Below are 59,660 nucleotides of genomic sequence, written 5' to 3' on the forward strand. Positions count from 1 at the left end.
CTGGAGTTGCTTACCAAGAGGACATTGAATGTTCCTAGTTAAGTTTTGATTTAAATTTCCTTAAATCCATGGCAAGACTTGAAAATGGCTGTCTAGCAATGATCAACAGCCAACTTGACACAGCTTGAAGAAGTGTAAAAAGAATAAATGTGCAAACATTGTACAATCAAGTGTGCAAAGCTCTTAGAGACTTACCCAGAAAGATTCACAGCTGTAATCGCTGCCACAGGTGATTCTAACATGTACTGACTTACGGGTGTGATCTTAAGTATTGGAGATATCTGTATTTTATGTTCAATAAATTTGCAAACATTTATAAAAACATGTTTTCACTTTGTCATTATGGGGTAGTGTGTGTAGATTGGATTAAATTGATTTGATCACCCTTTTGAATTCCGACTAACAAAATGTGTAATACAAAACATTTTATCACACAATGAACCAAGACTGTGCTGCATTCATTACAAAATAGCTGTGGTTTATTCCTTTGGGAAGGAAAAAAACAGCAATAACTAAGCATTACCAGACATGTCTACAGGAAAGAAACGGTTAATTTGCAGCCAGGTAAAAACCGTAGTGAAATATTAGATTTTATACTTAGTTTTCACATTCTGGTTATTCTCTCCCAGGGCTGAGCCCCCCCAAAAAAACTGCTTTTCAATTTTATGGTTGAAAATGTTTGTTTACATTGTTCAAAAATACTTTGTGTGTCTGTACAAATTCCTATGAAAAACAATGAGGACAGTTCTGAGGAAAAACAACTAGAAAGTAAATCACAAAAAAAATATATACAAGCCTGATTGAAGCCCAATGTAAAATTGTAACTGATGCACATCTTCTCTGGGTTGTTTTCCAACAGAAATCCTGAGATTTCAAGACAGATCCACACACAAAACTACAATTACATCATGACCCCCAAAAAACACTTTACGTTGTGCATTGCTCTTTTACAACCCCTCTACTTTCTTTTCTATTGATAAAATAAGATGCAGATCAAGCAACATTCCATATGGGAGAGAGTTTTCTTTTCTTTTTGTGTCTCTTGCAGAGAATTTAGCTTTAATCCGCAAGCTTCCATCATATTTTACATATGTGGATTACCAACTGCTAGCGAAACAATGGGAGTGGTAGGGGTTAATGCATGCTTAAAAGAGTAAGCCCAAATCCTCAAAGTCACATTAAATCAAATTGTATAGCAACCAAAATATCTTAACAAGTGACATGTACAATATTATACAGATGTAGGATCTTAATTTGATCACCCTGTTGTTGCAGGAAATGTCTTGCACAGCAGGTAATGTTAACTCGTAGTGTAATCGAGGTTTAAAAAGGATTCTAAAGTTTATAATTTACGCATAAAAATTCAGACTTTATTTGCTTTAAAACATTTATCAATCCCTACAAAAAATGTCCATTAATTATAATCCACATAATAATTCACATTTCCTGTTGCTGCAGGATCACTTTCCTGATGTAGCAAACTGTCTCAAATTAAGATCCCATATCTGTAGGAATTTATATAGCATTTCCATAGAATATTTTTTTTCTCCAGAGAATACACACCAATACAGCACTATATGTACATTCAGAGAATAGCTGGTTTCTGTATTACAGTTCTACCAAGTATTCATACCACTGACAGACTTTTATAAAAGGTGTTTTGACTGCAACTATATCAATTGTAATTTGGATACGCTCATACCTAGGAATAACCAGTTATAACCAAGGCAAGTACTTAAGGTGCTCCATCTCTGCAGGTGATCCGTCTTTCAGGACAAGATCACTGCAACAGGTCCCCCTCCACCCTCTGATGATATGCATTACTTAATATTATGTCTCTAGAGAAACCTGAAATCACAACTTTCTTAGATTTTCCCTACAATAACTACTTTTTGGATAATGCACCAATACAGCTCTCTGTGTAGATTCAGAGTATCTGAATTACAGTTCTATCAAGTATGTATACCATTGGCAGACTTTGTATACCATTGGCAGACTTGTATTATGCACAAAAATAAGGAAATTTTGGTTTGTACAGTCATAAGATATGTGGTATAGAAAAGTACAATCTTAGGTGAGTACATGGATATCTACAGGAAACTGTCAAAATAAAGGAAACACTTGAGCAAATGAGGAATACAAAGTATATTGAAAGCAGATGCTTTTACACAGATGTGGTTCCAGAGTTAATTAAGCAATTAACCGCCCATCATGCTTAGGGTATAAAAGGCCCAGTTGCCTATTATTTTGGCTAACATGGCTAGAAGAGATTTCAGTGATTTTGGGTGAGGGGTCTCAAAGGAGCATAGGACGATAAACCTAAAATTAGACACCGACATTGCTTTCCTCTTACTGAAGCATTTTGCATACGTAGGTAATTTTCTGCTTTTCTGTAGCTTGTTCTAAAATCATTATTTGGACAACAGTAATAGCCTGTGCATTATGCTGATTCCCTGCTATGAAAGTATCTGCCTGTCCACTCACTCTCCCCACTGTGCGCACGGAGGAAGGAGATGCATTCAGAGAAGCACAAGCATATGACCAATGCCCAAACTGCAATTGTGGGGGGGAAAAAAAAACAGTTTTCAAAGCATCTACTATCGTTCTAGTTAGAGAGGACAGCCAGAGCTTTGTGAGTATATCATTTATTTCTCACTTCTTAATATTGAGTTCAAGGCAACACTTTACAACCGGAGGAGGCTGTAGTATGGTTTCGATGCAGAGCACGTCATGTGCAGTAAACAGGCCAACATCACATAGCCTAGGCCTAGCGCTGGAAAGTGTTTGTAGGATATTACCTGATGTTTACTGCTATATTAATAAATAAGCCTAAATGGCTATATAGCAACAATATCATATTTAGAGTTAGCAATCTAGCTAAGTGTTTTGAGTTCCCCACTTCCTCAGGTGGTGATTAATATAGCCTATAAGCCAATATGCACAATAATGTCAGCAAATTCTCTGATTAGCCTAAAATAAATCTGATCGTTCGGGATCTTATTTTGACAGGTTGCAAATAAAAATATAAAATCATGCATTCCCTGGATGTTAAATGAAATAGCTTACTTTTCGAATCATAGGTTACCAAGAGAGACAACTGAGATGGTAGCCTATCTGTCTTGACATCCTATTAAGACACGTTATGTTGGCGTTTCCTTTATTTTGGCAGTTACCTGTATACAGCATCTCTGCAAATGATCTGTCTATCTGGTCAAAATCACAGATACAGGTCTCCCTCCACCTTCTAATGGTATGGCTAACTTGTTAAAAAAAAAAATGACTCCAAAGCAGTATACTTTTTTTTAAGAGTCCATATTGATACAGAAACACTAAACAATGACTTAGATTTATTAAGAACAAGTTGATTGACAAAGTCATGAAAAATTGAAAGAATTTAATAAACCATCTCTGGGCTATGATAAAAAATATGCCTCAGGGGTCAAAATGACCCATCGCTAGCTTGAAGGTTAAAGGGTATTTGTCCTTGGCAGTCCAACGGTTTCGCCCACTAAGCTTGCGTTATGTGTGCTTCTCTACTACAGTACTCTGTATCGCTGCTGCTGCAGCGGCATTTGACAAAGGGCTGACCTGTAACATTAGTGCAACATTTTCCCCACTACTTTAAAAACAGGGTTTCCAGTCTTTGAACAGGCCCTTGGCCCTGGGCTCCTAGGTCATCATGGTAAACAGGCCCATTCCTTCATGCTGCGTCTACTTAACCAGTCTATCAAATAGGACCTTTTCGCCCTTTTTTCGATTGACACCTGCGCCTATGGTTGTCAACCAATGAGAACAGAGAAAGGGACAGACAAAGCTAATCTACATATGTGCAGTGAAGGCCTTGCTTTGCGTTGCTCCACTTTGCTCTCTTGTATCCTCCATGTTCGAAAGAGTGTTTCTTGTGGGCTTGGTTGGATTTGTCAATTTCTTCCCCCCTTCAATCTCCTATGCAGTTGGTAGACTCCACATCATGGGATGTGGCTGACCCATGTCATCGAAGGACGCAGGTCTTCTTGTGGTTACGGGTTCACAACAACAAACACCGACCTCATTAAGCCAGAGCTGAGGAGAAAGAGGGTTTTTAGCGTAGCCTAGCAGCTCATTGTAAACAAAACATCCCCTTCTTATCCTGACTGTTGGCCCTCTCCTCCATTTCCCCCCTCTATCTCAGAAGACAAATACAGCAGGTTCAGATATGGGACGGAGGGGTTGAGGGAGATGCGTTAATTGTGGTGGGGAGGGATTTCCCCTGTGCGTGCGAGGAGGGCGGGTGGTGGTATGTGTGTTAAGACTGTTTGAGGCGTTTCCGGGGCGGTCCCAGGAAGGGGCACTGGGCCGAGGCCAGCGAGCGGTAGGCTTCGGCCACTAGGTGAGGATGGGATGCCACCATGGACTTCCAGCCCGCCGTCTCCATAACCTCGGCAGCATGGCTAGAGAGAGAGGGGGGGGGACAATTTCAAAAACTAAAAAATGTGCACTGGGTACCCTGGAACAAGATTAAGAAACACTGGTATGTATAGGAGACTGCTAGCTCGTTGTGCCCCCCCCCCCCCCCAAACACACACAGTAGTTAAAACTCACTAGTTGATGAAGTCCACAGCCTGTGTTTTAAGCTGGTCGGCGCTGTGCAGGTCTGCCAGGATGAGGATCTCTGCAGCGTTCTCCACAGACAGACTGGTGCACAGTGCATCCTCACACATCACCTTCAGCCTCTCAAGAGCATACTGAGACGCACAGAAACACAGATGGATGAGGTGGATTAGGTAGAGAAGGAACATGAAAATGAGGACAAACAGATTAAGGAGTAGTATATCTATAATTCTTAAAATAATTGTTATATATTTTGTAAATGTTTATGATGAGTATTTTTGTAAATTGATGTGCTCATTCACCGGAGGTTTTGGTGGGAATACATTTTCTGAACATCACGCGCCAATGTAAAATGCTGTTTTTGGATATAAATATGAACTTTATCGAACAAAACATACATGTATTGTGTAACATGATGTCCTAGGAGTGTCATCTGATGAAGATCGTCAAAGGTTAGTGCTTCATTTAGCTGTGTTTTAGGTTTTTGTGACACATATACTTGCTTGGAAAATGGCTGTGTGGTTATTATTGTCTATGTACTCTCCTAACATAATCTAATGTTTTGCTTTCGCCTTACAGCCTTTTTGAAATCGGATAATGTGGTTACATCAAGGAGAAGTGTATCTTTAAAATGGTGTAAAATAGTCGTATGTTTGAGAAATTGAAATTATTCGATTTTTGATGTTTTGTATTTCGCGCCCTGCTGTTCCATTGGATGTTGGCTAGGCGTTCCGCTAGTGGAACGGCTATAGCCAACAGGTTAACCTGTCTGGGATAGGGGGCAGTATTTTCACGGCCGGATAAAAAAACATACCCGATTTAATCTGGTTACTACTCTTGCCCAGAAACTAGAATATGCATGTAATTAGTAGATTTGGATAGAAAACACTCTAAAGTTTCTAAAACTGTTTGAATGGTGTCTGTGAGTATAACAGAACTCATATGGCAGGCAAAAACCTGAGAAGATCCCATGCAGGAAGTGGCCTGTCTGACAATTTTTAGTCCTTCTGTTGCATCTCTATCGAAATTACAGCATCTGTGCTGTTAAGTGACACTTTCTAAGGCTTCCATTGGCTCTCTAAAGCCTTCAGAAAGCGGAATGACGCGTCTCCTGTCTCTGGGCAAAGTACAGCAGCAGAGTTTGTAAGTGGTCTGCCTGGGGACAGTGAGACTGGAGATGCGCCTTCACGAGACCTCGCCATTTTTTTTATTTTCCTCTTTGAATGAATACAACGTTGTCCGGTTGGAATATTATCGCTATTTTACGAGAAAAATTGCATAAAAATTGATTTTAAACAGCGTTTGACATGCTTCGAAGTACGGTAATGGAATATTTTGACATTTTTTGTCATGAAATGCGCTCGCGCGTTACCCTTCGGATAGTGATCTGAACACACGAACAAAACGGAGGTATTTGGATATAACTATGGATTATTTGGAACCAAAACAACATTGGTTGTTGAAGTAGAAGTCCTGGGAGTGCATTCTGACGAAGAACAGCAAAGGTAATCCAATTTTTCTAATAGTAATTCTGAGTTTAGGTTGCCCCGACGTTGGCGGGTGTCTGAATAGCTAGCCTGTGATGGCTGAGCTATGTACTCAGAATATTGCAAAATGTGCTTTCGCCGAAAAGCTATTTTAAAATCTGACATAGCGATTGCATAAAGGAGTTCTGTATCTATAATTCTTAAAATAATTGTTATGTATTTTGTCAACGTTTATCATGAGTAATTTAGTAAATTCACCGGTAGTTTTCGGTGGGTATGCTAGTTCTGAACATCACATGCTAATGTAAAAAGCAGTTTTTTAATGTAAATATGAACTTGATTGAACAAAACATGCATGTATTGTATAACATAATGTCCTAGGAGTGTCATCTGATGAAGATCATCAAAAGTTAGTGCTGCATTTAGCTGTGGTTTGGATTTTTGTGACATATATGCTTGCTTTGAAAATGGCTGTGTGATTGTTTTTGGCTATGTACTCTCCTGACATAATCTAATGTTTTGCTTTCGCTGTAAAGCCTTTTTGAAATCGGACAATGTGGTTGGATTAACGAGTGTCTTATCTTTCAAATGGTGTAAAATAGTCATATGTTTGAGAAATTGAAGTAATAGCATATTTGAGGTATTTGTATTTCGCGCCACGCGATTTCACTGGCTGTTGAATAGAGTGGGACGCTAACGTCCCACCTAGCCCAGAGAGGTTAATGCAACCGCTGTGTCAGATTTTAAAATAGCTTTACGGAGAAAGCACATTTTTCAATATTCTGAGTACATAGCTCGCCATCACAGCAAGCTATACAGACACCCGCCAAGTTCGGGGTCAACTAAACTCAGTAGTATTACAAATATTCTCTTACCTTTGCTGATCTTCGTCAGAATGCACTCCCAGGACTGCTGATCTTCGTCAGAATGCACTCCCAGGACTGCTACTTCCACAAGAAAATGTTCTTTTTGTTCGAAATAATCCATATTTATGTCCAAATACCTCCGTTTCGTTCGTGCGTTCAGATCACTATCCAAAGGCATAACGCGCGAGCGCAGTACCAGAGACGAAAAGTCAAAATGTTCCATTACCGTTCGTAGAAACATGTCAAACGTTGTTTGCAATCATTCTTTAGGGTATTTTTTACGTAAAATTGCGATAATATTCCAACCGGACAATAGCGTATTCATTCCAGGGGAAAAAGAAGGAACGGCGCGCTCGCGGGATCGCGCATACCAAGCCCTTTGTCCATAGGCAGTCCACTGATTGACTGAGCTACTATTATCTGCCCAGTAACAGGAGAAGGCTGAAAGAACTTTCTGAAGGCTGTTGACAGCCAATGGAAGCCTTAGGAAGTGCAACGTGACCCCACAGACAATGTAGTTTCGATAAAGATTAAAAAGAACTACAATTCTCAGATTTTCCACTTCCTGATTGGATTTTTCTCAGGTTTTTGCCTGCCATATGAGTTATGTTATACTCACAGACATCATTCAAACAGTTTTAGAAACTTCAGTGTTTTCTATCCAAATTTACTAATAATATGCATATTCTAATATCTGGGCCAGAGTAGTAAGCAGTTTAATTTGGGTACGTTTTCGTCCGGCCGTGAAAATACTGCACCCTATAGCGAACAGGTTAACAAAACACTAAGGAAGAATGTATCTTCTACGAAAATTGTTCTTCTAAGTGGCAGGCAATGTGCTCAGGTGGAGGCATAGGGTTTTTACAGACACAATCTTTCCATTAGAATCTTTCATGGGTATTGTACAGGGCTCGATAACCCTCCACAGCAGTCAATCATCCTTGTCAGAGGCCCGCCTGGGCTTGTAACATTTTGTTTTGTAATAATGCCATTTTCAATCTAGGCTAAATAATTTATGAAAAAAAAAAGAAATTCCTGAAGCCGTTAGTTCGTTAAGTAGATGATTTATTGCACTCGCGCCGCACACATAACCTAGTTTGAGCGGCATAATCTGTCAGGTAGCCAGAGAGTGCAGCTCTTAACTGGTTGTTGCGTGGAGCAGCTCACAGAATTCGAAAAGTTTGGTCTGAAGTCTTGGGTGAGTCTTTATGATGCGCAATTCAGTCATCATTCTCTGTTTGAATGAACATTTCTAAAGGCTTTCCCAACAAATCTTTCCAATGAAATGTTTTTTGCAAAGTAGGCCTACCTGGCAGAATGATACTACTATCAATCTTGGGGTATTGGTTGTGCAAACTCTGCCGTCACATGTAGCTTACACTTTTAGTGCATTGGCGTACAGTACAAAACACAGTACAAAAATACAGATAGCCAAACAACGGTCTCTTGCTAGGTGCAATTGAATTTAAGGACAACTACACCTCCTAAATGTTTATTTTTTATTGTTCCATGAATTTAGCAAAAGATATGATTTTATAGTGCCCTACAACAATAGACTGTTCAAATTCGCTAACAATAACACCCTTTTTATCCTCCAAAAAAAATCTGTTAATATGATATTGTCAAGTTAAAATGTAACTTTTTGTGTATGGAGGGTAGGTCATTATAGGCTATAGGCTACTTACTCAGCCAGAAAACTAAAGATAAAATGTAAATTATGCTCTGAGTTGGCACTGGCCCAGTGTACTGGCAAATTTACCTGAATGTCAAGCCCTGTTTTAAGAGTAGATTCAGCCCAATTGCGTAATTTTATATAATGGGGTACGCTGTAGATTTCACGTGTTTATAAACATCAGGTTTGAAACCTATCCTTCAATGTATTAGTGTTATTGAGGGGGAAGAAGGGGAAGGGAGGCATTTCAAGGACATTGTTAGAAGGAATATTTTGAACGGTGAGGAACTGCCCGATTCATTCGCAAACAGAAGAAAACCGACACACAGAGGGACTATCTGCATTTGTACAATAAGAAACACTTGAATTCATTTTCTGTGTGCCCTAATGAATACGACCGTGAACTTGTCCACAGAAAAATACAGTTTCGTTTTCCATTGTGAAACGTTGCTACAGTGGGCTCTACCAAAGATCACCCTCATTTTTTACTTGACACCACAATTTGCATACCACCCCAACAGATCCACGGAAGACGCAATCGCACTGCTCTCCCGCCTGGACAAGAGGATTACCTATGTAAGAATGCTGTTCGTCAATTACTACAGCTCAAGCCTTCAACACCATAGTGCCCTCCAAGCTCATCACTAAGCTCAGGGCCCTGGGTCTGATGCCCTTCCTGTGCAACTGGGTCCTGGACTTCCTGATGGGCCGACCCCAAGTGAAGGTAGGCAACAACACCGGGGTGTGTGATCCATCCCCTCCTACACTCCCTGTTCACCCATGACTGCGTGGCCATGCACATCTCCAACTCAAGTTTGTTGATGACAACAGTGGTAGGCCTGATTGCCAACAACAACAAGACAGTCTACAGGGAGGAGGCGAGTGCCTTGGCGGAGTGGTGCCAGGAAAATAACCTCTCCCTCAACGTCAACAATACGAAGGAGCTGATTGTGGACTAAAGGAGACGGAGAGAGCATGCCCTCATTCACATCGACGGGGCAGCAGTGGAAGGTCAAAAGCAGAGGTTGGGACTGGATCAAGGAACAGAACACCAGAAAATATCTAAATCAGAAAACGGGAACGAAAGTGATATCTATACTGTTCCGGAAACAAACAGCTTTTTTAAAAGCATGAGAACCGGTTAATGTTGTTTTACATTCCAGGCATTTTTTTCAGTCCCACAAAACACGGAACAAAGCCCTCACTCTGTCACTCAGAAAGGTATTCCAGTGTCTGCCTGTCAGTTGAAAATCTTGTGTGTGTGCATGTGTAGGCAACATGGATTAACTTTTTCCAATGCTAGTTATCGATACGATAGGTTTCATATTTCACATTGAATTTATTAACAATAAAAAGGCAAGTCGTGTTTTTAATTCTGGTTCCGCTCTGCACACACACAAGCTTGTTAGCTCTGGTCCAACTCTCAGAAGTTCAAAGACATTCAAAAAGTTCCCCCATAGAATCCACTCATTCCATAGGTATAATTCTATGGGCCTAATTAAGATAATGTATGTCATAACAAGATCCCCAGCCCTTCAAGCCAAGCCTCCTACTCCTCCCACCCTCTCTCGCAAACCGCAAAATTTCAGGCAGCCGATAGCGCCCATGCCTAGGCTAAAACAACTATAGTTAGCCCGCTCCATAGCAAGCTGTCCTATCCCCGGTGAAGTAATTTAAATGTTGAGCAAGTGTAAAAAAAAATAATTAAAAAAAGACACTTAAAAAGAACAGAAAGCAACTATATAAACCGGTACTTTTTTGTTGTTGTTGTTTGAACCAGTACAGAAATGCATTTTGTAGGTTGGAAGAGTGGAATGGAACTAAAAAAAATAAATGATTCTGTTCAGAACAAAATGATTGGAAAACTATTTTTGGTTCCAACCCCTGTTCAAAAGCTTCAAGTTCCTGTGTGCACATCACATCAATGGTCCCTTTACACAGACAGTGTGGTGAAGAAGGCACCTCGGGAGGCTGAAGAAATTTGTCTTGGTCCCCAACACCCTCAAAAACTTCTACAGATGCACCATTGAGAACATCCTGTTGGGCTGTGTCACCGCCTGGTATAGCAATTGCACCGTCCGCAACCGCAGGGCTTTCCAGAGGATGGTGCGGTCAGCCCAACACCCTGCAGGTTTGTAGTGTAACAACCGCAGGGCTTTCCAGAGGATGGTGCGGTCAGCCCAACACCCTGCAGGTTTGTAGTGTAACAACCGCAGGGCTTTCCAGAGGATGGTGCGGTCAGCCCAACACCCTGCAATTCTATCCATTTTGCTATGGGGGTTTGTAGTGTATTTATATACTGTATTCTTCACATAGCTCATTCTAATATTTCTACTACTGTAAATTGCATTTTAGTTACACACACACACACCACAAATGTAATGATATTCTGAATTCTTGAGCTTACTAATGCACTGTATCTACTGCTGTACATTTAATTCCTAGTACATCTGGTGTAAATGCATCTGGTGTAAATGCATCTGGTGTAAATGCATCTGGTGTAGATTGCATCTGGTGTAGATTGCATTTGGATTACTGTTAGTGCTATTCGGGTTGTTAAATTGGACTCGTTCCGACATTCGAGTTGTTGTTCTTTCTTTTTTTGTTATATTTAATTGCTTATTTGTGTACCTGTCTTGATATTTTACTGCATTGATAGGCGCTAGTAATAAGCATTTTGCTGCACACGCTATAACATGTGCTAAGCTGTGTACGTGACCAATAAACTTTGATGCTTCCATGTCGCTACGGGGTGAAGTTTCGCCTAGGTATAGATTTGGATCAGCTGCACATTTAGTTTTTGCCCTAGCAATACAGAGTGGATTCAAATAATAAAAGCTTAATAATGAGTTGATTATTTGAATCCGCTGTGTAGTGCTAGGGCAAAAACAACAAATGTGCGTGCACCCCTTAGGGTCCCCAGGACCAAGAATGGGAACACTAGTCAAGGGTCAACTTCACCCTACCTTGTCAGCGGCTGCTAGAAGGTCGTCAGCCATCTTGTCCAAGTTGGGGGCCTTGTCTGTGTAGATGAAACACATCATCTCCTTGAAGACCTCTGGCTCCACGTCATTGATCTCCACTCGGTTCTAGAGAGGTGGAGAGAGCAAGTGAGAAAAAAAGCGGTGAGGCAGAGAGAGAAAGGGGGAAGGAGAAAGCCAGAGAGAGAGATACAATACATGTAAATTGCACGTTTTTAGTAGTTTAATATTGATCCACGTGAGAGGAAGCCGAAGTGGAATAATATACAACATGTGCATGATACATGTTTGTGGGGAACTTTGAGAGCTGCCCTTTCAATTACAAAATAGGAAATACCACTAAAACATCAAAGAGAAAATAGATTTGGGCATCTTCCCCCTCCTTGCTGTTCATTGATCATTGTGTGTCTGAAATTGTAAGGTGGACCATTTCTTTCTCCGTTTCAAAAAAGTTCCATTTGAAGAAGAAAAAAAAACCTTGCTCCATGACTGAAAAATGGCCTTGTTTTCTAAAAAGGATTTCAGAATGGTTGAGGCATCACACACAATTTAATTTCTAAGAAATGCTAAGAAACGCAATTCCTGGGATCGTGCTGCTTTGACAGCAAAGGATGAAAATGTTGACCTCACATGTAGTGAGATGATTTTATTTTAGAAACCCTCTTGTTGGGTTTCGTCAAACAGCCTTGTGCAATAGAATGGTCTACGAAACGCCTTTCACTATGAACTGACAGTAAGTCGCTGCAGATACTATAAGTCTATCTGCATTCTATCTGTTAACCTGTTAGGGCTAGGGGGCAGTATTTGCACGGCTGGATAAAAAAAATGTACCCGATTTAATCTGGTTACTAATCCTACCCAGTAACTAGAATATGCATATACTTATTATATATGGATAGAAAACACTCTAAAGTTTCTAAAACGGTTTGAATGGTGTCTGTGAGTATAACAGAACTCATTTGGCAGGCAAAACCCTGAGACATTTTCTGACAGAAAGTGGATACCTGATGTGTTGTATTACCTTTAAACCTATGCCATTGAAAAACACAGGGGCTGAGGAATATTTTGGCACTTCCTATTGCTTCCACTAGATGTCACCAGCCTTTACAAAGTGTTTTGAGTCTTCTGGAGGGAGATCTGACCGAACAAGAGCCATGGAACGATGATGGCCCATTAGACACCTGGCGCGCGAGTTCATGTTGGGTACCCTCGTTCCAATACGTTATAAAAGAGTATGCATTCGTCCACCTTGAATATTATTCATGTTCTGGTTAAAAAAGGCCCTAATGATTTATGCTATACAACGTTTGACATGTTTGAACGAACGTAAATATATTTTTTCCCCTCGTTCATGAAGTGAAGTCCGGCGGGCTTAGATCATGTGCTAACAAGACGGAGATTTTTGGACATAAATGATGAGCTTTTTTGAACAAAACTACATTCGTTATGGACCTGTGATACCTGGAAGTGACATCTGATGAAGAGAATCAAAGGTAATGGATTATTTACATAGTATTTTCGATTTTAGATCTCCCCAACATGACGACTAGTCTGTATCGCAACGCGTATTTTTCTGGGCGCAGTGCTCAGATTATTGCAAAGTGTGATTTCCCAGTAAGGTTATTTTTAAATCTGGCAAGTTGATTGCGTTCAAGAGATGTAAATCTATAATTCTTTAAATGACAATATAATATTTTACCAATGTTTTCTAATTTTAATTATTTAATTTGTGATGCTGACTTGACTGCCGGTTATTGGAGGGAAACGATTTCCTCAACATCAATGCCATAGTAAAACGCTGTTTTTGGATATAAATATGAACTTGATAGAACTAAAAATGCATGCATTGTCTAACATAATGTCCTAGGAGTGTCATCTGATGGAGATTGTAAAAGGTTAGTGCATCATTTTAGCTGGTTTTATGGTTTTGGTGACCCTGTCTTTGAATTGACAAAACATTACACACAACTCTTGTAAATGTACTGTCCTAACATACTCTAAATTTATGCTTTCGCCGTAAAACCTTTTTGAAATCGTAAAAACGTGGTTAGATTAAGGAGATGTTTATCTTTCAAAGGGTGTAAAATAGTTGTATGTTTGAAAAATTTGAATTTTGACATTTATTTGGATTCAAATTTGCCGCTCTTGAAATGCACCTGCTGTTGATGGAGTGCACCACGGGGGGGACGCCTGCGTCCCACCTAGCCCATAGAGGTTAAATTATGCCATTACACCAGCAGATAGGGAATAAAATAGTGAAACAACCTTCTTTTACAGAAATGTTTTAAGCCAAGAACAAAAAAAACATGACTTTGAAGTCAATATTATAAAGAGCATGATTTACCTGGCTAAATAAAGCAAAACATTTTTTAAAAAGTTGACCTGCACTGATATATTTTTGGACGTACAAACAAGTGAAGGAAGATTGAGGAAAGGGGCCCCTGACTCACCTTTTTGCTCTCCTCCATCTCATGCTCAAACATGGCACTGAAGACAGGAGAGCGTGCTGAGGAAAATACAAATAGATCTTTAGATTAAAAGATTAGATCATGCCACTGGGCCTCAATAGAAATTGGAGGCGTCTGCATTTTATGAATGTGTGTGTGTGTGTGTGTGTTCTGTCTGTACCTGCTAATATGGCTTTGTGGGCCTGGAACTCCTGCCCGGCCACACACAGGGAGCAGTCGGTGAAGCGCGAGTTCTCCCACAGCCCACCCAGCTCATCAGCCAGTCTGCAGTCAGGCACCTTCACCATGTTCATGGTGTTCTGACCCGAGATGTTCACGGAGTCCTGCACCACACTCACCTTGAGAAAACAGAGGCTGCGTTTAGACAGGCAGCCCAATTCAAATCTTTTTTCCGCTATTTGGTCTTTTGATATCAGATCTGAAGACCAATTCTTGAAAAAAATAAAATTAAAATAATTTGCCTGCCTGCCTGTCTAAACGCAGCCAGAGAGTAAGCCCACCAAATCAACCTGGTCACAATTATCAACAATGTGAAGCCACTAAAGCTGCTCTGTCTACATGCATACTGCCTTAAGCATAAATCAAAGTCCACAGATGAAGAGAAGCGATAGTCCGGCGTCCCATTGTGACATATCTACGCGGCTCTGACACCACCATCCGTGGGGGACGCACAGCACGGACATGCACCTCCCCACAATTCCCAACCAGCATGGCTCCGGTAAGAGTCCTGTTAACAGCTGGAAAAATAGCTTGAGCTGCACTGAGAAATCTAAAAGTATGAAAACCAAAGGTCCAATATTCTAGAACATTGCTGTGCGTACATGTTTTGGACTATGATAAACGCTTTTCCCAACGATCAAACGGATCCCATCAAAAAGAGACGTTTATATGAACTAAGCCTTCCAATGTGCTCCAATGAAACAAAGACAACCACATCAACCCCCCAAAAACAACTAAATAATTTAAAACGATGACAAATCGCAGCAGCCCACCCAACCTCAGAGACATGAATAGCTGAGATACAGGGGGAATGTAAACCAGGCCACCTGAAATTAACACAAAGGACAGTCTGTACACTCTTGAATTTTCCCCATCTTGTTTAAAGGAACATTTCACTACCAAATCAAAGTTTGTCAGATGTATCCAGACCTGAAAAATAGCCTAATGTCTAAAGATGATTAATTGATTTGACATGAAAATTTCCCCTTTTAAGCTTCTCTCATTTAGTGGAATGGGGTCTTACCTCACAAAACAAGGTGAGCTTGTCATCAGGCAGAAGACCGTTGGCCTCGTCCAACAGGAAGTCTCGGCGGATGAACTTCTTAAAGCCCCAGTCCTTCCCCTGGACAAACCGATATGCTCTCTGGCTTTCTGCAGAGCCAAGGAGAGAGGAAACGTTTGTGAGAAACACTTCTATTTATACATAGACTCATGTGTTGAACTAGAGTAAGGGTTTTCAACAGGCAGGCGGCCGACGAGCCAAATTTGGCCGGTGAGCTGATTTGATCCACTAAAGGTTGTCTTGATAATACTTAAACAATTTGCAAATCTACTTTAGTTTATTTCATGATGTACACATTTGCAGCTAAAAGCTGAATTGCAATGCAGACAAGCGAGACCAATGACAAAAATGTTCAAGCATACTATTCTATAGGGGTTTGCCGATCTGGCCATTGTAATAGTATCGTATACTCGTAATAGGAAAAACGTAAGTGCTTCAGAATGGTTCTTGGCAATAGCCTAGACCGACCTAATAACCTCCTTGCATGTTTATAGACCGCAAAAAGCTCCAGGAACAGCGGAGGTGGGTGTGTTCTCAGAACTTGCAGCAGGCATGTTTGCTGTCACTCAGAATGCACATCCTGGTTTCATCTTTTTTCCCCTACATCCTCGCCCACTGATTTTTATCATATAAACAGCAACAATCTAAAATGACCGGTGCAAAACGTGCGAGAAGAACTGACTGAAGAAACTGTCATGCAACGAGGAGCTGAAGAGCATTACAGCTGCGCTCTATCCAATCGTAGCAGCAGCATCAACATACAGCCCACCCATTTCTTTTTTTAGACAGCTGAACTATCCAATTGAGGCTTTAAGAGCATGCAGCATCTCTGACTTGAGAAAGATGAGTGCTGGTGGCTGAAAATGACTTTTTTCCGATCACAAAAATACTTGTATCAAAATTGTATCTGGAAAATGTCCCATATATGTTACGATACTTGTTTTATCCGAGTATTCGGCACACCCATCCTATTCTTTACATTTCTCAGAGCTCTTCATCAGAGTGGCTACTGCTAACTCCACTCACCCATGGCCTTGGTCTCCTCTCCCTTGGCGTTGAGGATGGAGAACTTGAACTTGGCACGCACCTCAGCCTTGGGACAGCTAACCAGGAGCAAGTAGAGGGACAGGTAGTCTTTGCTCTCCTCATCCAGCCCTTTAGGGTTCACCCGCAGACACCTGTTAGAATTATGAGCGAGTAAACAGTCAATACTCAACAGTTAAACACAGCACACTCATCAAAGCGGTTAGCTACCACAAGAGTTGGGCTGCTAGCAGCAAAATTTGCACTGGTGCCAATGCTAACTCTCCAACCAACAACATCTGGTGATAATGCCTTAGTCATTGTGTAGAATTTTGATGGTCTTTCATAACAAATACAACATCTTGAAACATGTAAAGAAAACTCTTATCCACCACGCACCATTTGAGCTTGTCATTGGCTCCTGAGGAGAAGGTGGAGCTCTTAATGACCTCGCCCATCTCCTCGCGACAGAAGCTGAAGTTGTTGATGGTCCACATGTAGGAGAACTTTACCACTTTGATCTGTGGGGGGAACGCCGCCAGAGATGGGAGGCAATATAATGAAGAGATGCGTGCTTTGACCTGAGAAAATAATTATTCTAATCCCCAACCCCACACTTACACCCATCCCTTACCTGAGTGTAGCACCAGCTCTCCGCCACAGGCCCGCTGGACATTTCCGCAGGGGGAGGGGGACTCGGGACTCTTGACATCGCCAGGGTGGCAGCAGGTCGTGGCGGAGTGTGGGAGAATCTGTTCTTTCAGAGGTCCAGAATCACTCCAGAGTCTAAAATGTGTCAACAAACCTCAGGAGGTAACAATTTGTGCTCTGAAAAGACAGGGGACAGGTCTGAGCAGGACTTTCAAACTATGTTCCAAATCCTGACACAGCCTTATGTGAATTGAAAAATATCCATTTGTTTCTTTTTTAATTCCTGAATTATATGGAGCACTTCCCCATCTAAAAATGAATAAATAAATAAATGCTAGCCCAGGCAAGTCAGCAGTCTGGAAAAGAGGCAATTGTTTGGCCTCACCAGTAGCCTAACCACCATGCAAATCCTCCATAAAATGACCAACAAGGATAAATGCTGCCCATATCTCATTAGTCTAGACCAGGGTTTTCCAAACACGTATTAGTTTTTGCCCAAACACGACACAGATGATTTTAATAATCAACTAATTATCAAGACTTAACATTACACAGCTAATTCAAATGATTAAGGAAAAAAACAAAAATGTGCACCCCTTGGGGTCCCGAAGACAAGAGTTTGGGAAACGCTGGTCTAGACTCATGTAACGCTGGTCTAGACTCAATATAATATCAATTCATTCTCCCTAACTCTGTATGAGGCAGTGCTGCACACAGAGATTGCCAGTGAGGGCCATGGTTCAGGCTAGATAAATTGTCCATGACCCTTTGGGGACAGCGGACGATTGATGCCCATGGCCGGGTCACTCCAGAATCAATAACCTCCACAATGGCAATTAAGTCTCAAAATGAACTGTAAATAAACAAGGGAGAGAGCTACTCCTGTGTGGAATTCGCTGCCGACAGATTGTAGACCTCCCAAGCGCTAGCGAGCCACACAAACAGTTTGTTGGCGTACTGCTCATTGGATGAGAAATTATGGACAATTAGCCTAGCTAACAAATTGACTGTGTTTTCTTAGCAGTCTGACAGTATACACTACATGACCAAAAGTATGTGCATAACTGCTTGTCAAACATCTCATTCCAAAATCATGGGCATTAAAATGGAGATGGTCCCCGTTTGCTGCTATAACAGCCTTCACTCTTCTGAGAAGGCTTTACATTAGATGTTGGAACCTTGCTGCGGGGACTTGCTTCCATTCAGCCACAAGAGCATTAAATGCTGACCACACCGGGAGCGTCGCGTGCGCGAGCGTTGCAAAATAAATGTACACATACATGTTATTCAATCATTGCACCCACACTGCTCACGAGCGTCTGTGTTGCCAGATGCTAAAATAGAAGTGGATTCTATTTGTGGCGCAGAACGTGCTTCAAGTCCTGCCTCTCCTCATTGGCTTTTAGAAGCATATACCCACATGCCATCTCCTCATTGGTTATACCCACATGGGTGATTGAAAGATGAACTGAGGTCAGTTATGGTAATACACCTTATGAAAGTTAGTTGCCAATCGCCATATAAAGTCCAAAGGAGAAAAGGCCTGGAAGGACGTGAGATGACTAGAAACAAAGCAGTTGACCATTGTGTGTGGATTAATTGTTGGAGTAGAGGACCTTGTGCATTTCAGGTAAAATAACAAGTCAATGTGTAAATCCCAGGATAAATTAGCTAGCAACAGCAAGCTAGCTATCTAAATACAAGGTAGTTATGTGTCCATGGTATCGCAAAAGAACAAGTAAACCAAACATCTTGTTTGTATTTTCCTAGGATTCAATTTTCCTAGGATTCAAAGCCTATGTCAAAGACTTGTCAGTGTCCGCTAAAGTGACTCATCATCAGCAGGGCTCTACACTGACCTTTTTTTTAATAAGGAGCGAGCGTGCAACTAAGTTGAAAGACGTTGGCGCACCAAGAAATTTAGGAACAGAATAAAACATATTTGCGATAATTAAGCAAGAATTGTACATTTTTCTAGGTGCACTAGTGCTCCCAAATAAAATTCCAGGTCGCACAGCAAAATATTTAAGCGCATATGTGAGTAAAAGTCACACTGTAGAGCATCTTTCCCCAAAAAATGTTGGTGTCTGTTGAGCAAACGTGAATGTTGTGAAAACTCTGTGCAACTTCTGGTGTGCGTTTACTGTAAACACAGAGGCTGTACCGGCTTTAAATGTACTTTTAACAGTGGCCAATTAGGCTACTGTGGCTATTTGATCATAATGTAGGCCTACCAGATGTAGAAAATGTTCAGAACCGACACTGAATTGTAGGAGCTAAATTCCAGCTATATAGAAGATGGACGGAAGAACACCCAGTGCTGCTTACCTGAGATGCATTCATCACACAGTCCTTCTCGTAGGTGTCCGCTATGACTTCCATTGTGTCGGAAAGAATGGCGGTACAGTATTGGCTGTAGCCAAATTGACACTCAAATAATGGCTGACCAATGGAGAAGCATCATACACACCTCCCACTAAACGAGTGTTTCAATCCCCCCCAAAAAGTTTAAAAAGCAACAACTACAAAAAAGCACTGCAAGCAAAGGGGGCAGTCTAGCCAAAAAGGAGGGTGGTTGATAGCGAAATAAAATTTGAGTTTTGTTTCCAAATACATTTTGTTTGAAATATTTTTTGGGGGAATAAAATGCATAAAGTTTAACGCTCTATTTTTTTACTTTGCAGCCTCTTTTGCTTTCAGAACAATTATTTTTGATTGAAAAGTTTTGCTCTCGACAAAAAGACACAAATGTACCTCCATAGAACATAGTCCTAGAGAGAGAGAGAATCAGAAAACTCACACACGCACACACCCCCGTAAAAGCACCCGTCAATCAAAAACCATCCGTGTACAGTCCCTTCGGAAAGTATTCAGATCCCTTGACATTATCCTGTTAGGTTACAGCCTTATTCTAAAATGTATTAAAACGTTTTTTTTTGTTGTTTTTTTTACTCTCATCAATCTACACACAATACCCCATAATGATGAAGCAAAAACAGGTTGTTAGAAAGTTTCGAATTTATAAAAAATAAATAACTTAAATATCACAAGTATTCAGACCCTTTACTCAGTACTTTGATGAAGCACCTTTTGCAGCGATTACAGCCTCGAGTCTTCTTGGGGATGACGCTACAAGCTTGGCACACCTGTATTTGGGGAGTTTCTCCCATTCATCTCTGTAGATCCTCTAAAGCTCTGTCAGGTTGGATGGGGAGCGTTGCTGCACAGCTATTTTCAGGTCTCTTCAAAGATGTTCGATGGGGTTCAAGTCCAGGCTCTGGCTGGGCCACTGTAGGGCATTCAGACTTGCCCCGAAGCCACTCCTACATGGAGTGGAGCAGGTTTTCATCACAGATCTCTCTGTTGTTTGCTCCATTCATCTTTGCCTCGATCCTGACTAGTCTCCCAGTCCCTGCCGCTGAAAAACATCCCCACAGCATGATCCTGCTACCACCATGCTTCACCGTAGGGATGGTGCCAGATATTCAGACCCCTTCCCAACATTTTGTTACGTTACAGCCTTATTCTAAAATGGATTTAAAAATTTCGTTTTTTTTTATATCCTCAATCTACACACATTACCCCATAATGACAAAGCGAACAGGTTTTTAGAAAGGTTTGCAAATGTATTAAAATAAAAAACCTTATTCACCTAAGTATTCAGACCCTTTGCTATGAGACTCAAAATTGAGCTCAGGTGCATCCTGTTTCCATTGATTATCCTTGAGATGTTTCCAAAACTTGATTGGAATCCCCCTGTGGTAGATTCAATTGATTGGACATTATTTGGGAAGGCACACACACCTGTAACACTTTATAGTAAAATATTTATAAAAACCCTGGAATGAGTAGGTGTGTCCAAACTTTTGACTGGTACTGTGTGTATATATAGCCACCCTTTGCCTTGATGACAGCGTTGCACACTCTTGGCATTCTCTCAACCAGTTTCGAGGTTGTCACCTGGAATGCATTTCAATTAACAGGTCTGCCTTGTTAAAAGTTAGTTTGTGGAATTTCTTTCCTTCTTAATGTGTTTGAACCAATCAGTGGTGTCGTGACAAAGTGGGGGCTGGTATACAGAAGACAGCCCGATTTGGTAAAAGACAGTCCATATTATGGCAAGAACAGCTCAAATAAACAAAGAGAAATGACAGTCCATCATTACTTTAAGACATGAAGGTCAGTCAACACGGAACAATTCAAGAACTTTGAAAGTTTCTTCAAAAGCAGTCACAAAAACCAACAAGACGAAACTGACTCTCATGAGGACAGCAACAGGAAAGGAAGACCCTGAGTTCCCTCTGCTGCAGAGGATAAGTTCATTAGAATTACCAGCCTCAGAAATTGCAGCCCAAATAAATGCTTCAGAGTTCAAGTACCAGACACATCAAAACATAAACTATTCAGGGGAGAATGCACAAATCAGGCCTTATGGCTGAATTGCTGCAAAGAAACCACCACTAAAGGACACCAATACAAAAAGATTTGCTTGGGCCAAGAAACACAAGCAATGGACATTAGACCGGTGGAAATCTGTCCTTTGTGATTAAACTGGTAGAAATAGCCTACTCTGTGTCTTTGTGAGAAGCAGAGTAGGTGAATTGATGATCTCCGCATGTGTGGTTTCCACCGTGATGCATGGAGGTGGTGGTTGCTTTGCTGGTGACAATGTCGGCAATATATTTAAATTAAGGCACACTTAACCAGCATGGCTACCACAGCATTCTGCAGCGATACACCATCACATGTGGTTTGCGCTTTGACATTTTTGTATTTACAGTCGTATGAAAAAGTTTGGGCACCCCTCTGAGGCTGCATAATAATTTACTCTGTCGTCACAGAAAATGATCACAGTGGAATGCCATTCATTTTCTAATAAAAGCTGAGTACTGGGGTATTGTCAAGACAAAGATTTTTAGTGTAGCAATATTAAGTTGTATGAAATTAAATCAGATGGGAAAAATAGGCTATGCAAAAATTTGGGCACCCTTGTCATTCTGTTGATTTGAATACCTGTAACTACTTAGCACTGATTAATTGGAACACACAATTGGTTTGGTGAGCTCATTAAGCATTGAACTTCACGGACAAGTGCATCCAATCATGAGAAAAGGTATTTATGGTGGCCAATTGCAAGTTGTTGTTCTCTTTGACTCTCCTCTAAAGAGTGGCAACATGGGGGCCTCAAAACAACTCTCAAATGACCTGAAAACAAAGATTGTTCAACATTATGGTTTAGAGGAAGGCTACAAAAAGCTATCGCAGAGATGTAAGCTGTTAGTGTCCACTGTGAAGAACATAGTGAGGAAATGGAAGACCACAGGCACAGTTCTTGTTAAGGCCAGAAGTGGCAGGCCAAGTAAAATATCGGAGAGGCAAAGGTGAAGGATGGTGAGAACGGTCAAAAACATCCCACAGACCACCTCCAAAGACCTACAACATCATCTTGCTGCAGATGGTGTCACTGTGCATCGTTCAACAATTCAGCGCACTTTGCACAAGGAGAAGCTGTATGGGAGAGTGATGCGGAAGAAGCCTTTTCTGCACACACGCCACAAACAGAGTCGCTTGAGGTATGCAAACACACATTTGGACAAGCTAGCTTCATTTTGGAATAAGGTGCTGTGGACTGATGAAACAAAGATTTAGTTATTTGGTCATAACAAGGGACGTTATGCATGGCGGCAAAAGAACACAGCGTTCCAAGAAAAACACTTGCTACCCACAGTAAAATTTGGTGGGGGTTCCATCATGCTGTGTGGCCAGTGCCGGTACTGGGAATCTTGTTAAAGTTGAGGGTCGCATGGATTCCACTCAATATCAGCAGATTCTTGGGAATAATGTTGAAGAATCAGTCACAAAGTTGAAGTTACGCCGGGGCTGGATATTTCAACAAGACAACGACCCAAAACACTGCTCAAAATCTACCTGGGCATTTATGCAGAGGAACAAGTACAATGTTCTGGAAAGGCCATCCCAGTCCCCAGACCTGAATATCATTGAGAATCTGTGGGATGATTTGAAGCGGCCTGTCCATGCTCTGCAACAATCAAACCTAACTGAACTGGAGATGTTTTGTAAGGAGGAATGGTCCAAAATACCTTCATCCAGAATCCACACACTCATTAGAGGCTATAGGAAGCGTCTAGAGGCTGTTATTTTAGCAAAAGGAGGCTCTACTAAATATTGATGTGATTTGTCTATTGGGGTGCCCAAATTTATGCACCCGTCTAATTTTGTTTTGATGCATATTGCACATTTTCTGTTAATCCAATAAACCTCATTTCACTACGGAAATATTATTGTGTCCATCAGTTATTTGATAGATCAAAATCAAATTGCTGATCCAAAACACCCAATTATTTATAAATGGAAATCATGGAAATTGTCAGGGGTGCCCAAACCTTTTTAACCATTATTTAACTAGGCAAGTCAGTTAAGAACAAATTATTATTTACAATGACAGCCTACACCAACCAAACCCGGACGACGCTGGGCCAATTGTGCGCCGCCCTATGCGACTCTCAATCACGGCCGGTTGTGATACAGCCTGGATGATACAGCGCTTAGCGGGACTATCATTTGTTTTAACAGGACAATGACCCAAAACACACCTCCAGGCTGTGTAAGACCTATTTGACCAAGAAGTAGAGTGATGGAGTGCTGCATCAGATGACATGGCCTCCACAATCACCCAACCTCAACCCAATTGAGATGGTTTGGGATGAGTTGGACCGCAAGTAAAAAAAAAAATATATATATATTTAACTAGGCAAGTCAGTTAAGAACAAATTCTTATTACAAATGACAGCCTACCGGGGAACAGTGCTTTGTTCAGGGGCAGAACGACATATTTTTACCTTGTCAGCTCGGGGATTCGATCCAGCAACCGTTCGGTTACTGGCCCAACGCTCTAACCACTAGGCCACCTGCCGCCCCCAAAAAAGCAACCAACAAGTGCTCAGCATATGTCGGACCTCCTTCAAGACTGTTGGGAAAGCAATCCAGGTGAAGAGTGTGCAAAGCTGTCATTAAGGCAAAGGGAGTCTACTTTGAAGAACCTAAAATATAATTTTGATGTTTAACACTTTTTTGGTTACTACAGGCTACTTCCGACAGAGATGGCCGCCTCGCTTCGCGTTCCTAGGAAACTATGCAGTATTTTGTTTTTTTATGTGTTATTTCTTACATTGTTACCCCAGGAAATCTTAAGTTTTATTACATACAGTCGGGAGGAACTATTGGATATAAGAGCAACGTCAACTCACCAACATTATAACCAGGGATACGACTTTCCCGAAGCGGATCCTCTGTTTGGTCCACCACCCAGGACAATGCATCGGATCCCAGCCAGCGACCCAAAACAATGGCGCCGCAGAAGGGGCAGACGGAGCGGTCTTCTGGTCAGGCTCCGTAGACGGGCACATCGCACACCGCTCCCTAGCATACTACTCGCCAATGTCCAGTCTCTTGACAACAAGGTGGACGAAATCCGAGCAAGGGTTGCCTTCCAGAGAGACAGAGATTGTAACGTTCTTTGTTTCACGGAAAGATGGCTCACTCGGGATACGTCAGAGTCGGTACAGCCACCTGGTTTCGTCACGCATCACGCCGACAGAAACAAACATCTCTCTGGTAAGAAGGGCGGGGGTGTATGCCTTATGATTAACGAGACGTGGTGTGATCATAACATACAGGAACTCAAGTCCTTTTGTTCACCTGACCTAGAATTATCTACCAAGAGAATTCTCTTCGATCATAATCACAGTCGTGTATATCCCCTCCAAGCAGACACCTCGACGGCCCTGAAAGAACTTCATTGGACTATGTAAACTGGGAACCCCATATCCTGAGGCTGCATTTATTGTAGCTGGGGATTTTAACAAAGTTAATCTGAAAACAAGGCTCCCTAAATGTTATTAGCATATCAAATGCGCGACCCAGGCTGGCAGCATTCTGGATCATTGCGACTCTAACTTCCACAACGCATACAAAGCCCTCTCTTGCCCTCCTTTCGGCAAATCTGACCACGACTCCATTTTGTTTCTCCCAGCCTATAGACAGAAACTAAAACAGGAAACGCCCGTGCCCAGGTCTGTTCAACGCTGGTCCGACCAATCTGATTCCACACTTCAAGATTGCTTCGATCACGTGGACTGGGATATGTTCCGGAAAGCCTCAGACAACAACATTGATGTATACGCTGATTCGGTGAGCGAGTTTATTAGCAATCAGTGATGTTGTACCCACGGTGACTATTAAAACCTTCACAAACCAGAAACCGTGGATTGATGGCAGCATTCGCGCAAAACTGAAAGTGCGAACCACTGCTTTTAAATCAGGGCAAGGTGACCGGAAACATGACCGAATACAAACAGTGTAGCTATTCCCTCCGCAAGGCAATCAAACAAGCTAAGCATCAGTATAAAGACAAAGTAGAGTCGCAATTCAACGGCTCAGACACGAGATGTATTTGGCAGGGTCTACAGTCAATCACAGATTACAAAAAGAAAACCAGCCCCGTCGCGGACACCGACGTCTTGCTCCCAGACAAACTAAACAACTTCTTTGCTCGCTTTGAGAACAATACAGTGCCACGGACACGGACCGCTACCAAAACCGGCGGGCTCTCCTTCACTGCAGTCAACGTGCGAAAAACATTTAAACGTGTTAACCCTCACAAGGCTGCCGGCCCAGACGGCATCCCTAGCCGCGACCTCAGAGCATGCTCAGACCAGCTGGCTGGTGTGTTTATGGACATATTCAATCAATCCCTATCCCAGTCTGCTGTTCCCACATGCTTCAAGAGGGGCACCATTGTTCCTGTTCCCAAGAAAGCTAAGGTAACTGAGCTAAATGACTAATCGCCCCATAGCACTCACTTCCGTCATCATGAAGTGCTTTGAGAGACTAGTCAATAATCATATCACCTCCACCCTACCTGACACCATAGACCCACTCCAATTTGCTTACCGACCCAATAGGTCCACAGACGACGCAGTCGCCATCCCACTGCACACTGCCCTAACCCATCTGGACAAGAGGAATACCTATGTAAGAATGCTGTTCATCGATTACACCTCAGCATTTAACACCATAGTACCCTCCAAACTCATCATTAAGCTCGAGACCCTGGGTCTCGACCACGCCCTGTACAACTGGGTCCAGGACTCTGACGGGCCGCCCCCAGGTGGTGAGGGTAGGAAACAACATCTCCACCCCGGTGATCCTCAACACTGGGGCCCCACAAGGGTGCGTTCTCAGCCCTCTCCTGTACTCCCTGTTCACCCATGACTGCGTGGCCATGCACGCCTCCAACTCAAATCAAGTGTGTAGACGACACTACAGTGGTAGGCTTGATTACCAACAACAACAAAAACAGCCTACAGGGAGGAGGTGAGGGCCCTCAGTGTGGTGTCAGGAAAATAACCTTACACTCAATGTCAACAAAACAAAGGAGATGATTGTGGACTTCAGGAAACAGAAGAGGGAGCACCCCCCCCTATCCACAACGACGTGACAGTAGTGGAGAAGGTGGAAAGTTAAGTTCCTCGGTGTACACATCACGGACAACCTGAAATTGTCCACCCACACAGACAGCGTGGTGAAGAAGACGCAGCAGCGCCTCTTCAACCTCAGGAGGCTGAATAAATTCGGCTTGTCACCAAAAACACTCACAAACTTTTACAGATGCACAATCGAGAGCATCCTGTCGGGCTGTATTACCACCTGGTACGGCAACTGCTCCGCCCACAACTGTGAGGCACTCCAAAGGGTAGTGAGGTCTGCACAACGCATCACCGAGGGCAAACTACCTGCCCTTCAGGACACCTACACCACCCGATGTCACAGGAAGGTCAAAAAGATCATCAAGGACAACAACAACCCGTGCCACTGCCTGTTCACCCCGCTATCATCCAGAAGGCGAGGTCAGTACAGGTGCATCAAAGCTGGGACCGAGAGACTGAAAAACAGCTTCTATCTCAAGGCCATCAGACTATTAAACAGCCATCACTAATATTGAGTGGCTGCTGCCAACATACTGACTCATCGCTAGCCACTTTAATAATGAAAAAATTGATGTAATAAATGTATCACTAGCCACTTTAAACAATGACACTTTATATAATGTTTACAGACCCTACATTACTCATCTCATATACTGTACTCTATACCATCTACTGCATCTTGCCTATGCCGTTCGGCCAACGCTCATTCATATATTTATATGTACATATTCTTAACTCCTTTACACTTGTGTGTATTAGGTTGTGAAATTGTTAGATTACTTGTTAGATATTACTGCATGGTCGGAACTAGAAGCACATGCATTTCGCTACTCTCGCATTAACATCTGCTAACCATGTGTATGTGACAAATAAAATGTGATAAATGACTACATATGTATTATTTCATCATTCTGAAGTCGTCACTATTATTCTACAATGTAGAAAATAGTCAAAATAAAAAATAAAAATAAAAAAAAGACTTTAATGAGTAGGTGTGTCCAAACTTTTAACTGGTACGCATGTATGTGTTTATGTATGTATATACAGTTGAAGTCGGAAGTTTATATACACCTTAGCCAAATACATTTAAACTCAGTTTTTCACAATTCCTGACATTTAACCCACGTAAAAATTCCCTGTTTTAGGTCATTTAGGATCAACACTTTATTTAAAGAATGTGAAATGTCAGAATAATAGTAGAGAGAATGATTTAGTTCAGCTTTTATTTATTTCATCACATTCCCAGTGGGTCAGAAGTTTACATACACTCAATTAGTATTTGGAAGCATTGCCTTTAAATTGTTTAACTTGGGTCAAACCTGCTGGGTAGCCTTTCACATTAACTTGGGTGAATTTTGGCCCATTCCTCCAGACAGAGCTGGTGTAACCGAGTCAGGTTTGAAGGCCTCCTTGCTCGCACAAGCTTTTTCATTTGTGCTCACATTTTCTATAGGATTGAGGTCAGGGCTTTGTGATGGCCACTCCAATACCTTCTAGAAAAAAAGAAACGCACACTTATAAAAGGCGAGGTGCTGGCTAGCGGAGTAGAAAACTAGAAAATAAGGGAAAGCCGCACACTCTAAGAGCTCAGATGCAAAAATGTAATAACCAACGTTTCGACAGCAAAGCTGTCTTCATCAGGGTATCATCACAAACACTGCGAGATGAGTCATTTATATAGTGTCAAGAAACACACAGGTGTTTGTAATGATTACAAACACCTGTGTGTTTCTTGACACTATATAAATGACTCATCTCGCAGTGTTTGTGATGATACCCTGATGAAGACAGCTTTGCTGTCAAAACGTTGGTTATTACATTTTTGCATCTGAGCTCTTAGAGTGTGCGGCTTTCCCTTATTTTCCACTCCAATACCTTGACTTTGTTGTCCTTAAGCCATTTTCTCACAACTTTGGAAGTATGCTTGGGGTCATTGTCCATTTGGAAGACCCATTTGCGACCAAGCTTTAACTTCCTGACTGATGTCTTGAGATGTTGTTCCAATAAATCCACATCATTTTCCTACCTCATGATGCCATCCATTTTGTTAAGTGCACCAGTTCCTCCTGCAGCAAAGCACCCCCACAACATGATGCTGCCACCCCCGTGATTCACGGTTGGGATGGTGTTCTTCGGCTTGCAAGCTTCCCCCTTTTTCCTCCCAACATAACAATGGTCATTATGGCCAAACAGTTCTATTTTTGTTTCATCAGACCAGAGGACATTTCTCCAAAAAGTACCTTTTTTGTCCCCATGTGCAGTTACAAACCGTAGTCTGGCTTTTTTTGGGCGATTTTGGAGCAGTGGCTTCTTCCGTGCTGAGCGGATTTTCAGGTGGTGTTGATATAGGACTCGTTTTACTGTGGATATAGATACTTTTGTACCGGTTTCCTCCAGCATCTTCACAAGGTCCGTTGCTGTTGTTCTGGGATTGATTTGCACTTCTCACACCAAAGTACGTTCATCTCTAGGAGACAGAACGCGTCTCCTTCCTGAGCAGTATGATGGCTGCGTGGCGTTTATACTTGCGTACTATTGTTTGTACAGATGAACGTAGTATCTTCAGGCGTTTGGAAGTTGCTCCCAAGGATGAACCAGACTTGTGGAGGTCTACAATTTCTTTTCTGAGGTCTTAGCTGATTTCTTTTGATTTTCCAATGATGTCAAGCAAAGAGGCACTGTGTTTGAAGGTAGGCCTTGAAATTCATCCACAGGTACGCCTCCAATTGACTCAAGTGATGTCAATTAGCCTATCAGAAGCTTCTAAAGCCATGACATTTTCTGGAATTTTCCACGCTGATTAAAGGCACAGTCAACTTAGAATATGCAAACTTCTGACCCACTGGAATTGTGATACAGTAAATTATAAGTGAAATAATCAGTCTGTAAACAATTGTTGGAAAAATTACCTGTGTCATGCACAAAGTAGATGTCCTAACCGACTAGCCAAAACTATAGTTTGTTAACAAGGAATTTGTGGAGTGGTTGAAAAACGAGTTAACTTCTATGGGATAGGGCGTGGTATTTTGACATCCGGATGAAAAGCATGCCCAAAGTAAACTGCCTGCTACTCAGGCCCAGAAGCTAGGATATGCATATAATTGGTAGATTTGGATAGAAAACACTAAAGTTTCTAAAACTGTTAAAATAATGACTGAGTATAACAGAACTGAAATGGCAATGCCTGGCACTTTTATAATAGGGTGAAATCGTCCCCGATTGCAGTTCATAGGGCTTCCACTAGATGTCAACAGTCTTTAGAAAGAGTTTCAGTCTGGTTTTTGGAAAAATGAGGGAGAAGTTGTAGTTTTTCTAGGTGGCTCCCATTTTGGCTGTAGTGTATCCAAGCGGATGGCCGAGACAGCACGTTCTTTTTGTTTATCTCCGGTAAAGACATTAATGATTCTCCGTCTTAAATTGTATTGTTTATTTGCGTATTAGGGTACCTAAGGGTTGATTATAAACGTTGATTGACTTGTTTGGATAAGTTTATTGGTAACGTTTGGGATTCATTTTGTATGCATTTTGAAGGAGGGAAACCGAGTGGATTATTGACTGAAGCGCGCCAGCTAAACTGAGTTTTTATGGATATAAAGAAGGAATTTAATCGAACAAAAGGACCATTTGTAATGTAACTGGGACATTTTGGAGTGCCAACAGAAGATCTTCAAAGGTAAGGCATATATTATATCGCTATTTCTGACTTTCGTGTCGCAACTCCCTGGTTGAAAATGATTTGTTATGCATTTGTGTGCTGGACGCTGTCCTCAGATAATCGCATGGTTTGCTTTCGCCGTAAAGCCTTTTTGTGACACCTTGGCTGGATTAACAACAAGTTAAGCTTTATTTTGATGTATTACACTTGTGATTTCATGAAAGTTTAATATTTATAGTAATTTAATTTGAATTTGGCGCTCTGCCATTTCACCGGATGTTGGCCAGGTGGGACGCTACCGTCCCACGTATCCATAAGAAGTTAATGATTCCAACATAAGTGTCTGTAAACTTCTGACTTCAACGGGGGTGTATGTATGTATGTATGTATGTATGTATGTATGTATGTATATTTACCCCAAAAATAAGGGGGATTGGAAATGATACTACAATATTAAAGTTGATTAAAAAGAAAATAATGAAAAATGCAATTATGTCATTCTGAGCCTTCATTCAACAGAGCAGTACAAACTTTTGTTGCACTTAATTAACCTGCAGTCTATTTGACCGAAGCACCTCCACCACTCGTTATATTTGTCCAGCTTAGGCTGCAGCAGAAGCAAACTCCTTTGTTGGAGACTTTCGCCCGCGTGCATTGGCTGGTGAACGGCTGGCTCACGCAGAAACTCGTAAAGGCTAAAATGTTTTATTATTACTATTAAGTATGCCATGTTAATATTATTTCACACCTTGATAGCTCTTCTTGGTCTATAAAAAATAAATCTCAGCTGAATGCGAAGTCACAGGAAGCATAAGCTGCATTCGTTCACATGTGCAGAATATTGTATAAAATATTCTGAAGGTTCAAGGCTGACATTTGGTCGTTTCAATTTTAAAAAACACTTTGTAACATGACTAGCTATAGAACTGGAAACATTGATTTTAGTGTGCGCAGAACAGCTGGCTGGGGAACTAATTTATATGCGCCTACAGGCCTACTATATCTAGGCCTGTATCTAGTTTCTACAATGTTGACAGAATAAATACAGGAAAGTGTACAGACTGTGTGCTGATTAGACTTGGGCAGTATCCAGATTGTCATGTCGACCTTGTGCCATTCTGGGATATTCGGTAATACCGGCACTGAACACAAGGGGCACCATTATCAAACCTCACTTTGCCTCTGTAATCCAAAAGGTCAGCAATGCTAACAAGTACATGTAAAATCCGACAGAGAATGCAAACTAAACGTTAATGAGCGACACCAAGTCCACTGTGCACAATTGTGTAGGCTATTGCGCAAAACCCAACAGTATTTTCCTTTCCATTATTCAGGACATTTAGAATGACAACAAATTAGTTGCCTTGTGGGCTTATAAACAAAATGATCTGGTAATCAAGTAATGAAATGTCATGACAAAGAAATATGAAATTATAGTCCTAGATCTATTGTTGTTAGACCTAATGTGTCTCTCTTCACTGATGTCAATGAATGAATGAATGGTGGGTGATCAAATTGTGCATGTGACTTGAATGAATTACGTGAATAGCCTGATGATGGTGAAAGCCTATTAAAAAAGGCCCTAATGATTTATGCTATACAACATTTGACATGTTTGAACGAACGTAAATATATTTTTTCCCCTCGTTCATGACGAGAAGTCCGGCTGGCTTAGATCATGTGCTAACAAGACGGAGATTTTTGGACATAAATGATGAGCTTTTTTGAACAAAACTACATTCGTTATGGACCTGTGATACCTGGAAGTGACATCTGATGAAGAGAATCAAAGGTAATGGATTATTTACATAGTATTTTCGATTTTAGATCTCCCCAACATGACGTCTAGTCTGTATCGCAACGCGTATTTTTCTGGGCGCAGTGCTCAGATTATTGCAAAGTGTGATTTCCCAGTAAGGTTATTTTTAAATCTGGCAAGTTGATTGCGTTCAAGAGATGTAAATCTATAATTCTTTAAATGACAATATAATATTTTACCAATGTTTTCTAATTTTAATTATTTAATTTGTGGTGTTGACTTGACTGCCGGTTATTGGAGGGAAACGATTTCCTCAACATCAATGCCATAGTAAAACGCTGTTTTTGGATATAAATATGAACTTGATAGAACTAAAAATGCATGCATTGTCTAACATAATGTCCTAGGAATGTCATCTGATGGAGATTGTAAAAGGTTAGTGCATCATTTTAGCTGGTTTTTTGGTTTTGGTGACCCTGTCTTTGAATTGACAAAACATTACACACAACTCTTGTAAATGTACTGTCCTAACATACTCTAAATTTATGCTTTCGCCGTAAAACCTTTTTGAAATCGTAAAACGTGGTTAGATTAAGGAGATGTTTATCTTTCAAAGGGTGTAAAATAGTTGTATGTTTGAAAAATGTGAATTTTGACATTTATTTGGATTCAAATTTGCCGCTCTTGAAATGCACCTGCTGTTGATGGAGTGCACCACGGGGGGGACGCTAGCGTCCCACCTAGCCCATAGAGGTTAACAGATTGACTGTAGTCCCCTTAAATCATAGGATATTGTTATATTGCATCTCTAAAATGACAATGTTGAAATTTCTATAGTCATGTGACAGTCTTTTTTAAATTGAAACATCCAAATGTCGGGGGGGGGGGGGGGGGGGGGGGGGTAGTACCTTCCAAAGTTTTGCTCGACAAAAATACACGTAAGCCTATTTGACAGATCCCATAAAACAATTAGAGGTTAGAGCAGTACTGCCGGAACAGAGTTTGCGTTATGAAAATGTGGTGCCTGTAGCATTTTAATTTACCCGACATTGAAGACATTTACCGGACCCATAGGCATTGGGTGCGTAACGTGATTAGGGCATCCACCCACGATGCTCAGAAAGACAGAAATCACATTTAGATTATGGTAATTCATCTTAATAGAACATGCAACTCGAGGGTGTAAAGGCGTGCGCCCTTCTTACCAAATTGTGATGCGCAATTTGAAAATCCAATAATTGTCCCGTTCACTTTTCCTCATCCAACAAGACAAGTAACCAACAGCAAAATAACTAGCCGGTCAATCTACTATCCGCCATAGTAGAAAAAAAGTGTACTTATTCTATTGGTCAGCTTGTCGTTCTGTGCAAATAATAAAATAGCCCATTGCAAAACAGACCCTGGGACAGTTGTGGGACGATGGATCCCAAATCCATAGGCTACATAAAAAAAAACATTAAAGCCTCCCGACTGGCCCAGCGGTCTAAGGCACTGCATCGCAGTGCTAGCTGTGCCATTAGAGATCCTGGTTCGAGTCCAGGCTCTGTCGCAGCCGGCCTCGACCGGGAGACCCATGGGGCAGCACACAATTGCCCCAGCATCGTCCAGGTTAGGGGAGGGTTTGGCCGGCAGGGACGTTCTTGTCCCATCACGCACTAGCGACTCCTGTGGTGGGCCGGGCACAATGCAAGCCGACACGGTCACCAGGTCGACTGCGTTTCCTCCGACACATTGTTGCGGCTGGCTTCCGGGTTAAGTGAGCATTGTGGCCTGGCTGTGCTTCGGAGGACGCATGGCTCTCGACCTTCGCCTCTCCCGAGTCCGTACGGGAGTTGCAGCGAAGGGACAAGACTAACTACCAATTGGATATTGGGAAGAAAAAGGGCATATTTTTGTAAAATACAAATTCAAAAAATAAATAAAAAATACATTAAAAGCAGTGAGGCTCATGCAACAGATCAGAACGTTTTGCTTAAAATGTTGATAAACTTATTTCTTATAAGCGCAGCAATGCGCAAAAGGCAATAAACACGCAAATGTTAGTTCCATAATACAATTAGCACCACACTTGCGAGTGGTTTTATGAGACAAAGATTAAAATATCGGTTCAAAATTTTAAGAGGGGAGAGCTAAAGATGCAACAACTAGCATGAGTTGCTAATATCACTAGGATTATGCCTTTGGCTACTAGACAATGAAAGAAAGTTGATTTTGAAAACGAATAGAACACGACAGAAATAGGCTACTGGTTTCAATGGCAGTCTGGTAGTCTTTATAAAAGAAATGCCCGCAGGTTTGGTTGGATTTTGCCAAGACTACTTTGAAGCAAGGTAAGACATGCCTCAATGTAGTAACACGTTCATGTTTCAAACAATTAAGTATATATTTTCAACTAATTGCAAAGGAGTGTGTGTCACGCTGAAGCCTGCTTAGTTGCCTATGCACATGAATGGCGAATGGGAAACATGCATCAATTGCCAGTTGACAAAATCAAAATATTAACTCTTTAAAAAACAGGACCATCAAAACTGTTAACACGCGATTGCATTCAGAATTGTTGCGCAATGACTCGACTTATAAAACACGTTTCACTCCAGCAGCAACAGGAGCTGTAGCAGCAGCTCTCACACTACATCGACTGGCATTTCAGTCAATAAATAGGTTCAAATGCATTATTTCAGTGATTTTTTTATTCTACCATGACAATTGACCGGCGCCAATTATATTTATCGGCTTTTCATTATTATTATTTTTGGCCAAAAGCCGGCTAACAGAAACCCTGCACCGGAACAGGTTTTGTGAGATATGTCTAAATCTGGGGTGGACAATTCCAGTCCTCAGGGGCCTGATTGGTGTCACAGTTTTGCCCCATCCCCAGCTAACACACCTGACTCCAATAATCACTTAATCATAATCTTCAGTTTAGAATGCAATTTGATGAAATTAGCTGTGTTTGCTAGGGATGGAGAAAAAGTGACACCAATCAGGCCCTCCCTTGGTCTAAATCAAGCAGCCTATATCAATGGCTGTGTTTACACAGGTAGCCCAATTCTGATCTTTTGTCCAATTATAGGCAAAAAATCTAGATCTGACAAAAGTAAAATTAGTGGCAAAAATATCCGAATTACGCTGCCTGTTTAAATGCAGCCAGAGAGACCTTGTGTAGGCTAATTCACAAACAGGTAAAATAATGTAGGCTAGTTTTGGTCACCTAATAGCCTATAGAGTTAGATTGCCTTATATTGAACCAATTCCTCCACTAAAACATTTTTAGGAGGAGAAAAGGTCCTTTCCTTCGAGCCCCAAATAAATATTAGTTAAAACATAGAAACGCTTCAAAAAAAGCAATAGTCAATTGATGTTGAGCAATTGCAATTAAATCAGGAACAAAATGCCATTTCAAAAACCAATTTCCTGCACAGATTAAAGAGTAGAAGTATACAGGCATTTCAGGTGGCAATGTCCAGCAAAAAAAAAAAACTAACTTGTCTAAGTGTTAGCGAACACAAGGTCTGTCAGTGTTCACGCTGCATTCATTTAGCTGTGGCGATACCCATAATTCTGGGCAGGTGGCCCACCAGTTGAGCAGAAGCCCACCATTTGAGCCCCACTTGTTTATCCCCCAAAATAATAAATTTGCCTGTTATTTTTTGGCATTAATACGTGCTCAGCGCTTCTGTGGGGGTGGGGCAGCCAGCAGATAATACGGAACGTATGGGTTGGTAATGTTCTTTAGTTGCGCCGTGATTGGATTAGTGTTCTGTCACTCATGGGGACACTACGTCGACCTGAATGCCAAGCATCAAGTCTGGAGGATGGTGATGACAGCATCATGCTGCGGGGATGTTTTTCAGCAGTAGGGACTGGGAGACTAGTCAGGATTGAGGGAAAGATGAACGGAGCAGAGTAGATCCTTGATGAAAACCCGCTCCAGAGCGCTCAGGACCTCAGACTGGGGTGAAGGTTCCCATTCCAACAGGACAACAACCTTAAGCGCACACATCTTTGAATGGCCAAGCCAGAGCCCAGACTTGAACCCAACCAAAAATCTCTGGAGAGACCTGAAAATAGCTGTGCAGCGATGCTCCCTATCCAACCTGACAGAGCTTGAGAGGATCTGCAGAGAATGGGAGAAACGACCCAAATACAGGTGTGCCAAGCTTGTAGTGTCATACCCAGGAAGACTCGAGGCTGTAATCGCTGCTAAAGCTGCTTCAACAAAGTACTGAGTAAAAGGTCTGAAAACGTATGTAAATGTGTAGATCGTGTGTTGATTGATTAGGGAAAAAACAATTTAATCAATTTTAGAATAAGACTGCAACGTAACAAATGTGGAAAAAGTGAAGGGGTCTGAATACTTTCCGAATGCACTGTTACTGTAGCTAAGAAAGTAATACTAAGTATGTTGTGTAGTAAGCTGTTAGTAGCCCATGTGCTTCACCCTAATAATTTGGTCCCTCAAAACTTAGCCTACTGTTCTGACTTGGTGGTGCACGTGTAGCCTATAGCCTGTGTTAGAGAAATGTAATCATTAGAGGTCGACCGATTAATCGGAATGGCCGATTAATTAGGGCCGATTTCAAGTTTTCATAACAATCTGAAATCGGTATTTCTGGCCGCCGATTTGCCCGATTTTTAAAAATGTATTTTTTAACACCTTTATTTAAACATCAATGCCTTTCTTAAAATCAATACACAAGTATATATTTTTAAACCTGCATATTTAGTTAATATTGCCTGCTAACATGAATTTCTTTTAACTATGGAAAATGTGTCACTTCTCTTGCAACAGAGTCAGGGTATAATGCAGCAGTTTGGGCCGCCTGGCTCGTTGCGAACTGTGAAGACTATTTCTTCCTAACAAAGACAGCCGACTTCGCCAAACGGGGGATGTTTTAACAAAAGCGCATTTGCGAAAAAAATCACAATCGTTGCACGACTGTACCTAACCATCAATGTCTTTCTTAAAATCAATACACAGAAGTATATATTTTTAAACCTGCATATTTAGTTAAAAGAAATCCAGGTTAGCAGGCAATATTAACCAGGTGAAATTGTGTCACTTCTCTTGCGTTCATTGCACGCAGTCTTGGTATATGCAACAGTTTGGGCCGCCTGGCTCGTTGCCAACTAATTTGCCAGAATTTTACGGAATTATGACATAACATTGAAGGTTGTGCAATGTAACAGGAATATTTAGACTTAGGGATGCCACCCGTTAGATAAAATACGGAACGGTTACGCATTTCACTGAAAGGAAAAACGTTTTGTTTTCGAGATGATAGGTCATTAATATGGTCGAATCCAGAAACTAAGGCTCGTATTTGTGTGTATATTATATTATAATTAAGTCTATGATTTGATAGAGCAGTCTGACTGAGCGGTGGTAGGCAGCAGCAGGCTCGTAAGCATTCATTCAAACAGCACTTTCGTGCGTTTTGCCAGCAGCTCTTAACTGTGCTTCAAGCATTGCACTGTTTATGACTTCAAGCCTATCAACTCCCAAGATTAGGCTGGTGTAACCGATGTGAAATGGCTAGCTAGTTAGCGGGGTGTGCGCTAATAGCGTTTTAAACGTCACTCGCTCTGAGACTTGGAGTAGTTGTTCCCCTTGCTCTGCATGGGTAACGCTGCTTCGAGGGTGGCTGTTGTCGATGTGTTCCTGGTTTGAGCCCAGGTAGGAGCGAGGAGAGGGACGGAAGCTATACTGTTACACTGGCAATACTAAAGTGCCTATAAGAACATCCAATAGTCAAAGGTATATGAAATACAAATCGTATAGAGAGAAATAGTCCTATAATTCCTATAATAACTACAACCTAAAACTTCTTACCTGGGAATATTGAAGACTCATGTTAAAAGGAACCACCAGCTTTCATATGTTCTCATGTTCTGAGCAAGGAACTTAAACGTTAGCTTTCTTACATGGCACATATTGCACTTTTACTTTCTTCTCCAACACTTGGTTTTTGCATTATTTAAACCAAATTGAACATGTTTCATTATTTATTTGAGGCTAAATTGATTTTATTAATGTATTATATTAAGTTAAAATAAAGGTGTTCATTCAGTATTGTTGTAACTGTCATTATTATTATTTTATTTTTACATCGTTCGATTAATCGGTATCGGCCTTTTTTGGTCCTCCAATAATCTGTATCGGTGTTGAAAAATCATTAAAAATAAATTTAAAAAAATTATAAAAAAATAATACAAAAAAAATATAACAAAAAAATAATACAAAAATAAATCGGTCTACCTCTAGTAATCATCAAATATTGTAAGAACTTTCATTGTCTGCTTATATGCCCCCTTTATTTAACCTACAGTTCTGACTAGGGACGCACAATATATCGGAATCGGACGATATTAGCCAAAAATGCCAACATCGGCATTGGCACGATCTCTAGTTTAACGCTGATGTGCAAAACCGATGTCAAAGCTGACGTACATACCTATATAAAACGTAGGTCGATGACGTAATGACGCCACGAAAAATACAGCGCTACAGAACAGAACAAAAGCAGAAAAATACTAAGCGCAAACTTCTAACAACTAAGTTCAAGTCGAGCAGTCTTTTGAAAGAGTAAGACAATTTCAGCGAGACAACTCAAAAGGCGCAATCCATTAACGCCAAGATAATGGAATTCAGTGCCCTTGACAATCAAACATTCTCTGTCGTGGATGATGTTGGCTTCCCAGACTGGTCGAACAACAGTACACACTACCAAGTATTTTTCAGATGTTGCCCTAACAGAATTACACAGTATTGTTGAAAATCTATAAGCTACTCGCTATGGGCTTCACAACTGACATTTGGACCAGCGATGTCAGCCCCATGAGCATGCTGAGTCTGACAGCACAGTGGGTCGACAAGGATTTCGTACTGAGGAAAGCCGTATTGCATGCTCTAGAATCTGCTGGTTCTCATACCGCTGCAGCCATTTCAATGGCATTTGAGAACATGATTGAAACATGAACACACTCCTAGCTCCATTCCAACAACTGACTCAAGAAATAAGCTCAACTGCGTCTGCAGCGGACTTGATACCCTCAATCATGGCACACCCTCGATCATGGCACTGCTCAACAAAACTGCCGACACATATCGTGGGGTTAAAACTTGCAAAAGTACTCTACTAGAGGCTGTGAACAAGCGATTGGGTGGCATTCTCTTTGAGCCTCTTTACTGTGTCGCCACCATGCTCGATGCTAGGTACAAGGATCGTTACTTCGATGCAGACAAGAAACAGGGTTTACGTGAAATGTTACAGACACAGCTGGGCAAGATGGAAACGGACACAGTAACAGTGCACACCGAGGAAGAGAATTCACAACTGAAGAGGCCACGGACAGACATGCTTGACATGTATGATGAAATCCTGGTTGAGACTGAACAAATGAACAACGAAACAGCACAGCAAGTAAGTGAAAGAAATGGGTTTGATTATGTTTTACTGGTAATGGGGATATGTAAATGCGAACAAAATAACATTTTGGTCAGTGTATGTTGGTTAACTATTTAACTGTACTAGAATGCTTAAAAGACTGCTAAAAATTTTAATATCAGTATTGTTTTTTTTGGCAAGGAAGATATCAGAATCGCCCAAATATGTCATATCGGTGCATCCCTAGTTCTGAGACTTAGTGTACAGGGAGAATACTGTAAGACTGGCCCATGTTCTGAATTGTGTCGCTGCTCCTCATTAATGTCTTAATTGAAATTATAGATTGCCTCTTATCCGCTCGTCGTAGCCTTACGCCATAGTTTGTACATCTCAATTGTCAGTAGAATCCACATTTGTTTAAGCAAGTCAGCCATATTAGCTATGGTTTTTAAAGTAAGTAAATGATGCTGAATTAACTGTTTCGCTGCCAGACAAGGCTCTACTGATAGCCAGGTGTAACTAAGGATTCACTCCATGGTGATGAAAAGACAACTCTGCTGTTGTGCCAGTTAAAGTTGAAGCTGGAAGTTTACATACAATTAGGTTGGAGTCATTAAAACTTGTTTTTCAACCACTCCACAAATTTCTTGTTAAGATACTATAGTATTGGCAAGTTTGTTAGGACATCTACTTTGTGCATGACAAGTCATTTTTCCAACAATTGTTAACTGACAGATTATTTCACTGTATCACAATTCCAGTGGGTCAGAAGTTTACATACACTAAGTTGACTGTGCCTTTAAACAGCTTGGAATATTCCAGAAAATTCTGTCATTGCTTTAGAAGCTTCTGATAGGCTAATTGACATAATTTGAGTCAATTGGAGGTGTACCTGTGGATGAATTTCAAGGCCTACCTTCAAACTCAGTGCCTCTTTGCTTGACATCATGGGAAAATCAAAAGAAATCAGCCAAAACCTCAGAAAAGAATTGTAGACCTCCACAAGTCTGGTTCATCCTTGGGAGCAATTTCCAAATGCCTGAAGGTGCCACATTCATCTCTACAAATGCAAGTATAAACACCATGGGACCACGCAGCCGTCATACCGCTCCGGAAGGAGACTCGTTCTGTCCCCTAGAGATAAACGTACTTTGGTGCGAAAAGTGCAAATCAATCTCAGAACAACAGCAAAGGACCTTGTGAAGATGCTGGAGGAAACAGGTACAAAAGTATCTATATCCACAGTAAAACGAGTCCTATATCGGCATAACCTGAAAGGCAGCTCAGCAAGGAAGAAGCCACTGCTCCAAACCCGCCTTAAAAAAGCCAGACTATGGAGGAAAAAGGGGGAGGCTTGCAAGCCGAAGAACACCATCCCAACCGTGAAGCACGGGGGTGGCAGCATCATGTTGTGGGGGTGCTTTGCTGCAGGAGGGACTGGTGCACTTCACAAAATAGATGGCATCATGAGGGAGGAAAAGTATGTGGATATATTGAAGCAACATCTCAAGACATCAGTCAGGAAGTTAAAGCTTGGTCGCAAATGGGTCTTACAAATGGACAATGACCCCAAACATACTTCCAAAGTTGTGGCAAAATGGCTTAACCTGTTATGGCTAGGGGGCAGTATTTTCACGGCCGGATAAAAAAACGTACCCAATTTAATCTGATTATTACTCCTACCCAGAAACTAGAATATGCATATAATTATTAGCTTTGGATAGAAAACACTCCAAAGTTTCTAAAACTGTTTGAATGGTGTCTGTGAGTATAACAGAACTCATTTGGCAGGCCAAAACCTGAGAAGATTCTGTACAGGAAGTACCCTGTCTGACCATTTCTTGGCCTTCTTGATTATCTCTATCCAATACAGGGGATCTCTGCTGTTACGTGACACTTCCTACGGCTCTCAGAAGGCGGCAAAAAGCTGAATGATATCGAGGCAGCCCCTGGCTGAAAAACATTAGCGAGTTTGGATAGTGGCCAGTCACAGTACTATGAGACTCAGGCTCGTGCACGAGGGGATCCCATGCTTTTATTTTCTCTCTCTTTTGTACGTAAACACGCTTTCCCGGTCGGAATATTATCGCTTTTCTACGAGAAAAATGGCATAAAAATTGATTTTAAACAGCGGTTGACATGCTTCGAAGTACGGTAATGGAATATTTAGAATTTTTTTGTCACGAAATGCGTCGTGCGCGTGACCCTTATTTACACTTCGGATAGTGTCTTGAACGCACAAACAAAACGCCGCTATTTTGATATAACAATGGATTATTTGGAACCAAACCAACATTTGTTATTGAAGTAGCAGTCCTGGGAGTGCATTCTGACGAAGAACACCAAAGGTAATAAATCTTTTCTAATAGTAAATCGGAGTTTGGTCAGGGCTAAACTTGGTGGGTGTCTAAATAGCTAGCCGTGATGGCTGGGCTATCTACTCAGAATATTGCAAAATGTGCTTTCACCGAAAAGCTATTTTAAAAATCGGACACCTCGTTCTGTATCTATAATTCTTAAAATAATTGTTATGTTTTTTGTGAACGTTTATCGTGAGTAATTTAGTAAATTCACCGGAGGTTTGCGGGGCTTATGCTAGTTCTGAACGTCACATGCTAATGTAAAAAGCTGGTTTTTGATATAAATATGAACTTGATTGAACAAAACATGCATGTATTGTATAACATAATGTCCTAGGTGTGTCATCTGATGAAGATCAAAGGTTAGTGCTGCATTTAGCTGTGTTTTGGGTTTTTGTGACATACATGCTTGCTTGAAAAATGGCTGTGTGGTTATTTGTGTCTATGTACTCTCCTAACATAATCTAATGTTTTGCTTTCGCTGTAAAGCCTTTTTGAAATCGGACAATGTGGTTAGATTAACGAGAGTCTTATCTTTCAAATGGTGTAAAATAGTCGTATGTTTGAAATAATTGCATTTGAGGTATTTGTATTTCGCGCCACGCGATTCCACTGGCTGTTGAATAGAGTGGGACGCTAACGTCCCACCTAGCCCATAGACGTTAAGGACAACAAAGTCAAGGTATTGGAGTGGCCATCACAAAGCCCTGACCTCAATCCTATAGAAAATGTGAACAGAAATGAAAAAGCTTGTGTGAGCAAGGAGGCCTACAAACCTGACTCAGTTACACCAGCTCTGTCAGGAGGAATGGGCCAAAATTCACCCAACTTATTGTGGGAAGCTTGTGGAAGGCTATCCGAAATGTTTGACCCAAGTTAAACAATTTAATAGCAACGCTACCAAATACTAATTGAGTGTATGTAAACTTCTGACCCACTGGGAATGTGATGAAATAAATAAATCACTCTTAACTATTATTCTGACATTTCACATTCTTAAAATAAAGTGGTGATCCTAACTGACCTAAAACAGGGAATTTTTACGAGGATTAAATGTCAGGAATTGTGAAAAACTGAGTTTAAATGTAATTTGGCTAAGGTGTATGTAAACGTCCGACTTAAACTGTACATGTAGACCCTAACAGTTTGTTGGCACAGTTTGTCACTGTTATAGTGCAATTAGTCAGACTGTTCTCTCTGCTACCGCACGGCAAGCGGTACCGGAGCGCCAAGTCTCCATCCAAAAGGGTCCTTAATAACTTCTACCCCCAAGTCATAAGAATGCTGAACAATTAATCAAATGCCCACCGCCTTTGTTTGTACACTGCTGCTACTCTCTGTTTATTATCTATGTATCGTCACCACCTCCTTGTACAAATTATCTTGGCTAACCTGTACCCCTGCACATTGACTCGGTACCTCCTGTATATAGCCTCGCTATTTTGTGTTACTTTTTAATTTATTTAGTAAATATTTGCTATACTATTGTCTTAAAACTGCATTGTTGGTTAAGGGCTTGTAAAGTAAGCATTTCACCTGCTGTATTTGGTGCATGCGACACATTTTATTTGATTCAGTTAGTGTTGTATTGTGTAGTGGCTTTGCTGGTATGCATCTAAAACAATTTTTTGAGTTTGCCCCATCAAGATGTACATGCTACAATCGCCACTGGCCGCCACGCCCCAAACAAATATGAAACATGAAAAAAATATTTCTGCCGAGGTGCACTTTGAAGATGCTAGAACAATCCACATTTTATTTTCATCTGCAATCAAAACGAGTAACGAATAGACAACCCCATAGTAGAATATTTATCTAGTCGGCTTGTTGTGCATTCTATGCAAGATAAATATTCCTCTTAAGGTGAATTCATGTTGTGAATGCCACAGGGAGGGAAACATGCATTCTGGACAAGCATTCAATGCTTGGGTCAAGGGTCAATTGTGTTACTTGAGGTAAAACACCCTAATCATATTTTTTTTTGTTAATCGAGATGAGACATGACATTTTTAGTTGTACAAGAGTAGTGGAAACCAGAGAATGTGTAGGGGGGACAAAGTGGTTTCAGTGAAAAGTACAGGCAGGGTGGCATTTACCCTAACAGTCAGGCCTACATTATACACTGCTCAAAGAAATTAAGGGAACACTAAAATAACACATCCTAGATCTGAATGAATGAAATAATCTTATTAACTACTTTTTTCTTTACATAGTTGAATGTGCTGACAACAAAATCACACAAAAATAATCAATGGAAATCCAATTTATCAACCCATGGATGTCATGATTTGGAGTCACACTCAAAATTAAAGTGGAAAACCACACTACAGGCTGATCCAACTTTGATGTAATGTCCTTAAAACAAGTCAAAATGAGGCTCAGTAGTGTGTGTGGCCTCCACGTGCCTGTATGACCTCCCTACAACGCCTGGGCATGCTCCTGATGAGGTGGCGGATGGTCTCCTGAGGGATCTCCTCCCAGACCTGGACTAAAGCATCCGCCAACTCCTGGACAGTCTGGTGCAACGTGGCGTTGGTGGATGGAGCGAGACATGATGTCCCAGATGTGCTCAATTGGATTCAGGTCTGGGGAACGGGAAGGCCAGTCCATAGCATCAATGCCTTCCTCTTGCAGGAACTGCTGACGCACTCCAGCCACATGAGGTCTAGCATTGTCTTGCATTAGGAGGAACCCAGGGCCAACCGCACCAGCATATGGTCTCACAAGGGGTCTGAGGATCTCATCTCGGTACCTAATGGCAGTCAGGCTACCTCTGGCGAGCACATGGAGGGCTGTGCGGCCCCCCAAAGAAATGCCACCCCACACCATGACTGACCCACCGCCAAACCGGTCATGCTGGAGGATGTTGCAGGCAGCAGAACGTTCTCCACGGCGTCTCCAGACTCTGTCATGTCTGTCACATGTGCTCAGTGTGAACCTGCTTTCATCTGTGAAGAGCACAGGGCGCCAGTGGCGAATTTGCCAATCTTGGTGTTCTCTGGCAAATGCCAAACGTCCTGCACAGTGTTGGGCTGTAAGCACAACCCCCACCTGTGCACGTCGGGCCCTCATACCACCCTCACGGAGTCTGTTTCTGACCGTTTGAGCAGACACATGCACATTTGTGGCCTGCTGGAGGTCATTTTGCAGGGCTCTGGCAGTGCTCCTCCTGCTCCTCCTTGCACAAAGGCGGAGGTAGCGGTCCTGCTGCTGGGTTGTTGCCCTCCTACGGCCTCCTCCACGTCTCCTGATGTACTGGCCTGTCTCCTGGTAGCACCTCCATGCTCTGGACACTACGCTGACAGACACAGCAAACCATCTTGCCACAGCTCGCATTGATGTGCCATCCTGGATGAGCTGCACTACTTGAGCCACTTGTGTGGGTTGTAGACTCCGTCTCATGCTACCACTAGAGTGAAAGCACCGCCAGCATTCAAAAGTGACCAAAACATCAGCCAGGAAGCATAGGAACTGAGAAGTGGTCTGTGGTCACCACCTGCAGAACCACTCCTTTATTGGGGGTGTCTTGCTAATTGCCTATAATTTCCACCTGTTGTCTATTCCATTTGCACAACAGCATGTGAAATTTATTGTCAATCAGTGTTGCTTCCTAAGTGGACAGTTTGATTTCACAGAAGTGTGATTGACTTGGAGTTACATGTTGTTGTTTAAGTGTTCCCTTTATTTTTTTTGAGCAGTATATTCACTGTGTTTATGCAAGTTTTTGGGAACATAAAATGTATCAATATAATGCTACTTAGTTAAAAGAACACATGTGGCGTCTAGCTAATGATTAGCTCAACAGCCTAAATGCAGATAGGCTGAAGCATAGGGATGCCCATTTATAGCCACTATGGTGCTATCAGTTGAATTTGTTAGTCGCTCTGGATAAGAGCGTCTGCTAAATGACGTAAATGTAAATGTACAGGTGATAACGTGTATTGCTAATAACATACCTGATAATATGGACCACGCATAGTAGAACTGGGCCACATGGACAAAAATCCATGTCGAGATAAATTGATGTGACAACGATAAAGAAAACTAAAAGTTTATAACATTAATGCGCACCAGTTTTTGTATTATCCTTTATACTACTACTGCACTGAACAAAACTATGAAACACAACATGCAACAATTATGAACATTTTACTGAGTTACAGTTCATAAGGAAATCAGTCAATTGAAATAACTTCATGGCCCTAATCTATGAATTTCACATGACTGGTAATACAGATATGCATCGGTTGGTCACACATACCTTAAAAAAAAAAAAGGTAGGGTCATGTATCAGAAAACCAATCAGTATCTGGTGTGACCACTATTTTCCTCATGAAGCGCGACACATCTCCTTCGCATAGAGTTGATCAGGTGATTGTCGCCTACTGAATGTTTTGCCACTCCTCTTCAATGGCCGTGCGAAGTTGCTGGATATTTGCAGGAACTGGAACACTGCCGTACACGTCAATCCAGAGTATGCCAAACATGCTCACTGGGTGACAGACCATGGAAGAATTGGGACATTTTCAGCTTCCAGGGGCTGTGTACAGATCCTTGCGACATGTGCATTATCATGCTGAAACATGAGATGAATTGCACGACAATGGGCCTCAGGATCTCATCACAGTATCTCTAAATTCAAATTGCCGTCGATAAAATTAAATTGTGTTCGTTGTCCCTAGCTTATGCCTGCCCAAACCATAACCCCACCATGGGGCACTATGTTCACAACGTTGACATCATGCAAACCGCTCACCCCCACAATGCCATATAGTCTCTCCTGTCTGCCCGGTACAGTTGAAACCGGGATTTATCCGTGAAGAGCATACTTCTCGAGTGTGCCAGTGGTCATCGAAGGTGAGCATTTGCCTACTGAAGTCGGTTACGACACAGAACTGCAGTCAGGTCAAGACCCTGGTGAGGACGAAGAGCACGCAGATGAGCTTCCCTGAGAGGGTTTCTGACAGTTTGTGCAGAAATTCTTCGGTTGTGCAAACCCACAGTTTCATTGGCTGTCTGGTCTCACATGATCCCACAGGTGAAAAAGCCAGATATATTGGTCTTAGGCTGGTGTGGTTACACGTGGTCTGCGGTTGTGAGGCCGGTTGGACATACTGCAGAATTCTATAAAACAACATTTGAAGTGGCCTATGGTAGAGAAATGAACATTAAAATGATCTGGCAAAAGCTCTGGTGGACATTCCTGCAGTCACCATGCCAATTGCACACTCCCTCAACACTGGAGACATCTGTGGCATGGTGTTGTGTGACAAAACTGCACATTTTAGAGTGGCCTTTTATTGTCCCCAGCACAAGAAGCACCTGTGTGATGATCATGCTGTTTATTCAGCTTCTTGATATGCCACACTTTTCTGGTGATGGATTATCTTGGCAAAGGAGAAATGGTCACTAACAAATGTGCACAGAATGAGAAGCTTTATGTGCGTACAGAATATTTCTGGGATCTTTTATTTAAGCTCATGAAACATGGGACACTTTACAGGTTGTGTTTATATTTTTGTTCAGTATAGTTTGGTGGTTGTAGCCATCAATTTTCCTGCCATAAGTGATTGGTATGGTTGGTGTCGATAATTTTTCGGTTTATCGTCCCAGCTCTAATGCATAGGTGTTAAGCATGGTTCATTATATTAAAATAATTTTACCAAGCCTATGTTATTGGGCTCATTTCTGGAGGTGGAAATTCTATTTTAGATAGTGCAGTGTTACGCTGACACTAAGTCACAGACAAAACCTTAAAACAATAAATTAGGAAATTCCACACCAGGAAGGCCAGGAAATAGTTTTGGTATCTCAGATTGTTCTGGCAATTTTCACATATAAACTTAATAGGGAGGTAGGGTGTTTGATATGCTTTTTATATTTAACACAAACCATTTTTAAACCTATACATGCCTCCTACATTAAACGTACATGATACAGACATCTTGGTATCATTATACTTCTAATAGTGTGCTCTAAAATATGTTTAGATTACGAAATACATTTTACTTTAATGTATTCAATAGTCAAAATATTCATATGAATCTCAAAAGAACCCTTTCTGAGTTAAATTTGTTTAAATATATTGTTTTAAAACATACTCTACAAGTAGGCTACATAAAACTTCCAAGGTGGGTGCTCTGATACTTTTGAAGTTAAGATCAGTTTTATGAGCACCACCAACACAGTGAATGGGAGAATGTATTCGAAGGAAACTTCCTCTGCTGGTGATTTGCTGAACATGATTGATTAAATGACCTATAATGTCAATTTCTATAATGGGTCAAATCTTCAAAAGTAGCAGAGCACCCACTGGAAATTTGAGGTGTTTGAAGTAGAGGTCGACTGATTACGATTTTTCAACGCCGATACCGATTATTGGAGGGCCAAAAAAAGACGATACCGATTAAAAATCGGCCGATTTGTTATATATATGACAATTACAACAATACTGAATGAACAATGGACACGTATTTTAACTATAATACATATATAAAATCAATTTAGTCTCAAATAAATATTGAAACATGTTCAATTTGGTTTAAATAATGCAAAAACACAGTGTTGGAGACAAAGTAAAAGTGCAATATGTGCCATGTAAAAAAGCTGACGTTTAAGTTCCTTGCTGAGAACATGAGATAGCTGGTGGTTCCTTTCAACATGAGTCTTCAATATTCCCAGTTAAGAAGTTTTAGGTTGTAGTTATTATAGGACCATTTCTCTCTATACCATTTGTATTTCATATATCTTTGACTATTGGATGTTCTTATAGGCACTATAGTATTGCCAGCCTAATCTCGGGAGTTGATAGGCTTGAAGTCATAAACAGTGCTGTGCTTCAAGCGTTGCTAAGAGCTACTGTTTGAATGAATGTTTATGAGCCTGCTGCTGCCTACCACCGCTCAGTCAGACTGCTCTATCAAATCATATACTTAATTATAATAAACACACAGAAATACGAGCCTTAGGTCATTAATATGGTCAAATCCGGAAACTATCATTTCGAAAACAACGTTCATTCTTTCAGTGAAATACGGAACCGTTCCGTATTTTATCGTACGGGTGGCAACCATAAGTCTAAATATTACAGTTACATTGCACAACCTTCAGTGTTATGTAATAATTATGTACAATTCTGGCAAATTAATTACGGTCTTTGTTAGGAAGAAATGGTCTTCACACAGTTCAACGAGCCAGGCGGCCCAAACTGCTGCATATACCCTGACTCTGCTTGCACTGAACGCAAAAGTGACAATTTCCCTAGTTAACATTGCCTGCTAACATGAATTTCTTTTAACTAAATATATAATAAAAAATATTTGTGTATTGATTTTAAGAAGGCATTGATGTTTATGATTAGGTACATTATTGCAACGATTGTGCTTTTTTAGCGAATGGTCTTTTGTTAAATCATCACTGGTTTGGCGAAGTTGAAGTAGGCTGTGATTCGATGGTAAATCAACAGGCAGCGCATTGATTATACACAACGCAGAACAAGCTAGTTAACCTAGTAATATCGTCAACCATGTGTAGATCACTAGTGATTATGTGAAGATGATTGCTTTTATAAGATAAGTTTAATGCTAGCTAGCAACTTACCTTGGCTCCTTGCAGCGACAAGGTCCTTTTGATGCTGCACACGCGTAACAGGTGGTCAGCCTGCCACGCAGTCTCCTTGTGGATTGCAATGTAATCATCGTCCAAAAAGGCCGATTACCGATTGTTATGAAAACTTGATATCGGCCCTAATTAATCGGCCATGCTGATTAATCGGTCGACCTCTAGTTTGAAGAGTATATTACTCCAAACAATATCTCTAAAAATAAGCTAAATCAAAAAGTGTACATTTGAGATATTGATTACGTTAAATAAATGAATGTGAACATTTTTATTTCAGAATCTAGACATACTCCCTATTTTGGAGCACACTATAAGGAGTATAATGACACTAAAATGTTGTTTGTATCATGTGCTTTTATCAGATCATAGGGTCTTACAAGAGGCATGCACAGGTTTAATAGGGGCATAAAATGGCCACTTTCCACATGTGGAATTGCCCAATTGGTACAGGGACCAGAAATCGAAAGCACAGTCCACATTGGACCTCTATGGGAGCGATTTTATATTATGCCCTTGCTCGTAGGACTTCTTTCCTAAAAATTCAATCTCAGAAAACATTTGAACTGTTGATTTTTTTAACTGCGATCATCTGGACTCTCATCCCTGACTTTGCGCAATTGTACTTCCTCACACAAATCCCATCACCTTTACCAAGAAAAGGAGGTTATGGGGAGGTGGAAGTTGAAATTGAATTGTATTTAAATTCTGGCTTCCCACCAACTGTTTTTGTGCAATACAATTGAAAGCAACGCTAGTGTATGTAAACACACCCGAGTTGCTAAAAGCACCTGTAGTAGTGGTGGTGGTAGAAGCAGTATCACAAAATAAATGTTACGATTTCAGTTAGTCACCTTTTCCTACAGTATATTCAGAAGGTATTCAGACCCCTTGACTTTTCCCACATTTTGTTATGTTACAGCCTTATTCTAAAATGTATTATCTAGTTCCCCCCCCCCCCCCTTCAATATACACACAATACATCATAATGACAAAGCAAACACAGGTTTAGAATTTTTTGCAAAATTGGAAAACCTGTAAAAATACATTTACATAAGGATTCAGACCCTTTACGTAGTACTTTGTTGAAGCGCCTTTGGTAGCGATTAAAGCCTTGTGACTTCTTGGGTATGAGGCTACAATCTTGACACATCTGTATTTGGGGAGTTTCTCCCATTGTTCTCTGCAGATCCTCTCAAGCTCTGCCAGGTTGGATGGGGAGCGTCGCTGCACAGCCATTTTCAGTTCTCTCCAGAGATGTTTGATCGGGTTCAAGTCCAGGCTCTGGCTGGGCCACTCAAGGACATTCAGAGACTGCTGCGTCTACCTAGTCTCCCAGTCCCTGAAAAATATCCCACAGCATGATGCTGCTGCCACTACGCTTCACCGTAGGGATAGTGCCAGGTTTCCTCCAAATGTGACACTTGGCATTCAAGCCAAAGACTTCCCTCTTGGTTCATCAGACCAGAGAATCTTGTTTATCATGGTCTGAGAGTCCTTTAGGTGCCTGTTGTCAAATTCCAAGCGGGCTGTCATGTGCCTTTCACTGAGGAGTGGCTTCCGTCTGGCCACTCTACCATAAAGGCTGGATTGGATTGGTGGTTCTCCCATTTACAGAGTTCCTCTGTGGAGCTCTGTCAGAGTGACCATCGGGTTCTTGTACAACTCCCTGACCAAGGCATTTCTCCCCCTATTGCGCAGTTTGGCCGAGTGGCCAGCTCTAAGAAGAGTCTTGGTGGTTCCAAACTACTTCCATTGAAGAATGATGGAGGTCACTGTGTTCTTGGAGACCTTCAATGCTACAGAAATGTTTTGGTACCCTTCCCCGGATCTGTGCCTCGACATGATCCTGTCTCGGAGCTCTACAGACAATTCCTTCGATCTCATTGCTTGGTTTTTGCTCTGACATGCATGGCCAACTGTGGGACCTTACGTAGACAGGTGTGTGCCTTTCCAAATCATGTCCAATCATCTGAATTAACTACAGGTGGACTCCAGTCAAGTTGTAGAAACAGCTCAAGGATGATCAATGGAAACAGGATCCACCTGAGCTAAATTTTGAGTCTCATAGCAAAAAGTCTGAATACTTATGTAAATAAGGTATTTTTATTTTATACATTTGCAAAAATGTCTAAAAATCTGTTTTCACTTTGTCATTATGGGGTATTGTTTACAGATTAAATCTTTTTTTCTCATCAATCAATTTTAGAATAAGGCTGTAATGTAACAAAATGTCGAAAAAGTCAAGGGGTCTGAATACTTTCCGAATGCACTGTATCTAATGTCTCCAGTCACCTTCTATGTGATGCTATTACTAACAGTGCAGCTGCACCAAGAGGCAACACAGAAATCCATTTGAATTCATTGGATTTAAACAAAACTTTCCATACATGTTTTCCCATGGCAGAAGTAGTCAGAAAGTGATGTTTTGGACCCGAATACCAAAACATTCAGGAGATATAGGTTTCTTAGAAAGAATTGACAATTTACATTAAAGCATCTAAAAATGTGTAAACAGCAATTTTTTCCTGAGGTCTTTGTGTTGTGCCCGCCATCGGTTTAAACACAGCATGCTTTTGAATACAGGGTGGGTGTCATTTCAATCATATGTCCATTCTATGAATTCTATTTCTATCCATTCAGACCACTGCAATTTAGCTGGAACACCATTGAAATTTAAATAGCTGAAATTGTACTTCTAATTACTACCACAAAGATGGCCGCTGGACCATACACCGTTGAATGTCAACTTAAATGGACATGTCCATTTTATTATCTATATTTTTCAATGTTTGCAATAGTTTTCCTATGGAAGACAGAGTATAATTTAATACAGATATTCTCAATCAAGCCAACATTATCTGATGTGTGTATTCCCATTTTAGTAAATATATCAGCCAAAACATAACACCCTCCCTGTATTGAAGAGCATGTATCTCAACCGATGGCAGGCACAACCCAAAACCCTCAGACGATGTAAAATAGGGTCCAAGCTACAACATATGTGAATATGAAGAGAAAATTGTTTTCGTGTAATATAATTTATGTTTAAGGTAATGTTTAAGTTATTATGAAATAGTTTGACAATCTTGTTTGTAATCATTTAAAATGATACCAATCACAATCATTTAAGACATGGATGTCTCATGGTATGGTGGGGTATGCACAATACACTGAGTGTAGAAAACATTAGGAACACCTTCCTGATATTGCGTTGCACCCCCTTTTGCCCTCAGAACAGCCTCAATTCAATGGGGCATGGACTCTACAAGGTGTCAAGTGTTACACAGGGATGCTGGCCCATGCTGACTCCAAATGTTTCCCACAGTGGTTTCAAGTTGGCTGGATGTTCTTTGGGTGGTGGGCCATTCTTGATACACACAAGAAACTGTTGCATGTTCCAGTGCACCTGGCACCATACCCCTTTCAAAGGCATGTACATCTTTTGTCTTGCCCATTCACCCTCTGAATGGCACACATACACAATCAAGGCTTGAAAATCCTTCTTTAACCCATCTCCTCCCCTTCATCTACACTAATTGCTTTCAGCTTTCACCTGGTCAATCTGTCGTGGAAAGAGCAGGTGTCACAAATGCTTTGTATACTCACTGTGGCCGCCATCATTATCTCTTTATCTAAATGTTTTGGCATTTGGAGCTACCGGCCTAATTTGTCCCTTCATTTGAGGACTGTGGGCAGTTTTTAGGTCATATTGAGCTGTATAAACTGTCTAGTCTAGGAAGTTAGAGAAGAAAATGTGTTATTGAGGAATATGGGTCCAAAATATGAGTTAATTTCTAAATGTCATATTATCAAGATGAAACATTCCATGTCAATCTACTGCACTAACTAAGCCGCAACTATTGTTCTTGTGAGGTGCAATGCAGTACCTAACTGCACAATGGATGCAGGCTGGTACTACCTAACGTTAGGTCGTTCGTTAGATGGCCATGTACCTAATAGGTAGCTAGCTAAGTGCTAACCGTACTTTGGGTTGATTGATTAGCCAGACAGCCCCCCGACTTGTGTTGTGGACGAACATCTGCCATAAACTTTTCCTACAGTTATCATTTCATGTTGGCTAATGCACATGCCATTCTGCCTGTTTGAAATTGGCAAGTTGAAGATGGTGATTTAACACAAGACAGTATAGCTGAGAAGAAGGAAATGTATTCACTTTCAACTAGCTAACGTTAGGCTCATAGCTAGCTAATAATACTTGAACACCAAGCCAACGCTTTGGATGGATGGGTGGCTAGCTAACTAGCTAGCTAACGTTACGGATGACTAACACCATAACTTGAGGCGCAAGTTAGCTAACGTTAGCTAATTTAGAGCTAGCCATATGTCGATACGTCAACTGTTAAAAATAAAGTACCTTGCTGGCGTACTACAACATGGCGAAATTAGTTTTCATGCATTTCAAACTCTCATGCGATGTTAAGGTCATGCATGTATAACTTGGCTAACAAATAGCTGCGGTACATTGAATTAGCCCATTTTAAACCCCTACAGTTTGCTAGCCAGTAAGTTGGTGCTAGCTAACTAGCGGCAGTAGCTAACTTCAAATTCCCATACTAACGTAGCTACTGATTGCAACTCATTGTTTATTTTGGGAAATGGCAACATTGCTTTTAATTTCATAAAGACAAAGATGTGAATTCATATTTCCATTAAATCTTTGTAACATTCTGTCTTGTTAGCTACATTTTCTGTAAACTCACCTTTTAACTGGCTGTATTTGCGCAGATCTTATGTTATTAACGTTAGCTGCTGCAACATCGACAAGATTCCATCATTTGATTTCAGCCAAAGCTATTTGCATGCACAGCGCTATCTACTGTTTTGGAGTGGAAGTCCGAGGACTTTGCAACCAGGCCCTAATGTCCTTGTTTAGGACGAAGAAAATAGTACAAGTTTACAGTGTTGATTGATTGAAACACCAAGTTGCACTCAGAAAATTTGCTGAAAATGAATCAACCTTTCAGGTTTTGGTATACACTGACATTTGGGGGTCAGTGTTTTAATTTAATCGGACCAATTTATCTTAATTCAATCTGCAGACTTGGTGGGCTATTCCCTCACTTTAATTACAATGCCCCAAGATTAAAGCACTAAGAGAGGCTGATATGGGTGTATTTAATTTGCACATGGATTAGAATTAATAGCAGCATCTCCCCTCTGCGGACACTCAATTACTCAAATGTTAATGTTCAAGGTTAGCAACCAACTAAGCCTCAGGAAACTGAAAAGATTTTGCATGGGCCATATGATCCTCAAAAAGTTATACAGCTGCACCATCAAGAGCATCTTAACTGGCCGCATCACTGCTTGGTGCAGACGGTCCAGTACATCACTGTGGCCAAGCTCCCTTCCATCCAGGACCTCTATATTAGGCGCAAAAGGAAGGCCCAAAAAATTGACAATGACTTCAGGCACCCAAGCTGTAGACTGTTCACTCTGTTACCGTCCAGCAAGCGGTACCAGAGCATCGGCTCTCGGACCAACAGGCTCCGAGACAGCTTCTACTCCCAAGCCATAAGACTGCTAAATAGTTAATTAAATATGAACACATACTTTCATAATCATCATATGCTGCTGCTACTCTATTCTTTATTTTACTCTTATTATTATCTATCCTGATGACTAGTCACTTTACTCTGCAAATCAAATTGTATTTGATTTAAGCTGCATCTATGCTGATGGACTCCTGAGTGACACAGCGGTCTAAGGTACTGCATCTCAGTGCAAGAGGCGGCACTACAGTACCTGGTTCGGAACCAAGCTGTATCACATCCGGCTGTGATTGGGAGTCCCATAGGGCGGCGCACAATTGGCCCCGCATTGTCGGGGTTTGGCCGGTGTAGGCCGTCATTGTAAATAAGAATATGTTCTTAACTCACTTGCCTAGTTAAATAAAGATTAAATAAAATTATTTAAAAAAAATAATGTGTCCATTAGAATTCAAGCCCTGCACAATCTTGTGAAAATTACAAATCAAATCAAATTTTATTGATCACATACACATGGTTAGCAGATGTTATTGCGAGTGTAGCGAAATGCTTATGCTTCTAGATCCGGCAGTGCAGCAGTATCTAACAGGTAATATTTAACAATTCCACAACAAAACTTAATATCTAACAAATTCCACAACAAAACCTAATACACACAATCTAGTAAAGGAATGGGATGAGAATATATACACTACCATTCAAATGTTTGGGGTCACTTAGAAATGTCCTTGTTTTGAAAGAAAAGCAAACTTTTTGTCCATTAAAATAACATCAAATTGATCAGGAATACAGTGTAGACATTGTTAATGTTGTAAATGACTATTGTAGCTGGAAACGGCTGATATTTGATGGAATATCTACATAAGCGTACAGAGTCCCATCACTCCTGTGTTCCAATGGCACGTTGTGTTAGCTAATCGAAGTTTCTAATTTTAAAAGGCTAATTGGTCATAAGAAAACCGTTTTGCAATTATGTTAGCACAGCTGAAATCGTTGTCCTGATTAAAGAAGCAATAAAACTGGCCTTCTTCAGACTAGTTAAGTATCTGGAGCATCAGCATTTGTGGGTTCCATTACAGGCTCAAAATGGCCAGAAACAAAGCACTTTCTTCTGAAACTCGTCAGTCTATTCTTGTTCTGAGAAAGGAAGTCTATTCCATGCGAGAAATTGCCAAGAAATTGAAGATCTCGTACAACACGGTGTACAACTCCCTTCACAGAACAGCGCAAACTGGCTCTAACCAGAATGGAATGGGAAGGCCCGGTGCACAACTGAGCAAGAGGACAAGTACATTAGAGTGTCTAGTTTGAGAAACAGGCGCCTCACAAGTTCTCAACTGGCAGCTTCATTAAATAGTACCCACAAAACACCAGCCTCAACGTCAACAGTGAAGTAGCGACTCCGGGATGTTGGCCTTCTAGGCTGAGTTCCTCTGTCCAGTGTCTGTGTTCTTTTGACCATCTTAATCTTTTATTTTTATTGGCCAGTCTGAGATGTGGCTTTTTCTTTGCAACTCTGCCTAGAAGGCCAGCATCCCAGAGTTGCCTTTTTCGTTGTTGACGTTGAGGCTGGTGTTTTGCGGGATTGCTACAGGGATATAGTCATTTAGCTCAGTTACCTTTGCTATCTTGGGAACAGGAACAATGGTGGCCATCTTGAAGCATGTGGGGACAGCAGACTGGAATAGGAATTGATTGAATATGTCCATAAACACACCAGCCAGCTGGTCTGAGGATGTGGCTAGGGATGCCGTCTGGGCCGGCAGCCTTGTAAGGGTTAACACGTTTAAATGTTTTATTCACGTCGGTCATGGGGAAGGAGAGCCCACAGTCTTGTGGTGGCACTGTATTGTCCTCAAAGTGCGCAAAGAAGTTGTTTAATTTGTCTGGGAGCAAGACGTTGATGTCCGCGACGGGACTGGTTTTCTTTTTGTAATCCGTGATTGTCTGTAGACCCTGCCACATACATCTCGTGTTTGAGCCGTTGAATTGGGACTCCACTTTGTCTCTACACTGACGCTTTGCTTGTTTGATTGGCTTACGGAGGGAATAACTACACTGTTTCCAGTCGCCTTGCCATTATTAAATGCGGTGGTACGTGCTTTCAGTTTTGCGCGAATGCTGCCATCAATCCACGGTTTCTGGTTAGGGAAGGTTTTAATAGTCACAGTGGGTACAACATCTCCTATACACTTCCTTATAAACTCGCTCACCGAGTCAGCATATACGTCAATGTTATTGTCTGAGGCTACCCGGAACATATCCCAGTCCACGTGATCGAAGCAATCTTGAAGTGTGGAATCAGATTGGTCGGACCAGCGTTGAACAGACCTGAGCATGGGCGTTTCCTGTTTTAGTTTATGTCTATAGGGGGGGAGCAACAAGATGGAGTCATGGTCAGATTTGCCGAAAGGAGGGCGGGGGAGGGCCTTGTAAGCATTGCAGAAGTTAGAGTAGCAGTGGTCGAGTGTGTTACTCGCTTGAGTACTGCAATCAATATGCTGATAGAATTTAGGTAGCCTTGTTCTCAGATTAGCTTTGTTAAAATCCCCAGCTACAATAAATGTAGCCTCAGGATATATGGTTTCCAGTTTGCATAAAGTCCAGTGAAGTTCCTTGTAGGCCGTATTGGTATCCTCTTGCGGGGGGATATACACGTCTGTAACGATAACCGAGGAGAGTTCTCTTGGGAGATAATACAGTCGGCATTTGATTGTGAGGAATTCTAGGTCAGGTGAACAAAAGGACTTGAGTTCTTGTATGTTGTTACAATTACACCACGAGTCGTTAATCATGAAACATACACCCCCACCCTTCTTCTTACCAGAAAGATGTTTGTTCCTGTCGGCGGGATGCACTGAAAATCCCATTGGCTGTACAGACTCCAGACAGCATGTCCCCAGCTAGCCATGTCTCCTTGAAACAGAGTATGTTAGAATACCGCATATCTCTTTGGAAAGCAACTCTTGCCCTAATTTCTATGACTTTGTTAACTAGGGATTGGACATTAGCGAGTCATATACTCGGAAGCGGTGGGTGGTGTGTGCGCATCCGAAGCCTCACTAGAAGACCGCTCCGGCACCCTCTACTCCGACGGCGTTGTTTTGGTTTGGCCTCTGGAATCAGTTCAAATGCCCTGGGAGGTGCAGACAAAGGATCCGCTTTGGGAAAGTCATATTCCTGGTAGTAGTGCTGGTCGTGCTGGTAAGTTGACGTCTCTCTGATATCCAATAGTTCTTCCCGGCTGTATGTACTAACACTTAAGGATTTCTGGGCTCACAATGTAAGAAATACTACATAAAAAAAACAAAATAAAAACAAAATACTTCACAGTTTCCTAAGGGCTTGAAGCGAAGCTGCCATATCTATCGGTGCCATCTTGAAGAAGACCTTTGTTTGTTTGGTGATTTTACCCTAGGTTCACACTGTAGGTCATTTGAAATGAAGCTTAACCAGCTTCAAAGACATATTGCATGATGTGAACAGCATTTTCAGTCAGAAAATCACGATAGTTAAGATTAGTCATAGACTGAAATACATGACATGCCCTTTGTAGACAGACTGCAAGAGGGGACAGGGAAATGGCGTCATCAAATTGATTTAGTAAGAAAATGCGTAACATAAAAGTAAAAATGGAGAGGATTGCCACCAAGGAGCTAGGGTTCCAGTTTAGAAGCAGGTTTGAACTGCTCCTACAGTCTTGCTTCGGTACTGCAGTTCTGACACCCGGACAAAAAATACAATTTCCATAGGCCACATAGAGATGTCAGATTAGAAAATTCCTAATAAGACTCTTTAGTCATCACCTTTGTGCACAAAACATCCATTGAATTTTTCAAAATAACTGTTTCTGAGGCTGATTTTCCTCCCATCACTCACAGACAAAGATATTAATATTATATATTCATCCAATGTCTGCCATGTTTTTGGATAACTTTGTCGCTGCTTGCGGTACTCACTGAGTGCTAGTGCGCATGTGATGTTGGTCCGGATGCAGCCCATTCCAGTCATTACTATGAGCCCATCCTCCCCACATAAGGTGCCACCGATCAACTGTGGTGAGTACATTACCTTGAAAACAACGGTGGGACATCTTGCATTCTCCAGTTCTTTATACCTCGGTGATTGCCATAGATGAAGGGGGAAACCCAGATGGATCACATGGTGTCAAAACCTGAAGCTTCAGATTCTGTTAACAGCAGTGTTGGCCTATACGCCTACAGGAGGATACTGTTGAGGATGGATGGTTTATTGGCCAGTAATGTGGAGTGAATGCAACGTTGGTCCTCTGTGTTTTCAAGTATTATGCTGGCAGCATAATGTTATGGGTATGCTTGTCACTGGTAGGGACTGGGGAGATTGTCAGGATCAAAAGAAATATGAAAGGAGCAAAGCCCACATGAAAAGTAAAAGGTGTTTTGGTTCAAGTTGGTTCCCAGCGTAACCCTAAACACATTACACAAGGACTGCTTAGAGAGTCACAGCTGCATGTGAGCTCTCGCATTTTTCAACATGTTTTTTACAATAAGATAGTTTGGGATTTTTCAGCAGGGACATATACAGGATGCTACCCTCCACAACATAACCTTCACTTCAGATCAAAACTCCTTTTTCCAAGCTATACGGTGTGCCCCCCCCCCCCTTGACACGTTTCTCCTTTCCCCTTCTGACACCCAGGCGACAACACGCATCTCTGCGTTGGCCCACCACCTCAAACTCAACCTTGACAAGACGGACCTGCTCTTCCTCCCGGGGAAGGCCTGCCCACTCAAAGACCTCTCCTTCACGGTTGACAACTCCACAGTGTCATCCTCCCAGAGTGCAAAGAACCTTGGCGTG

General features: G+C 41.4%; 1 protein-coding gene across 1 annotated transcript; it reads right to left on the minus strand.

The window, feature by feature from the left end:
- Positions 1-453: 453 nt before the first annotated feature.
- Positions 454-54,141, minus strand: LOC106579088 (speckle-type POZ protein). Its single transcript, XM_014158635.3, has 10 exons — positions 54,033-54,141; positions 17,004-17,197; positions 16,769-16,890; positions 16,373-16,524; positions 15,308-15,435; positions 14,225-14,402; positions 14,047-14,102; positions 11,582-11,704; positions 4,582-4,724; positions 454-4,430 (listed from the first exon to the last, which is right to left on the minus strand). The coding sequence occupies exons 2-10, from the start codon at positions 17,079-17,081 to the stop codon at positions 4,286-4,288; spliced, it is 1,125 nt and encodes a 374-aa protein (XP_014014110.1). The 5' UTR covers positions 17,082-17,197; positions 54,033-54,141; the 3' UTR covers positions 454-4,285.
- Between the last annotated feature and the right edge of the window lie 5,519 nt (positions 54,142-59,660).

Source organism: Salmo salar, chromosome 19, assembly GCF_965601325.2.
Source record: "Salmo salar chromosome 19, fSalSal1, whole genome shotgun sequence".
NCBI classification, from domain to species: Eukaryota; Metazoa; Chordata; class Actinopteri; order Salmoniformes; family Salmonidae; genus Salmo; species Salmo salar.

What these genes read in the sequence shown, in the direction of transcription:
- LOC106579088 (XM_014158635.3), bottom strand. Translation starts at nt 17,081, where the DNA reads ATGTCAAGAGTCCCGAGTCCCCCTCCCCCTGCGGAAATGTCCAGCGGG. An exon ending in GCCAATGACAAGCTCAAATG is followed by an intron (nt 16,525 to 16,768) that starts GTGCGTGGTGGA and finishes TAATTCTAACAG; the next exon opens with GTGTCTGCGGGTGAACCCTA. An exon ending in TTCTAGCAGCCGCTGACAAG is followed by an intron (nt 4,725 to 11,581) that starts GTAGGGTGAAGT and finishes TGTGCGTCTCAG; the next exon opens with TATGCTCTTGAGAGGCTGAA.